General features: G+C 34.3%; 2 protein-coding genes across 3 annotated transcripts; both read right to left on the bottom strand.

Moving 5' to 3' along the window:
• Positions 1-16,213: 16,213 nt before the first annotated feature.
• Positions 16,214-19,436, bottom strand: LOC147391220 (Peroxidase superfamily protein). The gene is made up of 4 exons (XM_086460120.1): positions 19,203-19,436; positions 17,844-18,032; positions 16,791-16,953; positions 16,214-16,702 (listed from the first exon to the last, which is right to left on the bottom strand). Exons 1-4 carry the CDS (start codon positions 19,419-19,421, stop codon positions 16,302-16,304), a joined length of 972 nt encoding a protein of 323 aa, XP_086316246.1. The 5' UTR covers positions 19,422-19,436; the 3' UTR covers positions 16,214-16,301.
• A 3,766-nt stretch (positions 19,437-23,202) lies between these two features.
• Positions 23,203-42,679, bottom strand: PVA12 (plant VAP homolog 12). 2 transcript variants are annotated; one of them, XM_086460118.1, is made up of 8 exons: positions 42,352-42,678; positions 42,162-42,232; positions 41,959-42,040; positions 41,742-41,857; positions 41,493-41,657; positions 41,343-41,384; positions 39,126-39,203; positions 23,203-23,633 (listed from the first exon to the last, which is right to left on the bottom strand). In XM_086460118.1, exons 1-8 carry the CDS (start codon positions 42,401-42,403, stop codon positions 23,523-23,525), a joined length of 717 nt encoding a protein of 238 aa, XP_086316244.1. In that variant the 5' UTR covers positions 42,404-42,678; the 3' UTR covers positions 23,203-23,522. The 2 variants fall into 2 exon arrangements, with proteins under 2 accessions (XP_086316244.1, XP_086316245.1); XM_086460119.1 differs by lacking the exon at positions 39,126-39,203 and having other exon boundaries at positions 42,352-42,679.
• Positions 42,680-62,935: the final 20,256 nt, after the last annotated feature.

Here is a 62,935-nt window from a genome sequence, read left to right as displayed (position 1 = left end):
TAAAAATAAAAAAAATTGATGTTTAAAGCATTTTTTAAATCCTACCAGTTGCATTACACTTTCAAGAATTGAGAGTAAAATTTTTTTTTTCGGGAGTGCAATAATACCAATGGAGTGCAAGGGGGATTTTCAAGTGATGGGGTGCAAACAAATTAAGGTGGTGTGGAAGTAGTCATTCTCTTTAAATATGTGTTAAAAATAAGAACTAAATTAATATATATGTCACTCGAAAGACACTCCTCGCTATAAGATATATCTTACCCATCCTACCCACTTTACAGTCGATTGATTAAGATAAATACCCTCACCAAAATTTCATTTCTTACTATTGTTGTTGTTTATTTTCTTCATATGATTTCAAATTACTCAAATAAATTTTGCTTAGTCTCTCTTATTGAAACTATTCTTAAAGTTTGTCAAATATGGTTATTTATAATTTTGTCTTTCCCAGGCTTCTAGCTCATTTAAAAAATAAATAAATAAATAATATCCATTTAAAATTATATACATATGCGTGTGTGGGTGTGGATCGGATGTCTGATTCCAACGAATTTTCAGGATGTCTTTTATCTCAATAGTTGAATTATGCATTTACATGGTAGGGATTTTATATGAATATGAATTTGTTTTCATGAGTCAACCATGGAGAGCTAGACCAAGGTCCTCATTTGGATCGAAGGACCAAAGTCTAGATTAGGTTTGAAAATTGATGGCTATTGAACTCCAAAATCTAAAATTTAAATCGATGGTAAAAATAAGTCTTTTTTAAACTTTTTTTTTCCTTTTAATTTCTTAAATTTTTAGTCTTTCTAACTATTTGGCACCTAATCATGTTTTTTCATGCCACATGGACATAGGTGGAGCCAAGATTTTCTTGTAGTGGGGGCAAACTATAATTAATGATACAATTGAAGAGCTTGAAGATGAATAGATTTGAGGAGAAATTTAGAAGTTTTTGTTAGAAGTTGAAGAAAATGATATTTAGGTCATTTTAATTTAGTCTATGAGAAAAGGACCGGTTAAGAGGCGATTTCATCTTTAAAAAAAATTGAAGGAGGCAAAAATTGGAGGGATGTGAGGGGAGTGGAGGCAAATGGGGAAGGAGGTGAGGGAGTGGGGGAAAATGGGGCATGTAATTAGTTGAAAGTACATGGATTTCAAAGTTTTGTGGGGGCAATTGCCCCATTTGACTCCTTATTAGCTCCGCTCTTGCACACGTACATGCTGTCTACATGGATAGGTGGTTCTTTGATCCAGATAAACCCAATATATAGTGAAAATTTAGATAAATTGCGCTTTTAATGAAGACTACAAAATCTTTGATTAAATTAAATTAATTATTATCCTAATCTAGCAATTAAGCATATATGGTAGAAAAATAATCAGAGTACATAAATCAAGCATGAAACACCAGATTTTTATGTGGAAACTTCAAGTAAAAAATTAGTAGATCTCGTTGTAGACACCCCATTTGTGCCTAGACTGAGCCCCGAGAGCATAAAAAAATCTTTCGGGAATGGGCTTGACTCATGATATATTTTAAGAAAGCTTTAAAGCCAAATATTTGAGTAGCCACAAGGCCCAAGGGCTATTTTCACGTTCTGATTCTAAGCCTAATCATGGGAGACCCTTGGCCAAGCAATTTTTGGCTTGGCCGTACCTCACCTATGGCCAAGGAAATTTTTGCACAATATGGGGTGACCTACGACTAGGTATAATTTTATTCAGGCCATGGTTGATCCAAGGCCAATTTTGTTGAATAGTTACAAGTCCATATTTGCTTGGATTTTTTTAAGGAAAATTACACTCTATACACCCCACCTTAATGACTCTTTCCTCAAGAAATTGTAATGACCTGAAAATTTAACTCATATCTCGAGATTAGATTGAAAATTTTAGTTCAATAAATTTTGAGTTATTTTAATGACTTAAAAGTTTGGATTTTGATTTACTAATATTTGATAAAATCCATCATCGCCAATAGATTCAGAAGGGTCGAGAAACATACTTTAGCCTATTAACATGTTTTAATCAAAAGTCGATTAAAAAAATTGTTGAATCCTCGAGTTCCGTACCAACTTTTACCCGATAGGTAGAAAGTTAACTTAGAGACATAATTTGAGAAATTCGATTGTATCGTTAGCTTTGTATAAAAAAATCATCTGAAATAGAGTATAAGAATTTTCAAATCGACTTTCAAGAAAAATAATTCTTAAAATGACACTTACGTCCCCACTTAAATATAACTATCAATACTTAGGAAAATTTATGATTTTCCTTCTTCTCCAAATTACAAGAATCAGTCTCAAATTCTCTTCACTTTGTAACTTAGATCTTCATCAAATGAGAGTGGTCCGAATTTTATCACAAAAAAGAAAGACGTTCACCTCGTCAAGGGCTACGTGTAGATGTAAGACATTTTGTATTTCACTAGAGAAAATTTTCTAAGATCGACAGGAGGCGATCCTCAACACCGATCAACCATAAGAAATAATCCAAGGTAGGATGCTTTCCCTTCTACCCTCTAGTTATACGAAATTTTTCATAGAAAATGATCTTGATCTTTAATATTATCCTCATTTTCTAATTATCGATAAATTGACTAAATTCAAATACGTTTTGATTTGATTTAATCGTAGCTATAAATTTTCTATTGGGTAGATTTTCTTTCATTGGATTTTCATGAAGTTTTAAGTATTCATAAATAATTATTGAGGAATTTTCATCGAATTTGTAAACAACAAGGACATTTCAACTCTTACAACAAATTCACAAGCAAATTCACATTTTTCCCTTGTTGTCAGTGCAATTGGCCTAAGGCAACGTTCCCGTTGGCTTCCACTTGTCTAAAAACCAGTGCCACCAATTTTTGCAAATGGTTGTTGGAAAAGAATTTAGAAAATTTATTATGTTTTGTCAAGGTGTCAACATACAAGAACTGCTTTCATTTCATTAAAAATATTTAAGTAAATTTTTACTTTTCATTTACTTTAAGTTCTATAATGAAATGAATGTTTTACCTCCCATTTGAAAATCTTGGGAATGATTTTAAAATTCAAATCTCATCGTATCAAAATTTGATTTTTTATTTCAATAACGCAATGTAAATTTTAGTGTTTTTGCCCGATTTCCAAAATCCAATATCTTTATCTTTCCTTTTAATGAAATGGTATTTTCCATGTTATCAAGGGCTTCCATTTTAAAAAAAAAATTGTTTTAAATTTAAACAACTTTGAAAAATCACTTGTTCTAACACTTAACAAAATTTTTACAATTTTTCCAACTTTTAAGTCTTATGACTTTATCGTTTTTTTCGAATTTTTCTACTCAACCAAAACCATCGAATGAAATTGATTAATGCTCTATGGATCTCAAATGAATTTAAAAACAAAAGTACTTTGATAGATACTTAGGATGATAGAGATTGATCGATAATTGATGGATTAATAGAAAGAACGTATACTCTTGACTGATTGATGGGACAATGCATCCAATCTTATGCAGTGGCCATGCTACGTAAGACATAATAGATAGATAGAGGGATGTATATCTCACGTTCTCACAATCATATGAGATATGATTGATAGATGGATGGAGAAACAAATAGATGTCACTAGCGAGTATTATTGAACCTTACTTGTATTTTCGATAAAAAGAAATTATTATATATTAAAAAAAAAACTATTTTATTTTTACTAGAAAAGAGTCGTAGAAAACCTACATAGCGTTATGCGTTGCTGTATATCTAGAAATGGTGAGTCAATTTAAAATAGCACTAGATGTTATATGCTCTTCGATAATATGAGATACTTTAGAGCATATTACAGATTTTGAGATCTGAAAATTTCTGCTATTTCTTTCTTGAGGAACTTTGTGTGTAAAGGCGATTTTTGTATAGTGTTGAGGTAGTCGAGGTTCACATTGTCTCTTGATAGGCTTCGATGCGAGTGGTCTCCTAGGCTAGTTAGTGATCATTGTTAGTCTGTAGTCGTCAAATGGTTAACCTTACTGTTAGTTGAACTCAATAGTCAATTCTTGATCAACGACCAGTCTAAGTTGGATTAATGGTCACCCAATCATGGTATGCTAGACCGACTACAAAATCTGATTATAACGATGGGATTCCACGTTAGGTTTGAAATCAGAAATATCGAATTTTCATAGTCTAGCCAGTTATATTGATGTGTTCTTTTACTCTCTTATCGAGTATACCACCGTGTTTGTATTATGTATTTTCCTTTCTTTTGTGACGTTAATATATGATTTACAATTTTAAGGTAATATGAATTATTTTAAATGACAGAAATGATTGATTGAAGTTTATATTAATTGTTTATTGATTTTTCTTAGACATTTATCGTATGTTATATTATGAAAAACCTACATTATTTAATTATTCAGGTGATTACTTGTGCATATATGACTTGTTTTTATAATAACGTTCCTCATGTAGAGTAACTTCCCTATTAATCACCCTAATATTCCCTTTTCCAGATACTAAAGCTTTTGAGAAGCCTACCAATGACGAGTTATTTGAGGAGGTCTTTGTAGAGAGTTATGTTGACAATCTGCAACCCCCGTCAACTTGAGGATTATCTTAGTAATTTAGTGGTTGTGTTTTAATTCCTATTGTGGGACTTGATGTATTTTGAGAAGATGCATTTGGGAGATTGTTATCACATTGTTTGTCTATGATTTATGGATTTGATGTAGTTGATTGATGATGATTAGTTTTTTTTTTGTTCTGATTTTTAGTTTCTCAAATATTCATTTTCGTTGTGTACATTTTCACTTCATAAGTATTATTGTTTATGATTGTTCTATCAGGTTGTGTGTGTGTGTGTGTGTGTTTATCTCAGATCTCGAGATTCTGACTAATAAATCTTTTGGATTCGTGTTAGTATTTCAAGGCATGATAGTTTGATATCAAAACTCAATATTTGTTCCAAATGGGATGAGAGTTTTTCTGTGTCTAGATGTTTATTAGAGTCTAGATTGGAAATAGGATCGGGAATAATAGAAAATTCCTTAAAAGTATTAAGTACGAGACAATAATCTGTTCGAGGAAACTATTGGATTGGGTAGAATTTTTAAGGAATACACATTAGTGAAAATTTTTAATATAGGATTAATGCATTGCCTAATATTTGTTGGAATATTTTGGATTGACTAACTTATAAAGATTATTGGATTTGCATATCACACGTTATGACGGGTAGAGGAAGACATAGCACTAGGGCTCATCTCCTAAATATCTAGATATCGGAATCTCGACATCCTACTGAGATAGAGACTATGGTTCAAGCCATAACTGCAGTCTCTCAAAGTTAAACAAGATTGGAAGAGAGGCAAGCCAAAATGATGGAAGACCAACTAGCTTTCATGAAATAGATAACATAGATGTTGGGGGGACAGAACCAGTCGGGTGCACATACGCCTGAGATTACATCGGAGCATGACATACCACCACCTATAGAGATACCGAGAGGTATACAAATAGTACAACCACCTTACTTGGTTCTTTTGAGAGAGTACAAGAGTATAAGGTCTCCCAACTTTGATGAAAGTGCAGACCCCACCATGGCTGAGAAGTGGTTAGAAGAGTCTAACAAATATTTATTCACCATGGAGTGTTTAGATACAAAGAAGGTTTTGTGTGTCTCTTTCATGCTTTAGAGAGATGCAGCACATTGGTGGATTTTTATGAAAAAAAATCAATCGAGAATTCAGAATAGTTGGACGATCTTTCAGAGAAATTTTCTTGAAAAATATGTTCCTGCTAATGCTAGAGATACAAATAGGATGAAGTTTGATCGGTTGGCAGGGTGACATGACAGTGGACCAGTATAAGTCTCGCTATACTCAATTGGCTTGTTATACTCTTAGAAGAGCACCAAACTTCCAAGCGTCTGGGGACTTTGCCCCAGAACCTCATAAGAAAGCTCGAGATTTTACCTTGTGTTTAGGAGCACTATCAACATACTTCATGGTGTCTTTCAAGATTAGTCATCATTTATTGAACTTCTTTGCGGACATTGTCGAACAACTAAGAAACAAGGCTAACCCAGTTCCTACAATATTCTCCAAGACCTTCGAGGAATTAGTCAATATGAATGTTCAAGAAGGAACGAGAGTTCAAGGGAACCCAAATTTACTTTATGTATGGTCGTGCATTTGGCTCCACATCGCAAAATTTCCTCAAATTAAGGAAAGTAAATGGGACAGATTCACGAACAATGAGGTATTGGTTGATTTCTCATCCATAAATGATTGGAGAAATTGGTTCATAGGTCTGACTAGAAGAGATATTAGTTGTGAAAGAATGGAATTGAGAACAGGTGAAAGTGGCGTGCTTCCTACAAAAGAATATGATTACCTAATACTCAAGGATTTGTTAAATACATCATTCTATTGCCCGAAGATGATAGCTAGACAAAAAGGACTCTGCTTGTGGATTCCTGTTCATCTATGGAATAGATACCCTATCAAAGGATTAACTACTCATTTGGTAGAGCACATAGGTATCACATGGGATCATTGGATGATTACAGAATTGGAGGTCAAGTTGATACTTAAGAAGCAAAAGAAGAAAAATTCTAAACATACATAAAAGTTGGTAGAATCCCACATCAATTATTTATTTCCTTTGTAATAAGAGGAGGGTTTCCTCATTTCTTTTGTGTTTGAGTATTTTCAATACATTTTTTGTGCCAAGCGGTTTTTAAATTTAATAAAACATTCATAAATTGGTACAAACGCTAATTATGATTCGGAGTCTCTCAAAGTAATTCCCAACTAATAATAAATCACTTTGTCAAACATTTTCTTGACCAATATATCTTATAAATTAGTAACTCTGAATCGGAAGGATTAATTTTAATAATGCTATCAAGAGGAACCATTCTTCGATCATCGATCCTTAATCTACCTTCGATGGGGTTACAGGTTACCATTGCACTTGAAATCAAGCGTCCACCACTTAGTTGGGGTCGTGAGTCAGGTCAATTAGGACGAACGTCAACACTAGCTCAACTATTAGAAATAACCTCAAAATCTAAACTCACCGAGATACACAAAATCATGATAGCCTATGCCATGGACATTAACAACATAAAGGATAAAGTGAGGTGTTAGAATATGCCTCAGAATCAAGAGAAACCCCTTCTAATGAATTGAAGGGAAAGGAAGCGGAAAGTAGTACAACCAAGTATCCACACGAAATTTTTGAGCTCGATAGAGAAGAAGAACCTATTGAGAGTCTTATGCTTGCAAATAGAATGTCTCAACTGGAGACGACTCTAAAAAATATAAAGGAAATTGATAAAATAGTTGCAGGTATCGAATCTCTGAACCTTATCTCTAGGGTTCATTTGTCTGAAAAATTTGTAATGCTAAAGATGAAAAGTTCAGTAGAGTAGGTTGCGCAAGAAATCACCTCAAGTGTATGTCACCAACATGCGTAATCTAGGCCTTAGTGACAAATAGATGATGATGTTTTTTCAGCGTACCCTATTGGGATCAATCTTGCGATGGTTGATGTCTCAAGACCCTTCCGTGGTTAGAACATGGGAAAACATGTCAAAGCTATTCTGGCATAAATACAAGTATAATGCTGAGATTGAAACCTCCTGAAGGGAATTTGAAGCCACCAAACAAAAGAATAGGGAAACATTCGTTAATTTTATCAAACATTGGAGGACTAAAGCCACACAAATGTGGAGTAAACCCTAAAAAAGGTACAAGTGACCATCATTTTAAAAAACCTAACTCAAGGGTATGTCCAACACATTGTTGCCTAATAGCTTCCTACTTTCAGGTCTATATACAAGTTGGTAGCCAACTTGAAAACGCTTTCGCGTCTAGAATCCTCACCAACCCTTTTTACAATAAACCCAAGAAGCCCATTAACAATTCATGTCATCATTTTCATCTCATCAGAAATTAATATTTATTTACTCTCCTTAGCTTATGGGCAAGTAAGGGATCGAATTCAAGAGAAATGGTGGATGGTACCAAGTTAGCAAGAAATGAAATTAATCTAAGTTACAATTTAACTTGTTTTTGTATTTTTTTGAAGCAGAATAGAGAGTAAAATGTTGTTGGAAATTAAACCAATAGATGAGGAAATTATACTAAGTAAACGAAAAATAAAACATCCATTAGTGATTAGAGTAGTCTAGGATTAACACATAAATCTATATTTGAGTTTATCCTTTTTTGCACTCAACCACAAAAGTTTGGTGCGAGCTCCTTGAGTTGGAAGTTATGGCATGAAGTTTTTGAGAAAATACTATAATTAGGACTCTTTCACTCACTAATATGTGAAGTCCTTACCACTAAATATCTAATTTAAACTTGGTCTATCTTGATCTCATCTAAAACATAGAACATTTAAGTTAAGCATATAAGGTGTAGAGATTCAACTAAAGCTTTGGTCCATTAGAGTTGGATAAAACCTTGAAGTGAATCCTATAAACATTATAAAGAACATGGATGGATAAAGAAATACATAAAATTAAAGCTTGCTCCTAGGCTTCCTCCTCTCACTAATGGAGGGAGTCTAGGTCATGGCAAATATACAAGAGAAATAAAGAGAAATAACATTTGTATTCATGATAATCAAGATACACTATCTCCTTGAGAAATTACAAAAGTTATTAAATTGAAAACCTAACTAGAAAATTAAAATTACAGAGAAAATGCCAAGGACATTGGGGGAGAAAAAGAAAATGGACAAGAGCCCAAAAGAATCTTTTTAAATTGGAAAAATGATCTATTTATATACTTGGGGCCTTCTCGAATGATCTAAATATAGTCTCCATCACTCTTACGTATAATCTCACATGTGAAGCAAATAGGAAAAGTTTTAGGATGATCCAATCGAGGTGGACTACGCCAATTGAGAATCCACTGTATCGCAGTGCTTTGAAAAGCTTTGGATCTCATCTTTTGATTGGATGTTTATTCTGACCTCCTGATTCCAATGCACTTTTGGTTAAGTGATGTAAAGTTCATCTGAAAGTTTTGATCATTGACTTGTACAGTGAACACAAGCAATCGATTTTTTGAAATTATAATTATTTTGTTCAATTAAACTTATTTAACATGATATAACATAAAATGTGATAAATGGAGATTTAGCACAATTATTTATCTAAAGTAATAAAATAAAGATGGAAATCGAGATAAATTTTTGGAAAAAGTGCGGATAATTCAGTATTTTGAGACACTGATCACATCCCAAACTTACCTTTTTCTAGTCCTTTAGAAAATAAATTTGCCACTTTCGCAGGTATCTCGACTACATATAACGAATGGAACTAGCCTTTAAATCGTTAGGTTACCCTTAGCGGATGAGTTTGATTCGTAAGGATTTATAGAGAATATACCCACAAAATTTAAAACAACTTTTGAAGTAATGATGGTCAAAATCAAAGGTTATATCTAAAATCACAAGTTATTGTAAGATTTTATCAATCATTTGAAAGTAATACTTGGTATAAAGTCTCAACTCTTATTTCTTTATAACAAAACTTAGACTTAGGTTAACATTTAAGATATAATGATTCTAACTTAGAAACTTTAGAGATTCGATTTCCTAGAAAAAGAAAAATCAAAAGAACAAGAAAAGAAAAAAATCCCTTGAAGAGAAAAAAATTCAAAAGAATCAAAGTGTAAAAGTTTACACTTTGATTCTTTTGAATTTTTTTCTTTTCAAGGGATTTTTTTCTTTTCTTGTTCTTTTGATTTTTCTTTTTCTACTCTTTAAAGAAAAATAGGCAGCCATTTTCAAGGTACCTATTCTAATTCAATAGTTGTTATTCAAGACATATTCAACCCAGTTCTGTTTTTCTTCTAATCAACCAACCAAATGAATAAGGAAGTCAAAGTTCATCAAACCCGATTTTTCCTTCTACTCTAGATAGAAAGAAGATAACGAGCTCACTCAATTCAACCTAGACTCTTGGTAACCTTATTAGAAGTAACTATAAACAAAAAGTAACTCTGTTCTAACATTTGCCTAAGAGAAATATGAATGGAGACTCTAGATCAAAACTTCCAATTAAAGATCGATTTAGTATTTTTTTTAACTAAGTGCTTAAAGATATTAAGGTAGGATTTTGGATAAAATACAACAAAATTGCCAAATATTTTTCAATTTTTTTTTTTAATTTTTATAATTTTTGCAAAGAAAATAAAAGAAAAGAAAATAGGTGGCAATCCGACCCTACACCCCAAACTTAAATATGATATTGTCTTTAATATTTTAGTATGCACATGCAAATGCAAAATTGAAATTAATAAAAGAAAATGAAGTGAGTTGGATAGCACTTGAAAATGATCTTATAATCTTGTGATATTAACACAATATCTCTTGAAATGAGATAACACACTACTCACCATTGTCGCAGCGTCGATTGTATCTGTTGCATTAATTGTGATAATGTTGTATGATGCCAGAAACACCACAAAAGATACTATGATCATAGATTAGGTAATTGGTTCCTAAGCTATGTCAGAAAAATACACACCAGTATTTTCAACCTATACTATGTAAACTAGCACAAGACAAAATAATTACGAAAAAGAAAATAATTTCTAAAAAATACTGCAATAGCAGATGATTTTGGAATAAAACATGGATAGTACAACATCCAGATAATAAATACAGCTACTTAACAAAGTATAATAAACCTAGTAGTATAAAAACTAAATAAAACTTCTAATTAAAACATCTACTCAAGCATCTAATCCCTTTGAGATCTACCTCTAGCAGTGGCTGACTTGAATTTTCTCACTCTCTCACGTTGTTCAACTACATCGAATTATCGTTCTAAAATCTTTTGTCCTTTATACAACTTACCCATCCCCTTGAAATTTTTTATAAATGCCTTTTGTAGGGAACGTGGCTTGACATCATCCAGAAAGATGTGTTATCAAAATTTAGACTAGACAAACTAGCTTCACTCGCTCCAACATCATCAAATTCTTGTCTTGGGCACTCATAACCATAAGGGCTTCCATGCTCTTCAAAGTGCTCTGGTATCGATTTCCATAAACCTGGAAAACATTCTACAAAAGATAATGCACCCTTGAATTCCGATAGTTGGACCATCTTGCCTTGGGGTGCTAGCACTCCCTTTCGCCTCTATAGAATTTGACAAACTAAGTGTGGGAAGACTAAAGAACGACCCTTCTTCGGCTTGACATAGGCATCGATCAAAGTCTCTAAGATGATACGGGACACGCAAAAAATCGAATCCTTGATCTGCATCGCATGCATGATGTACATATGTTTGGTGAAAAGTAGCGTGTTGTTCTGCATCCCCAAAATGTTAGATGCCACTCATCGCCAACTGATTAGCTCAAAAGTTTTTTGACAACAATCTTATACTCCGATGCGTTGTGATTCAAGACCCAATCATGTGACGATGAATTCAAATGGATGATGCATTTGGCAAGTTCCATCCTCGACTTTAACAATTTCTAAGATCATATTGATGTCTTCAAATCCAATGGCAAATGTGATGTCACGGAACTTAATTATAAGCGACGGAACAACAATATTGCCTAAAACTATAGAATCATAAAATTCTCTCACCAATTCCTTGCAATACACTTCGGAACCGATGTAGAACAAATTACTCCACCTTTTATCGACGATGACCTCGATGCCTTGAAAGTGGGGATCGAAAACAGACTCTTCAAAAATAGTTCATTTGGAAAAAGCCATAAGTACTACTATAATCAAGAAGAAAAAATGATTGATTGTCTGAAATCTAAAGGTGATTGGCTTTAGGATGACTGCGATGTAGTGAATGCTGACTATGACGTAGTGAAGATGACGAGCGTGAAAATGCAGTGACTGCGATCTAATCGCAATGAGATGTAGACTATGTTGATTACTTTAGATTTGCACAAATACAACTGAGAAGAGAGATCTATAATTTGGATCTTTGAAGGTTTGGGATTTAGATGAATTTGAAAATGAAAAATGGAAAAGATGAGTTAGGGATTAGGCTTGTTATTTGATTTTAGGATATACAAAAAATTACTAAAATACCCTTGAGACACAAGAAAATTATAATTTTGTTAAGAAAATAATCCTAAACACTAATTAACTACTAAAACTAATAAAAAATATTAAGGGAAGAAACTACTAGTTCCTACAACTTTGGATGGGAAGGTAGCTGAGAGTATCGCTTGACATGATAAAGGATCAACTCGTCACATTTTAGCACGTAGAGTTTGGGTACATCGGGTATGCCATCTTGATTTGTTCGTGACTATTTGAAGAGGGCCAGCTGAAAGCGCCATCGATCCGCGAGGTGCTCGGATCCACTTTTGACCTTTGAGGTTTGGGAGTCGCCACATAGTTATTACGGTCTAGGAACCAAACTTAGATTCTAAACAGATAAATCAACTAATCTACCACAGAAAATAATTGAGTTCGGGGATCAAATTACGGGGTTGGAAGGTGTTAGGCACCAACCTCGCCCGGCAAACGCTGATCTCTATTAATTCCCAAATAAACTACATTGCTAAAAGACCTAAGTAATAATATAAAAAAATAAGAAATTTGTATACCTTTCTGAAGACAACGGTCTTGTTCTCTCAGATCTGATAAAGTAACTCCTTGTACAGTACTCCTCGCTTCGTTCTGTCTTTGGATCTGATTTCTGATCTCTGAGGTAAGGTATATCTTTCTTAGATCTGGATTCTTCGGATTTGTTTATGGATTTCTAGGTGTTTTTAAAGGGCTTCTAGGTGTTTTTCGAACTAAAATTGAGGTATGAGTGTTAGGTAAGGAGTTAGGACTTCAAAATTAGGATTTATGGGAGGCTAGGGAAGCTTTTTGACCTACTTCTCTTATGGTTTATTATTTGATACGAAAATAGGTTGTAAGGACCCCTATTTATAGATTTTTTTAAGTGCTTGTTTTGATAGAGTTAGTGTTTAATTAGAATTATTTTAGGTAGAATTATATTTTAATTAAAATTATTTTAGGTAGAGTTATGTTTTAGTTAGAATTATTTTAAATAGAGTTATTGTTTAATTAGAATTATTTTAAATAGAATTATTGTTTAATTAGAATTTTATTAGGATTTTGACTTTTAGTCTCACTTGATTGACTTTAAGATTTTGACTTTAATCTTACTTGATTGACTTTAAGATCTTGACTTTAGTCTTACTTGATTGACTTTAATTTTTTGGAGAACCCCCCTTTAGTATATCCTTAATTCTTTGGGCCCCCAGATGGAAGGGTCTTTTAATAAATATCTGGGCAACCATCAACAATTTTGCCTGAGAGCCTGATTGATCGATTTTTTTTGTTCAAAATTTTAAATTAATTTTATTAATATTTCACTTTACATTATTTAATGTTTTATTTATTAATTTCAGAATTTAAAATTTTTTTAAATGAAAAATTACAGTTTTTCCCCTGAAGAGAACTTTTGCTTTTCAAGTCGATTTTTGATGTTCCAGGATGTTTTAGAATCAATTTTTCGTAAGAAATTCAATAAAAATATTATTTTGTGTCATTTATGAAATTTTTTGTGCGAAATGGTCATGAACTTTATGAGGGGCAATTTCGTAATTTTGTCAAATTTTGTGAAAATTGGCGAAATGATTTATTTGGTTTCGATTTGTTATTTTATGTATTTAAATGGATTTTCCTAAGAATAATGTAGGCTCTAGGGATGTTTTGAGGTTAGGGGTATTTTGATAATTTGATCATTTTTTAGTGATTTTTATCGTGAAGGTTCTTTTTGTCTGAAAAATGATGATTTCTATATTTTTGGGGTTATATTTTCCTAGCGTAGTGTGGTTTCTACAGTTTTGTTAGTTCGAGATACCTTATCCAGATTTCTGAAACATATCTGTTAACAAAATAAAGCATTGGAATGATCATCCATCATTGGGAACCGTTGCAATCGGGTTAACGAGTTGATTAATCAGGCGGATGCAAAAATGGGGTGTCTACACCAGCCAGGGGAAAATTTATCGATAGGTAGACCATTCATTTCTACTAAGTTTTGTGCAACCCTAAACATATGAGACCAATTATGATTTTTCTTTTAGAACCTACCACTTTGATTCTGAACCAGTAACTATTCCTGATGCGAGAAATGACCAAGTTCTAGGCCTAACTAAAGCGAAAAACTACAATACTCATCCAAATTTTTTTTAAATCTATTAAAATTAAAAATAAAATGAATGGGTTGCCTCCCAGAAGCGCTAAGTTTAATGTGTTCAACTAGACGAAAACTTTATTAATCTGGATAAATTGGCTCATCGAGAAGAAAAACTTTCTCTGGGGGTATACACTCGAGATACGGTTTGAGACATTGACCATTCACTTTAAAAGTATATTCATCCTCAAGATTAAGGACTTCAACAGTACCATGGTCGAAAATTATTTGGATGATAAAAAAATCAATCCAACAAGATTTGATTTCCCTGGAAAAAGGTGGAGTCTGTTGTTGTATAACAAAACTCTTTGACCAGGTTTGAAATTTCATCGAAGAATGTGTTTATCGTGATACTGCATCATCTAAAAAATGGGTGACTCACAGAGGGAAAAATAGAAAAGCCATAGGTTATTTGTTTCCTACCCCTTTTTGACTTTCTTCTTTTGATGGAAGCACATTTCAAATATGTTATCAAATATTACTTTGAACCCCAAAAGCACTTTTGAGTTGCAGAAGCTTGAGAATGACTCTCCAAACAAGTTTTTAAATGTAAAGTTTAAAAAGAAAATATGACTAATAATCGTGTCAGACAAGTTGATACTATTATGATCAAAACCCACTAATTTCGTGTCACTTTCGAGTTGTATCTGTGGGTTGTGATAAGATTGCCAACACTATTTGTACCCTAAGATTTTGGTAAATATTTGAGGTACCCGTGTTTTCAAACACGGCATTGACCTTTCAAATTGATGACAGTCCTTATGACCTTGCCAATTAGATGAATATGTGAGATATTCTCGTGATTTTAAATATGTCCCTCTTCCCCCTACCCCTATGGTGATTTAGACCATCCCCTATATTGAATATTTGAGGTACCCTTGTATTTTTAATATGATGACATACCCATTTAACCTTCTTCTATCTATTTTAAACTAACAAAAAATATCTTAAATACCTTCATTTTAAACCAATATTTTAAGAAATCAAACCGGTGCTTGAATTGATATTTGTCAAAGTGGTCAAACTTTGTTCTAAAGAGAAGATCTTTTGTCTCATGGTAGCTTGCCCTAGTCAATTTAGTTGGACTGATATATGTTTATTAAAAAAAAAAATTATATATATATATTTAAATACTTTTATTTATTTTCATAAATGGATAATACTCACAATGCATATTATTCATTAGCTGAACTATTTTTATCATCATCTGGTAGAAACCTGGTTGGACCATCAATTTGATCGAATTTTTAATTTTCTTCCTAGCTAAAATCAGTGTTCTTTACAGGTGTCTACTAGCTTAATTGGTAAAGTCTTGGGTGATGAATGATGATAATAGAGACCTAGGTCCAAATCCCCCCCAACAGCGAGTTATTGAAGTCATTAAAAATAGGTTTATTGATAAAAATAAAAATAAAAACAGTCCTCTTCGATCTCGTACAGTAAATTAATTTTAGTCTATCCATCACTTTGACCCTCCCATTAAGCAAAATTTTCTATCAAAAATGTCTTCATCTTCTACTTCAAATATTGTTTAATTGGTTTTAAGATTAAAGTAAATTACTTTTGAGGTTGTGAATAATTTACCCAAGAAGCTGAAGATGCATAGTTTTGGGATGAAAAATGAATGGAAGGGGGTTAGAACGAGGAGGGTATTATGGTCATTGCACTTTAGTTTATATGAAGAAAAAGTAAAAAAAAAATTGAAATCAAGGAGCATCTTGCAGTTTTATTGAATATTTTAGATGCCCATTGCCACTTGACTTAGTCCATCTCTCATAGATTAATTAAAATGCCCTTTCTTCAACCAATAAATTAAGCCAAAATCAGTCATCTTCAAGGTCTTAAAGCTGATCAATTCTCTAGAAGAAAATCCTAACTCCACCCCTGAGAAGAAGTAAGATTGAGAGATTCCTCATCCCCAATGGACATAGGCAATCTTGCCAGCCGAACCACATAAGTTATGTATGGTGTTTTCTTTACTTCTAATTTAAAAATATATATAGTTGTTTAATTTTTTCTAAGAAAAGATAATATATTGTATTAGAGTAACACATGATCACTACATGTTTATTATTATCCTTACAAAGGCTATAAATAATCTACAAATCAGTTAATTTGACGACAATTTAGGCGTACTTCACCTTCGTTACCTTCTTTAACATCAACCAATCCCATCTTCATCATCGCCTGTATAAAATCAAGGAAAAACATGGCTTGGTTCATTGCATAACCATTGACAATGGATCTTGTTCTAGGGCTTGTGAACAGTGTTTGGTCAGAGGTTAGGACCCCAGCTTTCCTCTGTAAATCATTGTAGTAGGCATTGTCAAAAAAGTTTCTTGTCTCGTCAAAAGGTGCCTCCCCGTTGTCTCCTGCACTACTACATGCTTTCATTAATGTTTTTGCCAATCTCAAATCAAGAGATGGATCGACATCATGTGTGGAGTCGAAGTTGCTCAGTCGGTTTTTGAATGATGAACACCGTGCCACTCCTAGAGTATGAGCCCCTACGACACAAAACCATAATATATAATATATAGTTTAGTAAAATTTAAATTATATAAAACATGATCAAAAGTAATTTATATATATTACCAGATAAAGCCACCATTTCTTGAACACTAAAGCCACGCTGACCAAATGCTCTTATGAGATCTGTGCTATTGAAGAGAGGTGAAGGCAGGCTAAATGTGTCTTCTATTTTAGATCTCCTTCCATCCTTTCTTCCTTTGGGTATGTCATATAATGGACCTCCAGCCTGAAACCAAATACAGCTCCCGCCCATTATTAGACATAAAATTACGGAATTCATTAGATTTTATGCTCTACATAGACATGACACCTAATCGTATTTTTGGGTGTTGCATGGACATACGGTCCATATAGATGAGTGGTTCTTCAGCCCATATATATATATATATATATATATATATATATATATATATGAAGTAGCAAAGAGATTCATATGCATAAGAAGATTTAAAATTTTAGAACGGTCATGCACCATTTATCTAACAAAGATGACCCAATATCAGATCCAAAGACTTAATAATTGAAAAATATTTATATACTTCTATATAGCTTCGTGTCAGGTTGAGCTAGGTTGCCCAAACCCTCAACCCAAGCTCAACCTGAATTAAGGTCGTGTTGAATTATTCTAACCCAATCTCAATTCATGTTCTATATAACTGGGCCCATGCTTGCCTATCAATCGGGTGACCTTGGGCAAGCCAACCCAAGTTGCAGCCCTAATCAAATTGGTTCCTTGTTCGACCAGATCAATCCTAATTAGAACTCAAATCCTTGATCCAGATCAATAGTTATCGTATTAGAACAGATCAAATCCAATCCATTGACAGCCCTAGACCCGAGCTACAATGTAGAAGTAACGATAAAAATAAACGTATATATATATATATATATATATATATATATTTCCTACCCAAAGAACTGCATCTCTCGCAGCCATTGCCAGAATATTTATATATATATATATATATATATATATATATATATATATATATATATATATATATATTCCTACCCAAAGAACTGCATCTCTCGCAGCCATTGCCAGAATATTTATATATATAATATATATATATATATATATATATATATATATATATATATATATATATTTCCTACCCAAAGAACTGCATCTCTCGCAGCCATTGCCAGAATATCCGCACACGAAACAACTCCAGGGCATTGATCCTCAAGTTTTTCCTTAGCATCGTCGATGATTTCATACCCACGTAAGCTCAAATTTGCTGGAGAGTCCTTTTCCGCTGTGTTATTCTTTGTGGAATCAATCAGAACTGACCCATCACATCCCTAAATTGAGAATTTATAACAAGAAACCAAAATAAATTAGCATTCAGTATGTTTATTAAACATAGAATATCAGTCTTAATTAAGTTTGTAATTTAAAGATCTATCATTGATGGTTATTCATGGACCACTTTATTTTTGTCCATATGAAATGAAAGCCTAGATCGATCCATCGTAACAACAAAAGTAATACAAATTTATAAATATAGACGAACCAGGATCCAATATGGTGTCCCATTCCTATAAAATAGGATAGGTATCTACGTGGCATGCTTTAATTCGAGTCTAAACTGCCTCAGGCTCCTAATCAAGCCATTCACGCAGACCAATGTGTTTATTTTCTAATCAAATTATGCTACATAGATACCGATTCTTTTAGGAACATTACACAATAAAATTTCACATGAGGCATTCATTAATGAGTAATGCTTCCCCTCTTCGATTTCACTCTCTTTACTGTTAACTCAGTGTAACAATGTATCCAGAATGATGAATCACCAACTAGATTCAATAAATTTAATATCACAACAATTTTGTTACCAAAAACATTGTATCACGGGGCCTTAAGTTGTTTTGAAACCGTTTTTCCAGAGTTATAACATGGAAGTTCAAGGAAAAAATGGTGTTTTACGGAAATGGTCCGAGTATTTTGCAAAAGCCACTTAACCAACAATGCTTTTTAATATTTATGAAAAAGGGCCTTAGTTTTTTTCATTTTTACCAAAATAGTCATACATTATAAGGTTAAATTTCATATTTAACCTTCCTATGAACCTATATCATAGTTTAAAAAATCGACGAAAAACAAGGTAACTTTCAGTATTGTTGAGACAGGAAGCCAAAATCGAGATAGGGTTTCTTCTTCTTCTTCTTTATGGTTTAAAAAACTTAAAAAGGGCTTCAAAATCATCTGAGATATCGATATTGGTATCACTCATGAACATGAAAACACTTGAAACAAAGATTTAAAATCATGACCATATCAATCAACTCAAGGGCATAAAACTGTCCCTTCAACGAGCATACATTATAGACAACCATTTTGGTAAAATAATAATTTAAGAAATAGGATATTATTATATGGCTGTTTTAGTAAAGATTAAAATAACATGACTGGTTCAGAAAAATATATAGCTGGTTTAGTAAATTTCTTCAAAAAAAGGTGTATTATACCTGTACAAAGCAGTCATGAAAATGCATTCTTAGAAGACCTGCTGCAAGAGTCGGATCAGATTGCAAAGCTCTGTTCACAGTATTTCTCACAATAGGTTCCACGAATGGGCAACGCATACCATAATAACCCATACTTAGACCTTCTACTGAAAATCTTGCACCGCTTATAATTATCATTTCTACAAGTAAAAACAACCCAAGGAAATCATATCTAACCATTTTTACTGATTATTTCAGATGCCTAGTGAAGAGAACAAAGAAGAGTTGCTGTTGAAGACTGAGATTAGAGCTGATGAAGATTAATAATGAAGAGTAGATAAAGGAAGGAAACTTAGTATATATAAGTGCATGAACATGATTTGCATGCGGTAGCACTGTCAATGAATCGGATAAGGTGACGTGGAATAGTGGAACCGATCCGATAACTTATTGAATCCGACCCAAAACTTGATGGAACTAATCCTCGGAGTCAAACTTGTTAAATGGACAAATCAGCTCAAAAATGCATCGAGTTGGCTCAATGGCAATTTTGGACCAAATAAAGGGTTGATGCCCTTAGGTCGTGAGTTCAATACTCAATATGAGCATTAATTCCTCAGGGCCCACCCGCAAGGACGCACTTTCACTTACTTGGTTGATGCAGGGGGCATTGCCCGTGCCCTGAGACTAGTCCTTGGACAAGAACATGGTCTGTGGACTGGGCAAAGCTAATTGAATTATCTTGTGAAGTTATCAGATGGGATTTTGGGTTTGAAGTACACATTCATTAGCAATCATAACATGTGGTCTAGAAATTTCAGTGACACATAAATAATTAATGAAAAGAAGACTAATTTTAAAATTATGTTGAAAGAAAAAAAAGGAGGGCAAAAAGTTGATAATAGTGGTCCATTATTTTCTCCACCTAAATAACACCATCTATATAATTATACTTAAACAACATATGAATGTTTGCATGTTGGATGACACTCACCAAACTTGATGGACGTGTCCGCATGTAGATCTAATGACAGTCGTAATAATTTTTTTTCTTTTGTTTTTTTTTTTGGGGGGGATCCTTTCCTTGGAGACGCCAATCCAAGGACTGCCATGATACAAATTGAGGTGCTCGTTGCGGGTAATTAATACCAAATAACTATATTACTCTATTCAAGCTTTCTCTTATGTCAACTAGGACAATTCAAAAGTCATCCGAGTCAACTCAATTCAATTGGATTTTGAGGTTAATCAGTCCCCAAACTTGATGGAATCGAGTCATCTTTGCAGACCAATATCAAGTACTCAACACCACTAAGGCAATTCGTAAATGCATAGAATTGAGTAAAAAATTAGAACAAGTTATTTGGTTATATATATACAGGGAAATGTTCGGCACCCTATTATTTACCCTACGCTTTGTCCTATGTGTTTTACTCTACATGGATTAGAAGTTTTGGAATGGGCTGATTTTTGGTGAGGATGATCTCTACGGTGTGGAGAATAAAAAATATTTTTGTTTATTTAAAAAAAAAATTAATATTTATCCAAATTGAGATATCTTATTGTCATAAGAATCTTAGATGACGTGAGAGTAAAAGGTTGTCAATGAATTAATTGTAATTAAGTATACCTATACTCATAGTCAAAATCTTATCTCAAATAATGGTATGAGGTCAGTTGAAAGAATAACTTTATTTAAAACCATTTCAAGGGTTAATCATACAACTGTGTAAGATAAATTATTATGAAAATTTGATGATTAAGGAAGAAGCATCATAACTTGAACTTGAATTTCTATTCTTTTTTTGGTTTTCTGTTGTTGTTTTAAGTTTAAATAATGAGAAGGAATGATGTGGTGGAACGCGTTAGTTTCATGAAAGTCAAAAGAGGGAAGTAGACATTGTAGCTGTTTTCCATTTCATTTCAACTATGACCGCAATATCATCCTCTCAAAGTGGGGATGTACTTTTTATTAAAAAAGCTGTTCTTTGCGCGTGGAGAATTTGACACGCTTTTAAGTGCAATGCACACTTCTACATGAATTTGTGGTGGTACCATAGCTATTTGGTATAATGGAGGGAGTATGACTATATATATGTATATGAAAGAGAGATAAGTTTCCCTTTGAAATTATTTTGTTTGACCCACTGTTGGCAAATTCTCTTTTTTTTACTTTTTTTTTTTTTTTGTTTTTTTAATTTGAACCCACTAACTCAAAAAGTTGCATTGCAATGTCAAACAACTAAGCTATGGGTCCTAGCTAGTCCAATGTCTTAATCTTGCTAGTAGTTTTAAAACTTGAGAACTCAACAATTTGCATGTCCACTAAGTCGAGTCAACTCAAAAACTCACAAGTTGACTGGAATCATGAAATAAATATATATATATATATTGTGATCCTTAATATTTTTTAATAGATAATTTTTTATTTTTTTTGTTCCCCACAAAAATATTATGTATAATCGAAGTTTTACCCAACACGGTGCATTTTTGAGTTGACATGAATGAGTTAAAACCTTGATTGGGTCAAGTTGATTAGTTGATTCAATGTGTTAGTTCCATCGAGTTTTGGCACCGAGTCATCAGGTCAACTAGATGAGTTTTAAAACTATGGTCTAACTTTATATAAAATTCAAAATGTTAAAATTGAGGGGAGCTTGGATTTGGATATCTGATTAGACTGTCCCAATTCATCAAAACTCCTCACTGGATCAACGCATGGTTTAATGTCTTAGAATCGAGTTTGACTCCGATTTGTGGATTGGGGGTGTGGTCTGAACCTAAGTTTTTGGTTACAGAATCAACTAGGAGTTAAGCATCAATCACATCTTTCAACATTTAGACGATTTCTAGTATGATCCATTAAACAATTCATGGAATTATTTTTATGTGGATTGATAAGGGTTTAAAGCATGCATGTATAGTGATCAAAACAGGATTAGTTCTGATCATCAAGAGTATTCAGTCAAGTGGATTGGGGGTGCGATTTCAGTGCTCAACAGCACGGCCTCCTCCATCCACTGATGCCCAACAGCAGTAGTTCTGAGTATTAGGATGGACATGTAACTTGCTTCTAGTTTGAGAAAATCCTTGAGAGTTTGGCTTTGTGAAACCCAAATTTACCAATAATATTATAATAGTCACTAAAACATGCTCAAGAGCCAGGTACCAAATATTGGAAATTATCATAAACTGATTTGGTAATTTTGGGATTCGGACTAGAAAGATGAGGTCATCGTTTTGGATCACCATGTAAACGATTTGAACACAAACACGGTTAAATTAAAAGAGCTTGACTACAACCTGGATGGCTTATATGTATATTTAAAAAATTAAAAAGGAACTGATGATTGGGTGTTTGGTAGCTAAATACTTTTTGTTAGGAAGTAGTATAATATAATTGGTAAAACTATATAATAGGAATATAATTGCTTAAGTTTAAGGAATATGATTCTGATTGAGATGTATTCCAATCAGACATTAAAAGATTGACCGTCAAAAATTGATCTAAGATTGTCCAATCTACGTTGAATTAGATCATTATCTCATCTAAATATTGTATTCTTCGTTTTTTATGTTTGATTCAAATGTATCCCCACTGCACAATCCAAATAAACTTCCCAACTCAGTAGGGAACACTTGACAACAACCCCTCTTCTTCTCGTCTATTCTTCATTTTATCTGTATAAATATGCACATAAAGAAAACCATGCATATGCATTGCAGACAAATAAATTACAAAAAACATAAAGAACCTCTGAATTTGATATCCATCCAAGGCATAATAACCATGTTTAGATTCCTTGGCAGTGAGTCAAAGTTTGATATAATACGAATTAATCCAACATAGTTACCAAGGACTCACAAAAATTTTGCGGTTTATACAAATGATGGTTTTCGTGTTCTTCCCCGAAACACATCAATTTCAACCCTTCCTACACTATCTTGTTCTTGAGGTTTGAAGGTGGAAGATAATAGAATCTGAGTTTGAGAGAGGGTAGGAGAAGGGGGGGCATTAATCTGCAAATCACCAACTAATTAGTCTATTTAATCAACCGAACCCTTATTCAGAGGATTAATCTGAATTTTAGGAAAAATTTGCTAAGTTTTGTAACAATGGACAAGGCGTCACATAATACTCCTTGTGTTCATGCTTTTAAAAATTACAAACCAAGCAATCCCAACTGAGCATATTCTCTTAACAACAACAAAGACAGGCTATGAAAATCTAACCAAAGCACAAAAGCCTCTTGTCATTAGTTTCTTCTTGTTTTCCACTTTTTTTTTTTTTTTGGCAGTTGAGGGAACAGAAGGCAAATGAAGAATCCACAAAGGAGTTGGTCATGTCTTCCTCAAAAGATAACCCAGAAGAATGCTAAACAAGCCAAAGAGCACAACGTACAAGAATGGGACACCACCCCGACTTTTGTTGCCTTCGCGCCTCAAGAGTTCCTGCACAATGTAATTAAATCAACAATAAATACCAACCTACAGAAGAAATCTGTGACATACCCCTCTTAAGATTAGAAAATAAGTTCATTCTTCATGCCAATCACATCTTGGTATGATATGCAATTTTTTTATTTTTTATTTTTATTTCTTTTCTCAAATAAAAGTATCATGCATATCAAGACAGCTAAGTAGAATTTTTTTCTTTTTGGCAAAACCTTGTCATTAACTTCTGCTATTCACAGGACTCCCAATCCTTGCACTATACTATTAAATTAATTAACAGGCTACTTCCAGTCTCTAAATTATCTAAGACATCAAATAGAACTCTATTTTGCACCAATCAATCCACCACGTCCACTCAATTATAAAACTACATAGTAGAAGGGCAAATCCTAAAATCGAATAAACTGTCTATCATCTTGAGAGGGACTATCGAAACCAAAACTTAATACATTAAAATGTTAAGTCATGTAGAATGGGTTATTTTCTTGACATCTATTTCCTTTACTTGTTCGATTGATGACAGAAAAGCAAAAAAAAATTAAATATTTGAGGGACTCATCAGAGAAAAAAGAGTAATTCTGACCTAACCCGAGTTTTTTTTTTTTTGTAAGGTAAAAATATAACTGAAGCAGAAAATCAGATTACAATAACATTATACCACTCAGATGGATGTTGAATAAACCTACTGAGAGGCAAACCCAAGAAAACAGAAAATACAATTGCAATCCACTGACAACATTACAAACCCAGGGCTTAAACCCGTAGCTCAGTTGGTTTGACTCATTGCAAAACAACTGAGGTCATGGGTTCAAGTCCAGCTTAACCATAATAAATAAAAAATACAAATCCAGGCCCAAATAACCACCCAACTACGGAATCAATGAATTCTATATAAATACACAATCGTAAAAGTAAATGTGTCCTTGACATCCTTGCAAAGCTTTTTTTGGCTAGGCAAGCGAGATTAGTCATAACTAATTAGTTGATCAAAGAAGATTTTGAACTCAGGTTATTATATCAACACTCACGGAATTTAACCAACATAGCAAGCTGGTACATTCGAGCTGCTCATGAAGCTAGAACCATGGATACATTCTATAATTTAAATGATCGTATTGCTGACGCTTCTTTCCCTCCCCTTAAAAAGACAAGCTTTCTATGAAGGGAGCAAACGAAGAAATAGGACCAAACAACAAATACTCTTGGACAATGGAACAACAGCCAGCCTCTGGCATTCTCATGTGTTTGTGTGCGAAATACCTCGATCTTGGGGTTCATTTTCTCTTGGAGCAAGTATTCCAAGGAATTTTGAGGGATGTGTTTTTAGGACTTGGTACATAGGTGTCATAATGTTTGTAAAGATTGAGTTGTCTGTCGTTTTGTATTTTCTCTTATAGGTGTCCTCCTCGGACCTCTCCCTGTTTTACTTAATAATAAAAGTCTTCAACTATCAAAATAAATAAATATATATATATATATATATATATATATATATAACTTTATTTTTTTTATGTAACATAGGGTATCCCACATCTCTTACAAAATATGGACTAATCCTTACGGTTAAATGCCCAGACCCCACGTAAATTTCCCGATGTGCAACATGGTAAGTCAAGAGGCTAGCTAGTTTCGAACACATGACTAGAGGAAGCAAACCCCTACCACTAACTGAACCAATCCCTTGGAGGTATATATATATATATATATAACACAACTGTAGGGCCCACTTTATTACGAATTTGTAAGGGATAAACATCTCATCCAACTACAATTTTGTGGGATCCACCCTACTCACTTGATTGTCTTTCCTGTTCACCCTTTTAACTTTATTGTCTTTCATCTCCTCCCCTCCCTTTTTTCAATAATATTCCTCCAATTTTACTATCTTTTCTCTTTTACCCCATTTTTCAATGCCACATGCTCGATAATGTATATGCAAAATGGCCCTTTCTTCCTAACTTCCTTTGCAAGTGTTAGCATCATTTCTTTCAGCCACACAAAAGAGAGAGTGCCACCACCTTCATGCAAACCCATTTGGCTGATTGAATTGGTTATGAAACAGGACTAAAGCCATCTCTAACTCCAATAAGTATGTAAAATAATAGCCAAAAAATAATAATAATAACACCAGGGAAATTTCTCACTGAAACCCAAAAAGATGAAGAAAATGTGAAAAAAAAAAAAAAATACAAAATACAAAAACAAAACAGGACAGAAAACCAATCAAGGCAGCCAAAAAACAGAACACCCAAAAAGATTTTGTGCTTGATTTGAGACTAGGGGTCTAAATCGAGGAGAAAACAGTGTCAGGCCAGGCTTTGGGCTGGACCGACACAAAATGTCAAAACCTGAGCCCAACCCAAAGCCTGTCCATAATGCAGATTGATTATTTCTAGGGCAATCCATTACAAATTTTGTTCTAAACTGGGCCATGTAGAAGAGAACTGCAGGTTTAATGAAGGGAAAGAGAAAGTTGATCCAAGACCTCCCATTAAACCTAAGGGGGAAAAACAAAGAGAAGCTGACTCAGATGTTAAAGAACATTAGGCTACTGATTCAGTGCAAGAAAAAGAATCGGAAGGTAATGGGAAGTCTCCCATTGAAGCATTGTTTCAAGTTACAGGATCAGATAAAAGTGACAAGCCATTTATTGTGGCTAGTCCATCTATGCCAGCTGAAGTGAAAGGAGACATCCCTTTTATTGACATGGTCGATATTAAGAGATTTGAATCCTCTTAAGGGTGCAATTGAGGGCAACGGCATTGGAGAAAATGAGGTTAATGCTGAACCAATTGATGTGGCAGAAAAATCAGCAAGCCCTAACAAGGTGAAATCCATCTTGACTCAAAATTTCATGCAACCCCAATTTCATTAGATCCAAAAGAACAGGAGCTGAATTTAATTTTATTGAGCTAAGCTCAATGGGCAAGGAGATACTCTCCAAGCATCTCTCTGACAGGATTGCAAGTTTTTTTGGCACTGGTCAATCAAGGCCAAGTTAATCAGGCCAGACTTTCATAAGGCAGACTTAGGCCTCAACTGACTCTACTCCGAGCCAGGTCAGGTTGGGCCACGGGCCCAGGAGTTTATTTACTCCCCTATTTGAGACTCAGAGATATATAGTAAAGGAAAGAAAAGTCAATTTAGCTGAAGCAACAAGCATCATGCCCCTCTCACACCATCATGTTTCAAATCTCTGTTATGTCTCATTGCGTTCATAGATGATACCTAGTTGTCTCGAACGAATCATCTCATTTTTTATGCCCTGCGACAGCAACAAGGTGTTGTGTGAGGCCCTACGACAGCAACTAAGGCTGAGTTTATGACCTACGACAACAGCTAGGTTATTTTCTAGACTGTATTACACCCTGCGATAGCAGTTAGGGCTGAGTTTATGATCTATGACAGCAGCTAGGCTGTTTTCTGGACAGTGTTACACCCTGCGACAACAACTAGACTGTTTTCTGGACAATGTTAAACCCTGCAACAGCGACTAGGGTTCTGTTGGACTGTGTTACATCCTGTGACAGCAACTAAATAAAGTTTTTTGGGTGTGTCGACAACAGTTAGGCTATTATGGGATGTGTTACACCCTGCGGCAGCAGCTAAAGTAAGTTTTTAGGTTGTGTTAAACCCTGTGACAACAACTAGGGTTCTGCTGGGTGCCTTTTTCTCTTTCTTTCGACTGCAACCAGTTCGTTTGTTTCTGATTTTCTGATAAAGATCTCCCTTCAAGCCAAATCTACTTCTTTCTTGTTTGTTCTTGTGAGCATGACATCACATCAAGAAAACAAGGACTTCAACACTACTCTTGGGGCAAACTCCTCTGCCCAACGTATTACTAATGCCCTATTAGATGGTCGAAATTTCAAGTCCTGGTCTCGGTCTATCAAGCTTTATTCTACGCCATGTTTATGTATCATGAGATTGTCTCCTCTTTGTGACCAACCCTCACTCAGACATATGCGCATGCAAAGAATGACTCAAAGATTTATGGGCTTTATCGAGACATTGTTCATGTAATGACCTGAAATCCTAAAATGTATCTCGAGGAAAGAATTTTAGATCCGTGCATTGATTTAAAAGTTATCAAATCCTCGAGTTTCGCATTTGATATTTTCCCAATAGGTAAACGACACCTTAGAGACGTAATTTGAGGAAACCGATCATACTATTAGATTCGTGTCGAAAAATCACCCAAAATAGAGTATAAGTTTGTCCAATTCGGCATTCGGGAAAAACAATTCTCAAAATGCCAAGTATGTCCCAACTTAAGTGATATAAATATCTAAATTCTATTAGAAAAATCAGATTTTTCTTATTCTCCTCTCCAAACAAATCTCAACCCTTTTCCTTCAATATTTGAAACTCAGATCTACACTAAATGAGAACGATCCGAGCTTAGGCGCAAGAAGGAAAGTTGTTCCTCTCGCCGAGGGTTACGCGTGGACGCAAAGAAATCCGATTTTCGCCGGAAGAAAATTTTAGAGATTGGCCGGAGGCGATTTTAAAGTTCGTTCAACCGTTGAAATTAGCTTGAGGTAGGTTGCCTTCCCTTCTACCTTCTAGTTATGCGATAATTTCATAGAAAATCCATATGATTATTGATAAATCGATTGTTTCATTAAGTTTATACATATTTGAACAATTTGAATCATGTTTGCATGCTTATTTATGATTGGTTTTAGTTCATTTGATGTAATATAATCATTTTATAGTTAATATGATATTTGGATCGATTTTGGTCGAGTTTCGACGAAAAATCAGCAATTCGGAAAAGTATCCGAATGTTGAGTTTGGTTCTAATTTGTTTTGTTTTGCTTCCATATAGTATGTATACCCATTTCCTACATTTATTTCATTAAAAACAATTACGTATTACTTTAAGTTCTTTAATAAATAAATAAATAGTTCATTTTCAATTTCGACTTTGAAAAAATTATTTTTCAACACTAAGTTAAATTTGCATAGATTTCCAGCTTTTATGTCTTATGGTTTTATCTTCGTTTTCGAGTCTTTCTACTCAACCAAAACCATCGAATGGAATTGGTTGATGCTCTATGGATTTCGAATTTCTTTAAAAGTAAAATTACTTTGATAGATATGTAGGAAATTAGATGATAGATTGATCGATTTAATCGATGGATGGATAGAGAGAACGTATGTTCTCGACTGATTGATGGGACAGTGCCTCCAGTTCTACGTAGTGGCCATGCCACGTAAAACGTGATAGATAGATAGAGGGATGAGATGGTTGATGGATGGATATGACAGATAACTGTCACTGGAGGGCACTACCAGATTTTGTTTGTATTTTCGATTAAAAGAAATGATATATTATATACAAAATAAATTATTTTGTTTACCAGTAAAGATTTGTAGAAAACCCATAAAGAGTGACGCGTTGCTATGTATCCGGAAGCGGCGAGTCAATCTAAGATAACACTAGATGTCATATGCTCTTCGGTAGTATGGGATACCTTAGAGCATATTACAGCTTATGAAATCCGGGAATTTCTCCTACTTATTTTCTGGGGAACGTTGTGTGTAAAGGCAGTCTCTGTATAGTGTAGAGATAGGCGGGGTTCACATGCATTGCCTCTTGATAGGCTTCGACGCGAGGGGTCTCCTGGGCTAGTTAGTGATCACTTTTAGTCTGTAGTCGTCAAACAGTCGACCTCACCGTTAGTTGAACTCAGTATTGGGTTCTTGGTCAACGGCCAGTCTGAGCCGGATAAATGGTCATCCAACCGTGGTATGCTAGACCGACCACAAAATCATATTATAACGATGGGATTCCACATCGGAGGTTAAGTTTGGAATATCGTATTGCCATAGCCGAGGCGGTTATATCGGCGTGTTCCTCTGCTCTCTTATCGATTACACCGCCGTGTTCTTATTATGTATCTTTTTCTTATTTTGTAATGATTGATAGATGTTTTCATTTAAAAGATGCATATGTTACTTTAAATGATAGAAATGATAGGTTGAAATTATTTAACTGTTTATTGAATATGCTTAGACATTTATCGTATGTTACATTATGAAAAACTTACATTATTTAACTGTTCAACTGATTACTCGTGCAAGTATGACTCGTTGTTAGAACGGCGTTCATCCTGCTGAGTAACATTCCCCTGTTACTCACCCTATCCTTCCCCTTTCAGATTATTCAACTTTTGAAGAACCGTTCTTTGAGGAGTCTTTTGAGGAGGTCCTCGAGGAGGATCAGATTGATGTCTTGCCGCCGCCATGTCTTTGAGGACTAGTAGAGGATCTTAGCGGTTTTTGGTTGTAGATAAGAAACATGGTAGATTAGAAATTTTTGTAACCTGATGAATTATGAGATTAAAGATCTTGACTTATATCAGTGTTTGTCGATTTCTTCTGTTTACTCTAGACTCTCGTATAGATGTTAGTTAAATGTTTATTCCGCTGCGTGTATTTTCTTTTCATAAGTATTATTATTTATGAATGTTCTGTTAGATTGTGTGATTGATTACCTCATACCTCGAGATTCTAACCGATGAATCATAGGGATTCGTGTTGGGATTTCGGGGCGTGACAGTTCAGGGACTCAGAGCGTCGCAGATTACTTTCGATTTCTTTAGTCCTGTTGGGAGGAGCTCTCTCACAATGACTCTATGGCTAATTTGTCTGCAGAGGTAGCCAAGTATGTGGTTACAAGGATTGCTCGACATCAAACATACTAGTTCCTCATGGATTTACATCCCGAGTTTGAGGCACTTCAAACCCAGATCCTTAACCCCACCCCATTACCTTATTTATTTGAGACATTTGCAATCATTGATAGTGATGAGCATCGCCGCCATGTAGTTCTCTCTCAGACTCAAACTCCAAGCATTATCTCTACTCCAGTTACAGATCAAAAGGCTCTAACAGCCAATTCGGATTTTTCTAACTCTCATACTCAGGGATCTAGGAGTAGAGGTCGTGGAGGCCAAGGCTGTGGCCGTGGTAAAGGGAGTAATCTTACTTACAGCCATTGTGGGAAAATTGGCCATGAGAAGGCCCATTGCTTCCAACTTTATCCCCATATGTTGCGATCGTCTGTCGCCCCTTTTTTGGGACAGTCTATTCCCCATGTTGTTATTGTGAAGTATCAGTTACTCCTACTGATACTCTTACTTCCCTTGACACTATTGATCTGCAACAACTTCCAACTTAGATTATCGTTATTGTATGAGATTAGATCCATGCTCACACTCACTCATCTTCGATTCTAGCCTCAATTACTACGCCCCCAGATACATCTTCTGCATTTCATGACACTCGGTCTGTATCTGCTCCTCTGACTTGGGTAATTGATTCTGGCTTTTGATCACATGACTAGTGAGTCTAGCCATTTTACTTCTATTTTTTCAGCTACTCATAAGGAGATTCGCCTTGTTGATGGGTCTCTTACTCCCATCCATGGCAAGGGAACCATTCCCTTATCCTCCGACTTCTTTCTTGACTCTGTGCTTCGTGTTCCTAACCTATCTCTTAACTTTTTGTCTATGAGTAGTATTACCAAATCTCTAAATTGCTCTATAAGATTTTTTCCTACTCACTGTATTTTTTAAGACTTGACTTCAAGGAGGATTTTTAGCAAGGGGTATGAGAGGGATGGGCTTTACCTATTTAGATCTCAACCTACTGTTGTTCCGACTTCTATACTTTCACTCTCTGAGAGCCATATTTTTTCTTCTCAAACTTTAGATTTATGGCATGCTCGCTTAGGACATGCTAATTTTCAGCACTTATGTTCTTTATTTCCTACTTTAAAAACTTCTTATAGTGGACACAGGTTTTAGTGCTCTGTGTGTGAGTTATCTAAACACACACGTACTTCTTATATTCCTCGCATACATCGATCTAATGCAATATTTGATTTAATTCATTATAATGTGTAAAGGACTTTCCTTATTACTACTTCTAATAGTCATAGATATTATGTTACTTTTATTGATAATTATTCTCGTTATACTTAGGTTTGTTTGATGCGTTTTCTTTCTGAGGTACTTCCTATTTTTGTTAATTTGCTTAAAATGATTCAAACTCAATACAATATCACTATTAAATTCCTTAGGTCTAATAATAGAGGTGAATATATTTCTAATGAGATTCAATCCCATCTTCATAAGCATGGTATGCTTCACCAATTGACTTGTCCCTACACTTTTGAACAGAATGGTGTGGCAAACGCAAAAACTGTCACCTCATGAATATTGTTCATTGTCTTCTTTGAAGGATGCATGTTCCTAAGTTATACTGGAATATGGCAGTTCTCACTGCGGCTTTTCTCTTCAACCGTATTCTGAGTAACACTTTAGGGGGGACAGGAGCCTCTTCATGTTCTTCTTCTTGATAACATTCTCTTTCCCCTTACACCTAGAGTCTTTAGGGTGCACTTATTTTGTTCAGGACAGGACCCCTTATCGCACCAAATTAGATGACAAGATCACTTAGTGTGTTTTCTTGGGTTACTTGTCTATGTCAAAGGGGTATCGTTATCCCATTTCTCATCATGTAATTTAGTCTTTGGATGTCACTTTTTTTGGAAATATTCCCTACTTTCAAGTTATATATTTTTTGCAGGACTTTTCCTTTGCAGGATCCCTCTCCTATAGTGCTACCCTCTCCGATTTTCTCTCCATCTCCATCTTCATCTTCGCCGCCATTAAAGGTTTACTCTCGACGCCCCTCTCCAACCTTGCAAACCTCCTCCTTGGACTCAAGTATACCCTCGCCTACACCTACACCTCCTATTCCTTCTATTTTTGACTCTTACTAGCCTATTACGCTTCGCAAAGATAAGCAGGTATGTGTTACTAATCATCCTATTGTCCAATTTGTTTCCTACCAGGGACTCTCTCCCTCTTATCAAGCTTACCTTACTGTCACTGATTCTATTCGAGTTCATCGGTCTGTATCAGAGGCGTTGCGAAATCCTCGGTGGACTGGAGTCATGACTACTGAGATGGATGCTTTGCAGAAAAATCACACCTGTGAGCCTGTTCCCCTTCCCTTTAGGGAGCGGATTATTGGTTGTAAATGGGTTTTCACTGTTAAATATCTCACGAATGGCACTATTGATCAGTACAAGGCATGCCTCGTTGCTAAGGGCTTTACACAAACTCCAAGAAAAGATTTTGGGTGCTACATTTGCTCATTTAGCAAAACTTTCCACTATTCGCCTCCTTATCTCTTTAGTTGCATGTCACTCGTGGTCCTTTCACCAACTCAATGTAAAAAATGCATTTTTAAATGGTGATTTAGTTGAGTTTATTTACATGGACCCCTTCCTGGGTTTCAGCTTCAAAAGGAGTATTTGAGGAAGGTTCGTCGCCTTGACAAATCTCTGTATGACCTGAAATAGTCTCCGCAAGCCTGGTTTCTACGTTTTTCTGAGGTTATTTTATCTATGGAGTTTTCTAGATGTCACTCAAATTATATTTGTTTTGTTCGTCGAGAAGTGGATGGTCGTTGCACTATTGTTTTAATTTATGTGGATAATATTATCGTGACTGAATTGTAGAGTTTAAATGTTATTGGGTCGTGTTTTTATGGTTAAAGACTTAAGCCCTCTCATATACTTCTTGGAGATAGAAGAAGGCCGCTCTCACCGTGATATTTCGTTATCTCAACGCAAATACACATTAGATCTTCTTCAGGACACTAGGATGTTTGGTTGACGTCTTGCTTCCTCTTCTATGAATCAGAATCGTCTTCATGCCGAATCTGGTGATCTTTCATCTGATTTTTCTTCTTATCAAAGACTTGTAGGTGGTCTGATTTATCTAACTAACATCAGACCGGATTTGACCTTTGCGGTTAGTGTAGTCAGTCAGTTCTTGAATGCTCTACGTACCTCTCATCTTGATGTCATTTATCATATTCTTCGCTACTTGAAGTCTCGTCCTAGTATTGGACTTTTCTACTCATCCACTGCTCAGTCACATTTGTCCTGTTTTACTGATGCTGATTATTCTGATTCTCTTACAGATAGGAGATCTACCTCTAGTTTCTATACTTTCTATAGTGGTAACTTGATCTCATAGAAAAGTAAGAAACAGAATGTAATTTCCCATTCTTTTGCTGAAGCTAAGTATCGGATTATGGCCATTTGCACTTGCGAGCTTATTTAGCTTAAATCTTTACTGACGGAACTGGGATTTCCTATTTCTGGTTCTTCCTCTTTATTTTGTGATAACAAATCTGCCATCATGTTTGCCTCTAACTCAATTATTTACGAAAAGACCAAGCATATAGAGGTTGATGTTCACTTTCCCAGAGAGAAAGTTCGATCTGGTGATTGTCAGACAGTCTTTGAATCTTCTTCAAATCAGCTTACCGATACACTTACGAAATCTGTTAGTCCTTCTGTCACTAACTCTCATCTTGTCAAGCTGGGCTTAGTTGATATATTTGCTCCAACTTGAGGGGAGTATTAGAAATAATATTTATTATTTTATGTTTTTATGTTTTTTCTATTGTTTCTATGTAAGGGCGTTTACGTCCATTCACTATTTTATTAATCTATATATCTAACTAGCTCTCATTATGAAGCTAGAGAATTACTTTCTACAATTCTTTTCTTTCCACTCTTCCATTCTAAGATGCTCCCTTCTAGCATACCAAATAAGTGTGCTATCATTTGTAATCATTTCATTAATGTATAACTCAAAAGTGGATAAAACTACATAAATCTTTAACCCTAATACTTGAATGGATGACATCACATCCGAAAGAAAAACATTCCAGATATACTTTACACCTTCAGTCCCCCAAAAAATAGTGGCACACATCTGCCACGTCACATTTGACATAAAAAAAATAGTCATTGACATTCTCTACACTTGAAACACACTCGAGTCTGACATAGTTCTCCATCAAAGTTGATTTTAATGACCACAACCTTTTCTACTGGATGAATGTGTTTGTCGTGACTCGTGACAATAACATCATTGCAAATGACCACAAATGAAGTTGATAATCCACCCAATTGTCCTCAATTAATTGAGGTCAAAGCACCGGACATACACCTTTCATCTCATTACAATTCCACCCTTTAATTATAAGTGGCAAGTCTTTTGTTGTGCCTAATTTTACCTAACTAGTAACACTTGAAAAACTTTTGATTCCCATCACATTTATTAGATGCTTCTTCATGTTCTCCATGCTTGCTAGATACATTATAAGAGTTTCCTTAACTGTTACGAGCCTTTCCATTTGTCACTCTTGTTGTTGGAAATAAAGCTTTAACATCACTTTTGAAAATAAAACACCCAGACGTTTGTCAAGCTAAAAAAAAAAAACTCTTGAGAATATTCTTTTATTTCGTACAAGAAAGTTGATTAACACACTATGAAAAAAATGGATGCATTCATTCTTCAATCCACAAATAATATTTTTTCATCCACACCTCTAAAATTGGCTCTTTAGGGTTTCAAATTTGGAACTTCATGAAATAGATATTTTATTATTAAGAAATTTTAGAAAGAGAATGACCTCCTCCAAACTACCCCCAAACATCTATAATAAGACCATGGGCTAATAAAACATGAAAATAACCCAAAAACAAACAAAAAAAAGTCCAAAATAAAACCTCAAAAATTTTAATCTTTAAACTTTGATGTCCCCCGTCAATTTTTTTACTTTTTTTATAAGTAAAAAATTTCATTGAAAAGATAGTGAGGTCGGTTGAAATGACCAACCAAGCAAAAACCAATACAAGAGGTTAGTTGGTTACAATATTAGAAGCCCTTCCTAGTTACCGACGAAGCCCTCAAAAAATACTCCCCTAAATTCTGTAAACACTTTTGACCAAAAGTAAATACAACCCAAAACCAAGAGAATCATGTCTTTGATAACCATTTCCTTGTCTTTGAAAATACAACTATTACGCTCTTTCCAAATCCCCCAACAAATCGCAAAAGGAGCTAAACTCCATAACCTTCACTTTGCTCCTAGAAAAGAGTACCCGAGAGAGAACCATGATTCGAAAACTGCCCTGACTGACTTGATCAAGCATATTGACACACCAAACAAGCTCAAGAAATGAGACCAAATCTTAGAAGAAAAACTACAATGTAAAAGGAGGTGATCAGCTGATTTTCTATTTCGAAAGTAAAGTAGGCAAACATTAGTCCCACAGAACCCGCATCAATATATATATATGACTTTAGGATTTGTTGAATGCATAGCTATTGACTTATTTCGAGATAAGTCAGATGTCGTCTTGTGTTTTAATTATGATATTTCAATTAGATTAGATTTGTGGTGTGTCCTTGCCGCATGGATACTCGATGGTGTGGTTTAGAAGTGATATGATTGGTGAGTTGGAAAAAATTCATGAAACTACCTTACCAATAATCTCTTGGCCCTTTTGAAAATGAGGAATTACCCCAAATGTCAATGGGTATGACTTACTCCCTAGTGGTATGAGACGACTTGGAGACCATACTAATGAACCTTGGTAGTAAAGAGGTTGAGGTCAATAATTGAAGGGATTTTAGAGATTGCACCCATGCCCGATAGGGCATTAGACGCGATGTTCATGCCTAGTTTAGACATGGATCCATACTAGACTATAGTCGTCGAATGATTGACTGTCATTAGGTTTGTTTGGGCCGTTGATCATATTGTAAGACGACAACATAGATTGAAAATGATGATATATTGCGAACAACCCTACGCTCTGCATGTGAATCAACGATCACCACCACCAGATCGGAAAAGCAAGACAAGTAAAGATGCATGGACCACGTAAAAAGGCCAAATGATCTTAGGTTCCCTCATCGACGAATTAATGAGACCCTGGTACCATTCTACATCGGTAACCCTGCTGGGTAGGCCGGTTTAGATAGGGAGATCACTAGCAAACTTAGACCCGCAAGAGATACACATCACCTCATGTGTTATTATGTGATGTTGCATTCTTAATAATCATATCTTGATATAATTACATGTGAGCTATGATCAATTGATCATCACTATGATATCTTGGATATTCGATTAACGTAAGATTCACTTATTTTCTTATGTTAGTAGATGACATAATAGATAGTTATATCTTAACCATAGTTAGATCTATTTCTCGATTTATGCATCATTATTTTGTAAATTAAGGTCATGCCACACATTGTATTTGAAGGACACAAAACTTAGAAACTATCTTGTTATCTCACTCCTGGGGCTACTTGCTTAGGATCAATCGGTACGTGCTGGGTGAGGGGTGTAGATTGAGTGTTAGAATGGGAAAATAGATAAAATAGGGGATAGGTTGTGAATCACGAATATGGGTGAGAGACGTTTGGAAGTCAAAATCAAATTGAGAGGTATTATCATAATTTTAAAAAATTCAAGGGGCATTTTGATAAATTTGAATTTTTTTCGAGTTTCCAAACGTGCTTACAAGCATTTTTAAGGTTTTTGACGTCGAATTTGGCCAGAAGTGAGTTTTTATGATCGATCATAATTTGTGTTGTTGGGCCAACTCTCTTTCTCCAAATTATTCATTTTTCCTCAAAATTATCGCTTTTATCCCTCATTTTTTTCTCCTATCTTATAATCGATTTGCTCGTCCTTCAACTCTTTGGATTCCAAATTCAGGTGTCATACGATTTTGTGGTGTCTACAAAGACGATCAAGAGTAAACCTAGGCAAATGCGAGTTAGAATATAAACTCTCGTAGAAGTCCACCACTCCTTGAATCACCTCATCATCGTTACTCTTGATCATCCAAAATATCTAAACCCCATATGTTTCTTTTATGACCTCCTTCCACAAGTTCTCCTGGTTGTCCTCAAACTTGCACAACCACTTCACCAACAACGCCAAATTCACTGCACCAATCTTCTTAATGCTGAGACCCTCATTTTTCTTTGGAGAACATATCCAATTTCTCTTAACAAGGTGGAACTTTCAATTTCTTTCAATATCATTCCACAAGAATTCCCAAAACATATTTTCTATTTGCAATTCCACGGAATAGGCATAGGAAATAAATTAGCATACTAGCTAGGGAGCTCTTGATCAATGGTATCCTCTCCCTATTGAAAGGTATTTCATCTTCCAAGATCTTATCCTTGTACCAATTCACTCAATAATGGGGGTCCCAAATAGCCTTCAAGAAAAGTTGCACCCATTGGTAAGCATAAGTAGGATCAGGGGAAAGTATCTAAAACCTACACAACCTGCAATCATGGAAATGTTGGATACCTCAAAGCAGTAGAGAAAGGCTATGAGGAATCTAATATGATCAATGGATGCATCAAAGAAAACTACAATCATAAACCTTTGTGCTTTTTCTTTGGTGTAGGTAGGCCATCTTGGCCTCATTTTCTTCTTATTAATAAATTATTTACCTATCAGGAGAAAAAAAATTAATATAGAAATATCCAAGATGAATGTGACATCCATTGGAAGTATCCAGGCATCTTTGTGCTCGTGTAGGCATTTATAACATATGTAGGTGGTAAAACCCCATCATTACTGATCCCACATAGAGATTTCATTGGACTGATTGAGCTATTTAGTACCCTCTAGGACTCCGAATAGCAATAGATCAGAGACTTGAAAACATACTAATTTCCTTCAATTCGAATCTGTTGTAGAAGTCAAAACATTCTGAGCTCCATAGAAAGTCATACACTTGCCAAGAGAATCAACACCATATTTCCATCCTTCAAGCCTCAGAGCATATGACATGTTTCGAGAGAAAGCAACAAAGTGCCAATGACTTCCTAGCATCTAAATGATTTTTTATTAAACTTTGCCCCCTTGTCTTGCCCAGTTGTCTCCTGATTGATCTTCTGACGATAATTGAGGCAGACACTAGAGATTGTCAGATATCATAGCCCATAACTCTTGTTCGCTCGTATTATGAATGATATCTGTTGGGACTGTATAACTCCGCCATACCCACTAAAAATTAAATTTAAAAAAAAAAAAAAAAAAAACTATAAATTCATTTCATTAGGTGGTAAAAAGTGAATGAAGTGTAATTTGGAAGAGGAATGCAAATTAGGACCCAAATTCAAGAAACTAAAAAAATCCCAAATAAGGAAGGTTGAGGCAGAAACTTGATAATAAAACCTAAGAACAGTGTTGAAAACCAAACCAAGTATACCTTTCTAATACCTAAAGGCCAAAAACATTAAAGTTGAATTGCATTCCATATATATATATATATTGATACCAGAAGTTCAATATAGCCTTTTACTAATAAACCAATGAAGGCTATAAGTAGGAGGGGATAAAAAAGTTCACTAATGAAAAGATAAAGAGGTTCAGTAATGAAAATGGAGTTATCAGTAGATACCAACGGGGAATCAACCTACACAGTTAAATTAAATAGAGGGGTAAAAAAAAAGCTTTGATTCCATCATTAAGTCAGACCAGAAAAGGTGATCATCAGTAATCATAAGAATTGTCAGTAAAATGTCTAAAACTCAGATTAATCAGAGCATATAAACTCCTCACCAATTCCTGACGAAGTTTGTTAGTCTGTTGAATAGCAGAATTTTTCTCTTCTGTCAGCTTCGAAATAAGAGCCCTTGCCTGAAAGTTACACAACTAAGTACTACTCGAATCATCAAAGCCAAAGGATACCAGATATATATGAAGTAATCTTCCATTAAACCACTAGCATTGTTAAAAACAAAATATCATAACTTCTGTTTCTCTGCCCCATTACTGAACAAATTAGTTATAAGTGGAAAATTTCAAGAAGCGAGTAATTGTACAAATCATAATAAACATCTAGCTGCAATGAAACTGAAGGCACGCCTCATCAAATAGCACAAAGTCAGACTACAAATGAAGGTCAACAAAACACACATATTGGCTGCTTATTAAAAAACAGAAAGGGCATCTTTAGCAAACTATTTAAAAAATAATAAAGCATGGCTAAATTTGCACAAACAGCCTTCATACAATGAACACTGAGGCAAACTTAGGTTTTCTGAAGGAGGTCATCCATGCGTTACTTGAGCCTTAAGGAGGTAAAAACTGAAAGCTACATGATCATATGGAATTAAAAGTCAACCACACTTGATCGTTGTCGTAGCTTGTAATTTCAAACAATATGTTCATCGAGGAATTCTTAATTATTTTTATATCTTGATAACCAGGTCATCATTGTCCTTACTCCTTACCCCACCTTTGAATTCAATGCTAGAAAATATGACATTCGTTTTCTTTTTCTTGTTTAGGATATTAGGGGTTGTGAGAGCAGAAAGAGAGGTGACAAAGGGTGTGGAAACCAAGAACCAGAGCAGTTCGAATCCAGTTTTGCTAGGTCTCAGTCAATTACAGTTTTGAATCTTGAAAGGAAAATGAACTTATTTTTTGCGATTAAGTGAAGCTAGAGAAGGCATGCAACATTTTTTTTATTCAATTCAAAGTCACAGAGATTGTATGGCAACATTTTGTTAATTTCAAGCTCATACCGTTTGATGAACTAAGGCTTTGATATAGGTCTCAAGGGCCCTGGGGGTAATTCGGGCCTGTAATAGGCATTGGAAAGCTTTGGACCTATGGGCTGATATTTTTTATATTTTACTTCTTCTAAAATCTTGTTAGTCAAGTCTTGGATATTTCATTTCTCTAGAAATTCTCTTGTAAGCATTAATTTGAGATGCATACAAAATTTATATAAATGGTGGAGATGGTAGGAGAAGTAAATGTAATTTGCAATTATGGTTGGGGGTTGTAGAAAAAAGTCTACAAGAAAGGGTGGGGGGTCATCCCAGCCATGTAGAGATTGAGAATTATTGTTGGGACATTGAGTCCTTGTAAACACCATTTTAGTGAATATTTGTCTTTATTTGGGTTCTTCCATCTCCAATTACATTACCCCTTAGGAATAAAGGACAAGATCCTGTGAAGCTTTTCTCATTTGCTCTGTGCATTTTAAAGGAGATGGAACTGTATAATTTTTCAACCGAAAACTGAGTTGGCTTTCAATTCTACCTCTTTGACAAGGTCAATGGTCACCTAGAAAAAATTTAAAAATTATCATTTCTGCAACACTAGAAATAAATTTGTAATTTGAATGTTCTTGATTGATGGAAGAGGTAAAACAGGTATCAAAGAGGCCAATGAATATTCAAAGTTGTTTCCAGCCCTATAATTATCAAAAACTCCCAAGTGATTACAGGTTGTTATAGGTGAAAAGTGTCCAGTGATGATTTGTCAGTCTGCCTGAGAAAACACAGAGTTAGTTGATAAAATTCAGTAATGCACTCTACGCATTGGGAATAATTACTTTGGATGATTCAAGATTTATGGAGAAGTTTTGGTCACCGATATAGATCATATTTTCTCCCTAGACTTGCTTTCAAAGACCATATATCAAAAATTACACATCATGATGACACCAAATTTGGTGTAGTAGTTTATAGGGAAATAATCATCTCCACCAAATTTGAAGTAATTTGCATAAGAATAGAAAGAGTTATGATCTCCATCAAATTCTATCTCCTAACTTAATTACTCATAAGTTTTCAAATGCTAACAATCCTATCAATTCAGAAGCCAAACCAAATAAACATACAAAAATGCAAATTAGATGCATTTATGTTATATTCACAACTCGTGCTACATTTATATTATAAATTACAAACAAGCAAGAATCCATAATTGTCCACTAAGATGAATTTGCAAGTTAAAAACTCAAAATTCCAACAAAAAACTCACCTCTGAGGAATTTTCTTGAGACTCAACAAATGATCTCGATGCCTGTAAGTAGCATTAAATAAACATGTCATCAGCCATCATCCCTTAAAAGATATAATGAAATATAAATAAATAAATAAATGCAAAGTTCAACACATTGTAAATACTCACAGCAGTAAAATTGGAAGTATTCAAATTCCCATTATCCGATACCGATGCTCTTGGAGATGAACCTCCCTCAGATCCTTCAGAAACTGGTGAGGGTGGTTGAGGTGGGGAAACATAAACAACTCTCAATTTGCACTCCTCGATGAGCTTTCCAGACTCCTTGTTAAACTAAACAAAGCCACTTTCATAAATTAAAATCTTCTAACAAATTATAATATACTCTACCATCTAAATGTGAATAAATATATCTACCATCTCCGGGTTAATATCCTTTACAGTAGCTCCATGACTCGCAATTACACTTTGAAGAAGAAATTTGTCCTTACAATGCAAATCGGGGGGAGCCTCCCGTTGCGCTTGCATTGTAACTGAGCCAAAAATTATGAATAAATCAATAACCACCACATATTTACAAACAAAATCAAAATTCAATGGTAAGGAAGTAATAAGAGTCAGAGAAAAAATTCACCTATGACATCGCATGTAGAATGAGGCAAGACGACTCCTGTGTTGGGACGAACACAATACTTCTTTGGATCCGTTGTCTTAACCTGAGAATCACCAATTGCAAAATTTAAATATCCAAAAATTAACGAAAAATCCAACATTTCTGTAGAAAAACACGCTAAAATCAGTATAAAAAATTTGAGTGTAATTGAACGCTCTCTGTACCTTGAAAGCTACATAGTTATCCGTTTTATTCGATAATTGAAGAGAACATGAGATTTGTTTCTTCAGTTCGACTGCTCAAATCAAGAACAAAGACATAAATAATCAAAACCTAAAACCCTAAAACAACGAAAAACAGATCTGAAGAAAAAAAAAAGGCGAATCTTTTAGATTCCTGAAAGTTGAAACTTACAGGGGAACTTGAGTTCTTGAGGTTCGATGCTGAGAAGCTCTCCAGAATCCATATCGAAGAACAAATATTGAAGAAATCCGACCCTTGTGAGAGGAACAACTGTTCCTCGAGATACAACAGTTGTTTTCTACAACAACCCGAAAGATGAGAATCTGAGAAAAACTGGAGCAGAGGGAATCTGGTTTTCTGGCGTTGAATTTGTAGATCTAAATATAGCTTGGAAGGGTTGGAGGTGCTTCTCTCTCTCTCTCTTGTATTTGTGTCTGCGTGGACCGAGCTCAACCTAACCTCGAACAGGTTTGTTTGGGTTATAACATTTTAGGACTGAGGTGGCCTTAGCGCCTGAGAATTTTGAACATATAGTAGAGATATAGATCATAGATGTTCGAGAATTGAGCTAAGGGGCAGAAAGGGTATCCATGGGCACCCATTTAACGGGAACCGAACCGAACCGGAACCCAATTCTCTTTTTATTGGCACTAATTAGAGCCGGGTCTAAACTCTAAACTGCCTGAAATGAACCGATAGGAATCGAAACCATTAGATCGTATCCAATAGGTATAAATGATTTAAGTATTCTATTATTTCAAAATTAATATATCTCGTGTGAAGTTATTCAATTTCTTTTTGTATAAATTATGGATTGGATAAAATGGACCATCTCTTCTAAAAATTTAATATTTTTAAAGAAGATAAATTTTCATTGTTGAAAATAGACCATTAATTTATAATTTAGGTATAACAAATTTTAACTAAGTTGATAATTTTGTAGATCGTATATTAATTTTTTGAAAGGAAAAAAAAGATTTCATAATGATTTGAAATATTTTTTTCCCGTTCAATTATTGAAAATTGGAATCAACGGTTACATGTGTTTTTGCATGATTTCGATTTTAGTTCCATTTATTTTAGAATTGATGTAACACCCCAAGCCCATAATAATGCAATATTGTCCGTTTTGGGCTGAAACCCGCTTAGTTTTAAAATGCGTTGTAGAGACTAGTTTATCCTTATAACTCAGGTTCTAAATATTCTCATGTCTGATGTGGGATTAATCAAATTCATCCCTGCATTCCACCTCGCATCTACCACATGATATCTTTACTTCAACCCATTGGTCTTCATAATCATTTCCACATCTAGTCAGTGGCATACCGATGAAGTGTGACAGCTGAAATCAAAAGAAACTAAAATGGTTATGGTTCTAAGTGCATTCGGAACCGACCCATTGACACAACTATAAAGATTATGAAAAATAAAATTAGAAATCATCCCTTTCAAAAGAAGAATATATATGAATAACTCGACGACCAATTAAGGGAAAGCCGATTGAGATGTTCTAAACAAGTTTCATTATTAAATTTCTAGATAGAATAAATATTGAAGTTGAAGGTCGTGAAATAGTGATAATACATAGTTGGAGACTGTGAAAGTAGATATGCACTAACTTTTAAGAAATTCTAAGGTATTTGAAAGTCAAAAACTAGTCATTTGATGTGACATCAACCAGATTTTAGATTATCTTAGGAGATTGATACACTTCTAAATTCAAAGGGAAAGTAAAATCATAGTGCAAAGCTAAGTTTATCTTGCTTAAGGACTTCCATTCATCGAATATGACTTATTTTTTAATTTTCATGATGACATACATTGCATTGTCAATCAAGATTTTGGACATGTTAAACATGATCGACTAGTGTCACCAACGTTTCATGCATCACATTTAAACGTTGAGTTCGCCTTAGTAGGGTGTGTGAGCAAAATTAGAGGTTTATTAAGGGTATTGGAGTTTTAGGTGTAGAGAGCTTATTTTAACATGGCCATTTGATCGTTTGAATAGTGGAAAAATAACATTTGAACATTTGATTGGCCTTAGCCTAAGATTTTTAAGCATAGTAAATATGATGCTGAGAATTGAGGTAAATAAGTGGAAACATTAGGAAAGGTATGATTAAAAATCATTTTGTTCAAAAAAAAATATATGAATATCCTCAATTGATGATAATTTATAAGAATGTTGATTGAGATGTCTTAGACACATTTCACAAAGGAATTGTTTGTTAGGAGAGGTTATTAGCAGGAATTGTTTGTTTCCCTATTAAATAACTATTATTACTCACTATTTTCTTTCAATTTTTTTTAGTTTTAGGTTTTACACTTGACGAGGCTGGTATAGAGTAACGTTAGCAAAGATTATAATCTAATAGGTCAAATAGAGGACCAGAGTCATTTACCTGGTGAGTATTGGGGCTATAACCCCTTAGTAACGTTAGTTCGTCTAGGTGGTGTTATAGATTTTTGGTTGAACATTAGAACTTTTGTTAAAGTGAGGAGTTTCAGTAAAATCCTGTGTATTATTTACTTCTTCCGCACTTTGATCTAGCTTATGCTGTTAGATGTATATAGGCTTTCACTATATATATGCAGGATGTCATGTATATTATTTATTAGGTGAAATAGGTTTAATACCTTGGAATGCTAACATAAACAGAGGAAACCATACCAGAATTTTGAGACGTCACATAATGCCTCGAGATCTGACATGGGATTTTGTGTTAGTGTTTCAAGGGCACCACAGATAGTATCAGAGCATAACATTAGATTCGTTTGGGATGCAGATCTACTGTGTTTTGAAGAGTTGGCTAATACTACAGATATTAAAGTGATATTAAGAATCCGATTTCTAAGCTAATTAATAGTTCTGTATTGGGATTACGAGCTTTTTTGTGTCTAGAAATCCATAAAGCCTAGTAAGCCTAGGATAAGATTCTAGGTTCATTCTATTAATAATGGAAAGGGTGTTCATTGTTAAATGTCAGGTTAAGGTAGTAATTAATAGTTGTGTAATAACGATTTTTGGGCCTTATTCTAAAAAGTTTCTTGTTGCTGATAAATAAAAACAAGATGGGTGGACGAGGTAGAGGCTCTAATCGTAGTAGAGACGAGATAGGTTTTGGATCAGACCATTGACCGGATAGTATAACTAATGTCATTAATGGGACAAAAGGTTGAGTTTCAGGCCAAGTTCAAATAGGAGATGATCGAGTTACAAGCCAAGATAGCCGAGGAGGTGGTTGAGTTAAAGGAATGCCAGATTTCTTCACAAGGGGTATATCTTTTTTTTTTGTATTTTTTTCTTTTTTTACCTCCCTTTGAAGGGAATTTTTCCCTTTTCCTTGAGAGTTTTTATCTTCTTTTTTTTTGCTTCCCCTTGGAAGTTGATTATCAATGTAATCAACTTTGTTTAGATGAATGAAAAATTTATTTTCCTTCTAAGTGTTCAATTCATTTTCTTTAATAGTGTTTAACCAAATCACACACAGAACATACACAAGAGCACAATCACACAATGCACATACAAAAGAGATAGTATATATACAACCTTTTCAAATCTCACCGAGTTTCCCTGAGATGACACCTTACTTGGTTACATAGGGCTAAACTCGACTACGTCCTATGTTAACTAACATAAGAGGAGTATATGTCCTCTATAATTATCCCCAAAGTATCGTTTCTGGATTTTTGCAAGGGTGACATCTTACTTAGTCATGTTGGGAACATTTACCCTAAGTTCCTTAGTACTTCCCCATACTTTCCTTTGGCGCTGTGTGGTCACTCGGGACAGTATGGATCATTCAAATCCTTGTGGTACTCAGTGCTAAATTTTTTTATAAGGCTTTGGACTGTTGATCAGTGTCTCAAAACACTGATTTATCCACACTTTTCCTAAGCATTTATCTCAATTTCTATCCTTATTTTATTAGATAAGGTAACTAAGTTTGTTAAGCCTCAATTTATCATATTTCGTGTTATACCATGCTAATTAAGTTTAATTGCACAAAATAAATGTAATTATCGAAAAATTCATCACGTTTGTTCACTGTACATGTCAATGATCAACCTATTCAGATGAACACTAAATCAATCAATCAAGAGTATACTGTAATTAAGAAGACCAATCAAGTAGCCATGCAAAAATAGAAATCTGAATATTCCAGATCAATGTGGTGCAATCACAAAGCAATGTGACGTAGTTCACCTCGAATGGATCACACTAAAAAAGCTCCAGTGTGCTCTGCACGTGAGATTGTAGGTAAGAGTGATGACGACTATTTTTGGATCCTTTCAAAATACCTCCAGTCTATAAATAGATCATTTTCCCAATTAGGAAAGAGTTATTGCCCCTTGTCCCTTCTCTTTTCTTCCCCCAATGCCCTTGGCATTTTGTCAATAATTTTCATTTTTTAGTTAGGTTTTATTTCAAAAATCTTTGTAATTTCTCAAAGAGATAGTGTATATTGGTTACCACATGAATGCAAGTATTGTTTCTCTTATTTCTTCTTGTATCATTGCAATGACCATAGGCTAGACTCCCTCTAATAGTGAGAGAAGGAAGCCTAGAAGTAAGTTTTAATTTTGTGTTTATTTCTTTATCTCTCTATGTTCTTTACCTTGTGTATGGGGTTTTTTTCAAGATTTTATCCAACTCTAATGGATCAAAGCTTTAGATGAATCTCTACACTTCATATACTTAACTTAGATGTTTTCTGTTTGGATAAGATCAAGATAGAACATATTTAATTAGATATTTGGTAGTAGGAACTTCACACATTAGTGAGTAAAGGAGTTCTAACTATAGTATTATTTCAAGTTTCATGCCATATCTTTCAACCCAATGAGTTAACGCCAAGCGCTTGAGATTGAGTGCAAAGAAGGATAAACTTAAAAATAATTTTATTTGCTAATCTTAGGTTACTCTAATCAGTAATGACTTTATTTTTCTTGTTTTTTTAGTATAAATTTCCTTTATATTGTTTTATTTTTCTGCAACATGTACTCTCCATTTTGTTTCACAAAAATACAAAAATAGATTTTAAATTTGTAACTTAAATTAACTTCATTTGTGCTAACTTGGTAACATCCCCCCTTTCTCTTGGATTTGATCCCTTACTTGCCCACAAACTAATGAAGGTATAAAAGATTAATTTCTATCGATCAACGATCATAATTTTAATGCCACTTTCGAGGAAATGTGTAGTTGTTATAAGTTGGTTGAAGTTATTTTTTGTTATTTTCTTTATTTCATTTCTGTTTTTGTTTTCTATCAATACAATTTTCTTTTAGAAAATCAAAAAAATTTGTTTTCATTGCAACCATGGAGACAATCTAAGATCTGTGAAAAATTTTTAAACACATATCTCGAGGTTTCAATGTGAAGCAGTCAAAGTTTACTACGCCACATTGGTTCTAGGGAGTTGATTCCTTTGATTTTGATACATCTTTTGAATTTGCTTCTGAATTGCAGTAGTAGGTATAGTTTCTATTTTTTCTTTTCTGTTTTGATAATTTTCTAATACTCTATTCCTTTTGTAGGTTGAAGAAATCTTTGGATAAGAATACCAATTGTAATCTATTAGATCCAAGATTTATTCCGCCTTGTTGTAATTTTTTTTTTGTATATGTATTTTAGTTAAGTTTCTTTTCTATTTTAGATCCATTTGTTTTAGGAACCTTGTAAAACTTTCATTAGTTAATTAATTATTCAAGAAGACTTGGATTGTAATAAATCAGGGAAAGATGACGATTAGACGATATCGTCACGGCTCCTTAGGTTTGCACATCAAAATTCGAGTTAGTGACCTAAGGAAACTCAACTCGTCTTCATCCCGTATAACACGGGAGGTAAATTCAATCCATCCACACCTTTTATTGCTTACCTTTGTTTGTTATTTTCCAATTCGCATACACTTGGATTAGTTAATTAAGATTAGTAAATAGCATCCCTCTTATAGGGATGACACTAGAAGATAAGGATTAGAGATGATTACCAATTCCTTGTTCTAAATAGGAGAATCAATTCACTAGTTGTCCAATCAAATTAATTAAAATCAATTAGACTTAACTATAGGGCCCATGAGCTCAATAGAAGAAATCCATTTCAAGTTGTACCGATTGCGTTTTTTGATCATATTTGGCATCTATTAAGATCTTACCCTTTTAAGGGGATAAACTCAGTCTATTTGAGAAAGGAAAGTGATTCAAGAGTGCCCATTGCTTATGCATTGTGCGCCACCTCCGATCTAGAAATCCGAATGATTCGAATTTAATTTAATAAAATCAAGTCGAAAGGCTAGTTGCATAATTTCTAACCAGTTAGGAGTTGTCTAGAATTAAGCAACTTATCTAGGTCTAGTCTTTTGTTTCATGATTGTTTGAAATACTCTGTGATTTGCATGCTTGGTAAATGATTTAGGAATAACACATTAGAACCATTTGATTATAAGATTGAGCGTACCATCAGTAGAATTCGTAAGAAACCCTCATTAAATATGATGAGGGATCGAGAGTGAACTCTAAATGAATTCTTAACTCTTACTTCTGCTACCCTACATATGTGCATTGTTTTACCATTAACTACTATACCTTAATTTGAAATTAGGGCAGCTATCAAAAACATGCACCATAAATTTCATGGTTTAGAGCGTGAATAACCTTATACCCACCTCAATCGATTCTTGATCATTTGTCAAATATTTGGAAATCAGAATTTAGATGAGGAGACTGTTAAGCTCATATTGTTTCCAATATCTTTAGAGGATCACACAGTTGTGTGGTTGAACTCCCTAGCTCCTAATTCCATAAATTCATAAGATGTTTTATCTAAGAAATTCATGGCCAAATTTTATCCTGTGACTAAAACTAAGAGAATGAAAGACGCAATTAACAATTTTAGAGGACGTCTTGATGAAGAATTCTCCTAAACTTAAAAGAGATTTAATGATTTTTTATTAAATATCATCATTATGGCATTGACAAAGCACAGTTGATGTATTACTTCTATCGAGGATTAATAATGAATCAACTACCTTAGTTGAATCTATGCATAAGAGTCAATTCATGAACTAGATTCCCAACTAAGCGTACGATTTTATAGTTGAACTAGCTGAGAGTACTCAAACTTGGAGTACTAATAATAGAGAATTTGATAGAGAAGATCCTGCTAAGAAGCCAGGAATGTATGAGATAAAGGTAGACATTATCTCAAGAACATTATGTCCAATCTGGTGAGCAGTATGCACATTTTTACAAAGAAGCTAGATGTTTTTAGCATCTTAGGATCTAACCCTCACTATGATTCTCACTTAGTTTCTTAAGTTTCAGTCGAGCAAACTTCTTTATGTGTTTTGTGTGATGGTAATGATCATTTGATTGGATGCTGTCACAACTTGCCATACATTAAGGACGAATAGGTCAATGCTGTTAATGACTATAGTACTTTTAGGAAGTCCACTTAGAATTTGTATAACTAAACATATTATCCAGATAATAGGTTTCATCCGAACTTTTCATACAAATAAAACGAACCTATTCAATCTAATGACTTGTCAGGTTACAGTAAAAGCTATCCCTAAACAAGCCGGTCTTTCAATGAACCAAAACATTATTCCACAAGTACCGTATCAATCTTGAAAATCTACTGAATGTAGAATCATAACTCTAGATTCTAGGCCTAATTATAATCCATCTAACCAACAACAGTCATCTTTAGAATATATGAAGGCAGAGTTGATGAAGTAGTAACAACTCATCCAAAATCAATAGCAAACCAATTAAAACCAAACTCAGATTAATTAGGTTACTGTTCAGTCTATAACTAAGATAGAAGTTCAGTTGGGTCAGTTAACTTTTTTTCTTTGAAGGAGATTCCCCAATCAAATTATTCCAAACCTTAGAGGTCAACCTATGGTTCATAACGGACTGAAAGGTCAATACAAGGTAATAAGCCATTTTTGAGATCTAGGAGACGCCGTCCAAGCTATCCGCACCTTGAGGTTAGGAGAAAAGGTGGACAACAAGGTCCAATTTATTGATGAAGAAGTTGATGTTTAGAAGAAGGACAAAGTTCAAGTAGAAAAATTGTAGAATCTCCTTAGGAGAAGGAAAAAGATTTGGAGAAACTTCTCATCGTTTCACCAATTCCAAAAACTCTATTTTTCCATTGCCTTAGAGACAATAAGAAAAGATAGCAATTCAAGGATATCCTCGTAGTTTTCTAAAATGTGCAAATCAATATTCCCATTCTTAAATGTTATTAAACAAATACCTTCTTATATAGAATTCCTTAAGGATTTGACTATAAATAAAAAAATACCATTTCCTCGGGAAGCCATCATGGTAGCCTAAGCTTCATTTCTCATCTAACAAATGATTGCATCGAAATTTAAAGATTCTGGATATCCGACAATTTTCATTCACATTGGAGATCAAATGGTTGAAAAATGTATCTTAGACTTAGGAGAAGTATGAATATTTTACCTTACTTGATTTATAAACAACTAGGTTTGGGGATTTTGAAACCTATCGATATCACATTAAACTTAGCCGATAGGTTAACTAAGGTTCTCAAAGGTATAATTGAAGGTGTGATAGTGAAAGTCAAAGATTTCTATGTCCTAGTTAATTTTGTTGTCTTAGATGTAGAGCCAGTTATTAATCCGCATAGTCTCGATCCTATAATCTTAGGACATCCATTTTTAGTAACTTCTTACGCAACCATTCATTGTAGAAATGAAATTATGACTTTAGCATTTAAGGATATGAAAGTCAAATTGAACGTCTTCCACAATTTCTAAAGAATTGATATAGATGATGATATTGAGGAAACAAATATGTTAGACATGCTAGTCAATAGAACATGTCAAGATTTAAGATATTTTGATCCCTTAGAAAGATGTTTGACAATTTTGGTCAAGATTTTGACATAGAAGAGTCCATAAGTAAAGTCAATACTTTTCTTGAATCTGTTCCTTAGATTTTATGCAGTAGTATGAAAAAGTCAAAAGTCTTCTTGTTCGTACTTCCACCTATATTCCTTTCTAAATCGAGCCTTCTAAATTAGAACTCAAATTGTTTCTAGAGACTTTTAGATACGCATTTCTTGGCAAAATCAAATTTTGATTATGATAATTTCCTCTCACCTTACTGTAGTCCAAGAGAAAAAGTTAAAAATTTTGAGAGAACATCAAGAAGCTTTTGGTTGGATCATAGCTGATATTAAAAAAAATTAGTCATTCCGTGGTAATGCACCACATTCATCTAGAGGATTTCACAAAGTCTTCTTTAGAACCTCAGATATAACTAAATCTTGTCATGAAGAATGTAATCCAGAGTGAAGTGATGAAACTATTAGATGCGGATATCATTTACCCCATTTTCGACAATCATTGGGTGAGTCCCATTTAGGATTTTCCTAGGAAATATGGTATCACTGTGGCAGTGTACCAAGAAAATGAGTTAATTCCTATTGAAGTCAAAATCGGATGAAGAGTGTGTATCGATTATAGGAAACTCAACTCAATAACTTCCAAGATTCATTGTCCATTACCTTTCATTAACCAAATGTTTTAGCGTCTAGCAAGACATTCTCACTATTGTTTCATGAATAGTTATTTTGGATACAACTAAATGCCTATTGTTCTTATCGATAAAGAGAAAATAACTTTTGTTTATCCCTTCAAAACTTTTGTGTATCATCGCATGCTCTTTGGGTTGTGTAATGTACCAACTATTTTTCAATGATGTATGATAAATATATTTTCAAACATGATAGAAAGATATCTCGAAGTTTTCATGGATAATTTTTCAGTATTCAGATCAAGTTTTGAGGAATGTCTCCATCACTTAATTTTGGTTCGCATGTGTTGTAAAGAAGTCAACCTAGTCATCAATTGGAAAAAATGCCATTTTATTATAACATTCAAAATTGTGTTAGAACACAAGTTTCTATAAGAGGGATTGAAGTAGATAAAACGAAGGTAGTTTTAATTGAAAAGTTACCACCTTCTAGAACAATCAAAGAAATTAGGTCATTCCTAGATTATGCAAGTTTTTACCATAGATTCATTAAAATTTTCGGAAAGATCTCGAAGCCTTTATGTGAACTCTTATGTAAGGATGTTCCTTTCAACTTCTCAAAGTCATGTTTTTCTGCGTTTAATCAATTTAATTCTGAGTTAACCTCGGGACCCATTATTCAATCTTCAAATTGGAACATTCCATTTGAGGTTATGTGTGATGCTTCAGATTATACAATAGGTACTGTTTTGGGTCAGCGAATTGATAAATATCCTCATGTTATCCAGTATGCTAGTAAAACTCTTAGTGATTCTCAACTTAATTACTCTACAACAGAAAAGAAAATGCTAGCAGTGGTCTATGCCGTTGATAAATTTTACTACTAGGATCGAAAGTTGTAGTCTACATAGATCATTCTGTATTGAAGTACCTTCTATCTAAGAAGGATGTTAAGGTAAAGTTAGTCCATTGGATTCTACTCTTGCAAGAATTTGATCTTGAGATTTGAGACAAAAAATGTGTAAAAAATATTGTAGCTGATCAACTATCTATGATTGTTATTGAGTTATCTAAGGAATCTTTACCTATTTTTGAATCATTTCCTAATGAGCAACTTATACAAATCTCCAATTTTACACAATCCGTGGTATGCTAACATTGTCAACTGCCTAGTTATAGGTTAATTACTAGTCTTAATGACTAAGTAAGAAAAACTCTGTCTCCTTTTGAAAGTCAAATGGTATTTCCTGGATTAACCATACTTATTCAAGTACTGTCCCGACCAAATTATTAGACGTTGTGTTCAAACCTGTGAGCAAGCCAATATCGTAGAGTTTTGTCATAATCATGCCTGCGGAGGGCACTTCAGTAGTAAGAAAATCGTTGAAAAAACCTTATAGTACGATTTCTTCTGGCTGTTTAGTTTTTGAGATGCCCACGAGTTTTGCAAATTTGTAGTTAATGTCAGAAATTAGGACAAATTTCTTAGAGAAATGAAATGCCTTAGAATCCTATACTGATCATCGAGATTTTTGACGCTTGGAGCATAGATTTTATAGGACCCTTTTTAATCTCCTAGGATTTCCAGTATATCCTCATTGTTGTTGATTACATATCTAAATGGGTAAAAGTTGTGGCGTGTAAAATGAACAATCACAAGGTGGTGATGAACTTTGTTAAGGACACCATCTTATCAAGATTTGGTACTCCGTGAGCTATCATAAGTGATGGTGGCCCGCATTTCTACAATAAAATTTTTGCATTATTTATGATGAAATACCTCATAACTCACAAAATTGCAACACCTTACTATCCACAAACATATGTATAGGTAGAGATTTTTAATAGGAAAATAAAGACCATTTTGGAAAAAACAATCAATTCTTTATGGAAAGATTAGTCTTTGTCATTAAATGACTTATTATGGGCTTATCGAACCACTTTCAAAGCATCAATAGAGATGTCATCCTATCGATTAGTTTTTAGCAAAACCTGTCATTTTCCTATAGAACTTGAGTATCAAGCATATTGGGTGATCAAGCGCCTTAGCTTTGATTTCAATAAAGCCAGTGAACATCGCAAATTACAACTCGATGAATTAAAGATATCAGAAATAACTCTTTTAATTATGTTAAACGCTACAAAGAATGGACAAAATTTTATCATGATAAGCATATTCTTTGACAAAATTTTGAGCTTGATCAAATAGTTTTGTTGTATGCCAATAGACTCCACATTTTTCTAGAAAAAGTCAAGTTTTGCTAGATTGACCCTTTTATTATCCAAACAATTTACCACCATGGTGCTATTGATGTCTTTAATCTTAAGGACGAATCTACTTTCAAAGTGAATGGCCAGCGTCTCAAATTGTATCTCAAGTATGTAGAGGAAGTTCTTCTCCTCGATGAACTGATTTATCGGAATTAACATAATTTTCATTTGGCTGAAGTCAAACGTAACGCTTTTAGGAGGCAACCCATTCTTTTTATTTTTGTTTTTAGTAGTTTTGGATGAGTATTGTAATTTTTTTCGTTTCAGTTAGGATTATAACTTGATCATTTCCTTCATTGAAAATAGTTATCGATTTTAAACCAAAGTGGTAGGTTCTAAAAGAAAATCATAATTGGTCTCATATGTTTAGAGTTGCACGAAACTTACCAGAAAGGAATGGTCTACCTATCAATAGGTTTTTCCCTTACTGGCCATATTCAAATAGTCATCAACGAATCAAAACGACATACCCGTGCACCCAAGCTCAACGTGTTTAAAAGTGACAAGTTGATCCCTTATCACGTTAAGTAATAATTTTAGCTACCTTCCCATCTAAAACTGTAATAATTAGTATTTCTCTTTAATATTTCTTTTCTTTCGATACTTTTTTAGCTTAATTAGTGTTTCTTTCATTTTAGGATTGTTTTCTTAACACTTTAGGATTTTCTTTTGACTTAAAGGTAATTTGGGAATTTCCTATCAACTCTGTAATAAAACAATAAGTCCTAATATCTAACTCTTTTTCTTTATTTCGATCCTAAATTTGTCCAAAATCATAGCAATCAAGAATCCATTTTTTAGATCTTCTTCATCAGCTGTGTTTGTGCAAGTCTGAAGTAGTCAACGTAGTCAACATCAAATTGTGACTAGCTCATAGTTACTGCGTTTGCAAATTCAACACATCCATTGCATTGCATTCAATATTTATTGCGTCGTAGTTATCTAATCACAAATCATCATCAAATTTTTAATAGTCAATCATTTTTTCCTCATGATTATAGTGGTACTTATGGCTTATTCTAAATGAACAATTTTTGAGGAGTCTGTTTTTTACCATTACTTTCAAGGCATCAATAGAACATGGTTTCGCGAGAACATTGCCGATAATGGATGGAGCAATTTACTCTACATCGGTTTCAAAGTTTATTGTAAGGAATTAGTGAGAGAATTTTATACTTTCGTTGCTTTGGGCAATTCTGCCATTTCACCGTTTTATCGAGTTCTGTGGGATTACGTTTACCATTGATTTTGAAGATATCATTGTGATTTTAGGAATTATGGAAGTCGATGATGGAATTTGCCAGACACGTCATCCATTTGAATTCTTTGTCATACGATTGGGTCTTGATTCGCAATGTATCAACAATAAGAACGAAGGATTACTATCAAAGATCTTTCGAGCCTATCAATATTTTTGTTGGCGATGAATGGTATCATTGAGCATCCAAGATAAGAGTTTAATGAGGCCAGAGCGAGCAAAACTTGATCATTTAGCCTAGATTTTGAGGACACATCCTTCTTAGATGATGTCAAACCATGTCCCCTCCAAAAGGCATTTACAAAGATTTTCAAGGGGATGGGTAAGTTGTATAAATGACAAAAGGTGTTGGAACGACGATTCGATGCGGTTGAACAACGTGAAAGAGTGCGAGAGTTTGAGACGGCCACTGCTAGAGAAAGAGCTCATATGGATTAGACATTTCATTAGGATTTTATTTATTGTATGATATTTGCTTGTTAAGTAGTTTTTGTATTTTATCTAAATATTGTAACATCCATGTTTTGTTTCAAAAATAGTTTTTTTTTTGCAGTATTTTTTAGATATCATTTTTTTCGTAGTTATTTCATTTTGTGCTAGTTTACACAGTGTAGGTTAAAAATATTAGTGTATATTTTTTCAACATAACTTAGGAACCAATTACCTAAGTTATGATCACAGTATTTTTCATGGTGCTTCTAGCATCATACAACATGATCACGATTAATACCACAGATAAATTGATGCTGCGACAGTGGTGAGTGGTGTGTTGTCTCATTTCAGAAGAAATTATGTTAATATCACAAAACTATAGGATCATTTTTAGTTGCTATCTAACCCACTTCATTTCCTTTTATCAATTTCAATTTTTTATTTACATACTAAAATATTAAGGACACTATTATGTTTAAGTTTGGAAGTATAGGGTCAGATTTTCACTTATTTTCTTTTTATTTTCTATTCAAAAATTATAAAATTTAAAATTTTTGAAAAATTTTAAAATATATTTTGGCAACTTTGTTGTATTTTGTGCAAGATCTTAGCTAATATCTTTAAATACTTAGTTAAAAACACTAAATTAGTCTTTGGTTGGAAGCTTTGATTTGAAGCTCCATTTATGTTTGTCTAAGGTAAAAGTTAGAGCAAAGTTATCTTTTGTTTATACTTACTTCTAATAAGGTTACCAAGAGTTTAGGTTAAATTGAGTAAGCTTGTTACCTTTTGTCTATCTAGAATATAAGGAAAAATTGGGGTTTGATGAACTTTGACTTCCTTGTTCATTTGATTGGCTGATTAGAAGAAAAATTGAACTTGGTTGAATATATCTTGAACAACAACCATTAAATCAGACTGGGTATCTTGAAAAGGACTACCTACTTTTCTTAAAAAAAGTGAAAAAAGAGTAAAAAAGAACAAGAGAAAACAAAAGAAAAAGATCTCTCAAAGTGAAAAACAAAGAAATATTCATAAGAATCAAAATTGAAAATTTTAGAGTTTCAATAGGGTGAAAGTTATTAAATGTAAAAATGTGAGTACACTGAAATATAACAGATAAAGTCCCTTAGAGGTATTAAAATGAACATTCACACTTCTAACTACCTCAGACAAGATGGTAAGCTTAGAATTAAATCCTAAATTGATCAACTTATTTCAAATTAATTAGAAGGTTGAAACTCACTCTAGGAAATCGAATCTCTAAAGTTTCTAAGTTAGATCACTATATCTTGAAAGTCAATTTATGGCTAAGTTTTTTCATATAGAAATAAGAGTTGAGACTCCATACCAAGTATTATTTTCAAATGACTAACGAATTTTCAAAGAACTTGTGTTTTTAGATATAAGTGTTGATTTTTACCATTATTACTTCAAAACTTGTTTAAAATTTTGTGGGTATATTCTCTACAAATCTTCACGAGTTAAACTTGTCCACTAGGGGTAACCTAGTAGTTTAAGGGTTTGCTACATTTGCTAAATGCAGTTGAGAAACCTGCGAAAGTGGCACAGTTATTTTCTAAGGGATTAAAAAAAGATAAGTTTGGGGGTGCGATTAATGTCTTAAATAATGATTTATCCACACTTTTCCTAGTAATTTATCTTGATTTCCATCGTTATTTCATTAGATTAGGTAAATAAGTATGTTAAGCCTCAATTTGTCATATTTCATGTTATATCATGCTAAATAGGTTTAATTGCACAAAATAAATGTAATTATCAAAAAATTCATCGCGTGTGTTCACTGTATAGGTCAATGATCAACCTATTCAAATGAACGTCAAATCAATCAATCAAGAGTGCACTACAATTAGGAAGACCAATCAAGCAACCATGCAAAATTAGAGATCTAAATGCTTCCAGATTAATATGCACAGTCACAAAGCAATGTGGCGCAGTCCACCTCAAATGGATCATCCTAAAAAAGCTCTAATATGCTTCGTACGAGAGATTATACATAAGAGTGATTACGAATATTTTTTTTAATCCTTCCATAGCATCTCAAGTCTATAAATAGATCATTTTTCTAATTAGGAAATAGTTCTTAGGCCTTTGTCCCTTTTTCTTCTCTCAATATTTTTGGCATTTTCTCTGTATTTTTCATTTTTTAGTTAGATTTATTTCAACAACTTCTGTAATTTTTCAAGGAGATAGTATACATTAGTTACCACATAAATACAAGTGTTGTTTCTTTTATTTCTTCTTGTATCATTGCAATGACCATAGGCTAAACTCCCTTCATTAGTGAGAAGAGGAAGCCTAAGAGCAAGCTTTAATTCTGTGTTTCTTTTTTTATCCTTCTATGTTCTTTATGTTGTTTAGCGGGTTCTCTTCAAGATTTTATCCAACTCTAATGGATCAAAGCTTTAGATGAATATCAACACCTCATATGCTTGATTTATATAAGATCAAGATAGAACATGCTTAATCAAATATTTTGCGGTAGGGACTTCACACATTAGTAAGTGAAGGAGTTCTAACCGTAATATTATTTTAAGTTTCATGCCATATCTTCTAACCCAAAGAGGTCACACCAAGCCCTTGAGATTGAGTGCAAAAAAGGATAGACTTAAATACAGTTTTATTTGCTAATTCTTAGTTACTTTAATCATTAATGAATTTATTTTTCTTATTTTTGTAGTATAAATTTTCCTTTTATTATTTTATTTTCCTACAACATTTACTCGATATTTTTTTTCACAAAAATACAAAAATAGATTTTAAATTTATAACTTAGATTAACTTCATTTGTGCTAACTTGGTAACATCCCATCTTTCTCTTAGGTTCGATCTCTTACTTGCCTAAAGGCTAAGGAGAGTATAAAAATATTAATTTCTGCCAATCAGCGATCAATTTCTTTGTCACTCAGGTTAGCAAAGATTACTCATGATCTTGAACCACATAGGGCTGAATTAATTACTTTGCCACAAGGTTTGCACTGTTATTCAAGATAAGAATGGTCACTCGGGACCTTGAGCCATACATGTGTCCACTACTCAATAGCCACAAGGGTTATACTGCCACTTAAGATAGAAAAGGTCACTTGGGATAGTGAGTAACACATGGTTGAATTATTTAATAGTCGCAAGGGCTATACTGCTACTAAGGACAATAAAGATCACTCGGGACCTTGAACCACACATGGTTAACTACTTAATAGACACAAGGGCTTCATTTCCACTCAAGACAACAAAGGTCACTTGAGACCCTAAGCCATACAAGAATTAACTACTCAAGGATATGCTCAGCACTTGGTTGTTCAATATCTTCCTACCTTTGAATCCCTATTAGAAGTCGAGAGCCAACTCGAGGATGCTTTTGCCTATGGGGTTCTTTCTAACCCCTCGAACAATAAATCTAAGAAATCCTTTGTTTCCAAACCTAGTACCAACCATGTTTACATAGCCACATTAGCCACCCCAGCTCAACCACCAGCCTGGACTAATAACCAGGTTCACCCAAGTCAACCTCGAACTCCGTGTTAGTTTACCAATCTAGGGATGAGTCTCACTGTAACTCTTCACAAATTGAAGAAAAAATGGCTTCTTACCCCTATCCAACCTCGACCTTTACCAAATCCCTTACTAGCTGGATACAACTCTAATTTGTTCTACGAGTTCCATAAAAACTCTAGCCATCACAATGATCAATGTATCACCTTGCGCCATGCCATTCAAAATCTTATTAACAACAAAAAGGTCACAATCCCTAGTCCAACATCACCAAATGTCACCACTAATCCACTACCCACCTATCAACATTTACCAATCCTGAACATAGTTTCTCACACCCTATTACTATTTGATCCCGTCTCTCTCATCCATCCAATCCAAGTCAAATCGCCTAGTTACCCCCTTACCAGGATAGTTTTCACTGATTAGGTTTTCACCACAAATTATGAACCATTTGATCTAATATCGAATGATACGTATTGTCTATCCCCACCTCATTACAGTAGTCCCACATTCACTAGTTATCTTTTGGCTCAAATGAACTCAGAGAGTCTTGTCTCCTTGACAGATGAAGATCCATACTTGTTGACTAAAGAAGATGAGCCTTTCTCCCTCTCTTGTGATGAAGTTAGACATATGACTCGAGGGGAAAGATTTTTTAAGCCACAATAACTCTGTGTTGATAATCTTGTAGCCTTGGTAAGAAAAGAAAGAGAAGATCCTATCAAAGAAAATATGAAGAAGATAACTCCGTAATCAAGCAGTTAAAGAAATCAGGGGCCAACATCTTAGTTTGGGGTTTACTCATGGCTTCCACTTCTCATATAGAAACTGTTCTCAAAGTACTAAATATAGCCCAAGTTTTCCTTGATACTTCTCCAGATCAGCTGGCCAATTAATAGGGACAACTTATGTAGAGATATTTTTTCCTTCTCAGACTCAGATCTCCTAAAGAAAGGAGCAAGCCACACTAAGCCTTTGCACATCACAATCGATTAGAATGGGATGAGGGTACCTCTGATTTTAATTGACAATAGAAGTGCACTGAATGTCTATCCTTTAAAGACTGCCACTTGCCTTGGGTTTAAAGTTGAAGACCTCAAGCCCACTAATCAAGGTGTCAGGGCATATGATAATACCAAGAGGGATGTACTCAAAATTTTTCACCTCCAATTGTCCATACGCATAGCTAAATTTCCTGTAAAATTTCAGGTCATAGACATCCAGTCTTCTTTTAATCTATTATTAGGAAGACTGTGGCTGTACCAGATCAAAACCATACGTTCCACATTGTACCAGAAGATCAAATTTATCAAAAATGGGCTAGTGATTACTCTTCATGGAGATGTTGAAATTGTTGCAATTGTAAATAGTACTGAAGCTAAGAGTGAGCCGTTGCTTGAGATTCAACCAGAACAACAAGGGATAGAGTTTAGTGGGTTTGAATTTGAGAAGATATGCCTAATCCAATGGGATAATTTGGTGAAAGAATATTTCCCTATTGAGAACACCTCTAACTGCTACATGGCCAATATGTTCAAAAAAATGAGAATTTTCCCTAATATGGGCCTAGGTCGCAAGCAACAAGGTATTAAGGAGGCACTAGTGATTATAGAAGTCATCGGCACATTCGGACTAGGATATAAGCCTACTAAACAAGATTGGGCCCAATACTAGAAGACAAAGCACAACAAGGCAGGGCACACCACAAATCTGATTAAAATGAAGTCTTATCGTAAGACCCTTAATGACCATTTCGTGAAAGAAGGAAAAGATTTTCATTATTATGGGTTTCCAGAGCCATTCATTGATCACATCAAAAGTACTCGTCTGTCGAGATTTTAAATCTTCTTTGGCATGGAATGGCCTAAAACTTAAGCAAGCACAGAAGCTGAAGAAAATGAACTTGAAGATTGGCAGCTCAATCTGGACTCCCTCAATATTGACCAGTTATTCATTGAAGATCACAGTGTCCTAATGTTGTCAATTGAGAAGGGGATCCCAAATCCTCAGTCTATAATCAAACCCTTGTTCTGGTTTCTTTTCTAATTATCATGTAATTAGTCTTGTGCTACACGTCAAGATTGGGTCTGTCAATCCTATTAGTCCTGTTCAGTTTGACGTGTCTGATGAGTCCTTTATTTCTGTTGGGTCAGGTAAGTTAGTTGTTTTTACTGAGTCAAGTGACTCTGTTTTTCCTGCTGAGTCAAGTGAATCTATTAAGTCTGCAATGAGTCCTGTTACCCCATCTCTTTTTAATGAAATGAAAGAAATTTTTGATTACCCTGAGCGCAATGATTATTTAACTAATAATCTAACTCCGTAGGGAGAATCTTCGGACGAAGAACTTCTCCCTGAAATAATTAAATTACATGAACTAGAAAATGAACGTCGGACTCAACCTCTAATAAAGGAAGTAGAGGTTATCAACCTCGAAACAAAAGAAAGTCCTCAAGAGATTTGGATTGGGATCACCTTATTTCCCGATGAACGCAAAGGGATAGTAGACTTGCTCAAAAAGTTCAAAGACGTGTTCATGTAGTCTTATGAGGACATGCCGGGAGTAAGCATAGATATTATTCAACATCGGATTCCATTATATCCTGATGCTCTACCAATCTAACAGAAACTTTGACGTATGAAGTTGGAATGGACTCTGAAAATTAAAGAAGAAGTTATGAAGCAGATTAACGTTGAATTTTTGGAAGTAGTAGAATACCCTGAGTGGATCGCCAATGTCGTCCCAGTACCAAAAAAAGATGGAAAAGTCAAAATGTGTGTGGACTTTAGAGACCTAAACAAAACGAGTCCAAAAGATAGTTTTCCTTTACCACACATAGATGTTCTGGTCGACAGTACGGTAGGACACACTTTGTTGTCCTTCATGGATGGTTTTTCAAGGTACAATCAGATAAAAATGAATCCTCGGGATATGCAAAAAACATCGTTCATCACACAGTGGGGAACCTTTTGCTACAAGATTATGCCTTTTGGTTTGAAGAACACTAGAGCCACCTATTAAAAAATAGCTATGACTTTACTACATGACATGATACACAAGGAAGTCGAAGTCTATGTAGATGATATGATAGTCAAATTTAAGGAATGACTGGGGCACGTTGCTGCATTAGAAAAGTTTTTTACAATGATTCAAAAGTACCAACTCCGACTCAACCCGCATAAATGTGTATTTGGAGTAACTTCTGAAAAACTATTTAGATTTGTGGTTAGTCAAAGAGGGATCGAAGTAAACCCTGTGAAGATTTAAAGCTATCCAAGAAATGCTACCGCCTGAGACTGAGAAGCAGATTTGAGGTTTTTTAGGCAGAATTTAGTATGTTAGCAGATTCATCGCTCAACTCACCAATGTCTGTGAACCTATTTTTAAGCTTCTCAAGAAGAATGAACCAACAATTTGGAATGAATAATGTCAAAAGGCTTTCGATCAAGTCAAGGAATATCTCTTAAACCCACCTATTTTGGTTCCACCTATACCGGGTGAACCACTTCTTCTTTATCTGTCAGTCACCAAAGAAACTATGGGATGCATGCTTGCACAATATGACAAAGATAATCGCAAAGAAAGGGTTATCTACTATATTAGCCAAAAGATATTGGAATATGAACGAAAGTATTTGATTTTTGAAAAAACTTGTTTGATACTGGTATGGACTACTTAGAGACTCTGACACTATATGCTATCTTATTCAGTTATCTTGTTATCTCGGATAGATCCTCTTAAATATCTCTTCGAGA

This window comes from Akebia trifoliata, chromosome 11 (assembly GCF_017979445.1).
Source record: "Akebia trifoliata isolate Shusen 1 chromosome 11, ASM1797944v1, whole genome shotgun sequence".
NCBI lineage: Eukaryota > Viridiplantae > Streptophyta > Magnoliopsida > Ranunculales > Lardizabalaceae > Akebia > Akebia trifoliata.
Note: the sequence above shows the minus strand (reverse complement) of the source record. Positions and strands in the feature narration are given on the sequence as shown.

Excerpts from the sequence above, each read along its gene's own strand:
- LOC147391220 (XM_086460120.1), bottom strand. The coding sequence starts at position 19,421 with ATGGTTAGATATGATTTCCTTGGGTTGTTTTTACTTGTAGAAATGATA. Across the intron at positions 18,033-19,202 it reads TTCATGACTGCTTTGTACAG|GGATGTGATGGGTCAGTTCT; the intron begins GTATAATACACC and ends TTCTCAATTTAG. Across the intron at positions 16,703-16,790 it reads AGAAATGGTGGCTTTATCTG|GGGCTCATACTCTAGGAGTG; the intron begins GTAATATATATA and ends TTTGTGTCGTAG.
- PVA12 (XM_086460118.1), bottom strand. The coding sequence starts at position 42,403 with ATGGATTCTGGAGAGCTTCTCAGCATCGAACCTCAAGAACTCAAGTTC. Across the intron at positions 41,658-41,741 it reads AGGATATTAACCCGGAGATG|TTTAACAAGGAGTCTGGAAA; the intron begins GTAGATATATTT and ends GGCTTTGTTTAG. Across the intron at positions 39,204-41,342 it reads CTCAAGAAAATTCCTCAGAG|GCAAGGGCTCTTATTTCGAA; the intron begins GTGAGTTTTTTG and ends TGTAACTTTCAG.